We start from the raw sequence: 72,089 nt of genomic DNA, 5'->3' as shown, positions 1-72,089 counted from the left end.
AGATGAAGTGAGTGTGAGGGGGTTAGGATGACGGAGATGGAGTGAGTGAGAGAAGGTTAGGGTGACGTTGATGAAGTGAGTCTGAGGGGGTCTGGGTGTGGGTGATGGAGTGAGTGTGCACAGGCCAGGGTGACGGTGACTGAATGAGTGTGAGGGGGTCAGTGTGACGGTGATGGAGTGAGTGTGATGGGGTCAGGGTGTCGGTGAAGAAGTGAGTGTGGGAGGATCAGGGTGACGGAGATGGAATGAGTGTGAAGGAGTCAGTGTGACGTTGATGGAGTGAGTGTGAGGGGGTCAGGATGACGGAGATGGAAAGAATGTGAGGGTGTCTCGGTGACGGAGATGGAGTGAGTGTGAAGGGGTCAGGCTGATGGAGATGGAGTGCGTGTGTGGGGTCTGGGTGACGGTGATGGAGTGAGTGTGAGGGGGTCAGAGTGACGGTGATGGAGTGAGTGTGAGGGGGTCAGGGTGACGGTGATGGAGTGAGTGTGAGGGGGTCAGGGTGACAGTGTTGGAGTGAGTGTGAAGGAGTCAGTGTGACGGTGATGGAGTGAGTGTGAGGGGGTCAGGATGACGGAGATGGAGTGAGTGAGAGAAGGTCAGGGTGACGGTGATGAAGTGAGTCTGAGGGGATCAGGGTGACGATGATGGAGTGAGTGTGAGGGGGCTAGGGTGACGGAGATGAAGTGAGTGTGAGCGAGTCAGGGTGAGTGTGATGGAGTGAGTGTGAGGGGGTCAGGGTGATGGTGATGGTGTGAGGGTGAGTGTGTTAATACGAGTGGGATGGAGTAAATGTGAGGTCTTCAGGGTGACGGAGGTGGAATGAGTGTGAAGGGTTCACGTTGAGCGTGATGGAGTGAGTGTGATGGTGTTAGGGTGACGGTGATGGAGTGAGTGTCAGGGAGTGAGTGCGATGGTGATAGATTGAGTGTAAATGGATCTGGGTGGCAGTCATATTTTGAGTGTGAGCGGATAAGGGTGATGGTGATGGTGTGTGTGAGGGGGTCAGTGTGATGGTGATGGAGTGAGTGTGAGTTGGTCAGGGTGACAGAGATGGAGTGAGTGTGAGAGGGTCAGGGTGAGTGTGATGGAGTGAGTGTGAGGGGGTCAGAATGATGGTGATGGAGTGAGTGTGAAGGGGTCTGGGTAAGGGTGATGGTTTGAGTGTGATGGGGTCAGGGTGAGGGTGGTGGAGTGAGTGTGAGGGGGTCAGGCGGATGTAGATGGAGTGAGTGTGAGGGGAGCAGGGTGACGGTGACTGACTGAGTGTGAGGGGGTCAGGGTGACAGTCATGGAATGAGTGCGAGTGGTTCAGTGTGACGCTGATGGCGTAAGTGTGAGTGAATCAGCGTGACAGTGACGGAATAAGTGTGCGGGGAACAGGGTGACGGTGATGGAGTGAGTATGATGGGGTGAGGGTGTGGGTGCTGGAGTGATTGTGCACAGGCCAGGGTGACGGTGATTGAGTGAGTGTGAGGGGGACAGTGTGACGGTGATGGAGTGAGTGTCAGGGGGTGAGGGTGACGGTGATGGACTGATTGTGAGGGGTCCTGGGTGTCGTTGATGGTGTGAGTGTGAAGAGGCCATGTCACCGTAATGGAGTGAGTGGGAGAGGGTCAATGTTTCGGAGATGGAGGGAGGGTGAGGGGGTCAGGAGGAGTGTGATGGAGTGAGTGTGAGGGGGTCAGGGTGACGGAGATGGAGTGAGTGTGAGGGGGTCAGAGTGACGGTGATGGTGTGAGTGTGAGGGGGTCAGGGTGAGGTTAATGGAGTGAGTGTGAGGGGGTCAGAGTGACGGTGATGGAGTGAGTGTGAGGGGGTCAGGGTGACGGTGATGGAGTGAGTGTGAGGGGGTCAGGGTGACAGTGTTGGAGTGAGTGTGAAGGAGTCAGTGTGACGGTGATGGAGTGAGTGTGAAGGGGACAGGGTGACGATAATGGAGTGTTTGTGAGGGAACCAGTGTGACGGTGAAGGGTTCAGTGCGAGCAAGATGGATTGCATGTGAGCGGATCAGGGTATTGGTGATAGAGTGAGAGTGAGGGGATCAGTGTGACGGTGTCGGAGGGAGGGTGCCGGAACAAGTGTGATGGTGATGGAGTGAGTGTGAGGGGTTCACTGCGAAGATGATGGATTATGTGTCAGCGGATAAGGATGGCGTTGATGGAGTGAGTGTCGGGGTCAGTGTGACGGAGATGGAGTGAGTGTGAGGGAGTAAGGGTGATGGAGATGGAGTGAGTGTGAGGGAGTCAGGGTGATGGTGATGGAATGAGTGTGAGGGGATCGGGGTGGCAGTGACAAAGTGAGTGTGCGGGGGGTCAGGGGGTAACGTTGATGGAATGAACGTGAGGGGTTCAGGGTGATGATCATGGAGTGAGTTGCAGCGGGTCAGGATGACTGTGATAGAGTGAGTGTGAGGGTTTCAGGATGACGGTGATGGTGTGAATGTGAGGAGATCAGGGTGACGGAGATGGAGTGAGTGCGATGTGGTCAGTTCGACGGTGATGGAGTGAATGTGAGGGAGTCAGTATGACGGAGATGGAGTGAGTGTGAGTGGGACAGGGAGACGATCATTGTGTGAGTGTGAGTGTGTAAGGAGATGGAGTGAGTGTGAGGGGAACAGGTTGACGGAGATGAAGTGAGTGTGAGGGGGTCAGGATGACGGAGATGGAGTGAGTGAGAGAAGGTTAGGGTGACGTTGATGAAGTGAGTCTGAGGGGGTCTGGGTGTGGGTGATGGAGTGAGTGTGCACAGGCCAGGGTGACGGTGACTGAATGAGTGTGAGGGGGTCAGTGTGACGGTGATGGAGTAAATGTCAGGGGGTGAGGGTGACAGTGATGGAGTGATTGTGAGGGGTCCTGGTTGTCGGTGATGGTGTGAGTGTGAAGAAGTCATGTCACGGTGATGGGATGAGGGGAGGGGGTCAATGTTTCGGAGATGGAGGGAGGGTGAGGGGGTCAGGGCGAGTGTGATGGAGTGAGTGTGAGGGGCTCAGGGTGACGGAGATGGAGTGAGTGTGACCGGGGCAGGATGACGGAGATGGGGTGAGTGTGAGGGGATCAGGGTGATGGTGATGGAGTGAGTGTGAGGGGGTCAGGGTGACAGTGTTGGAGTGAGTGTGAAGGAGTCAGTGTGACGGTGATGGAATGAGTGTGAGGGGATCAGGGTGGCGGTGACAAAGTGAGTGTGAGGGGGTCAGGGGGTGACTTTGATGGAGTGAACGTGAGCAGTTCAGGCTGATGGTCATGTAGTGAGTGTGAGCGGGTCAGGGTGACAGTGATGGAGTGTGTGTGAGGGGGTCAGGGTGAGTGTGATGGAGTGAGTGTAAGGGGATTAGGATGACGGAGATGGAGTGAATGTGAGAGGGTGAGCATGACAGTAATCGAGTGAATGTGAAGCGCTCAGAATGCCGGAGATGGAGTGAGAGTGAAGGGGTCAGAATGATGGAGATGGAGTGAGTGTGAGGGAGTCAAAGTGATGGTGATGGAGTGAGTGTGAGGGGGTGAGATTGAGAGTGATGGGTGAGTGTTAGGTGTTCAGGGTCCCAGTGATTGGGAGTGTGTAAGGGGATCAGGTTGATGGAGATGGAGTGAGTGTGAGGGGCTGATTTAGTGTGTGATAGAGCGTGTGTGAGCAGGCCATGCTGACGGTGATGGAGTGAGGGTGAGCGGGTCAGGGTTACGGTGATGGAGTGGGTGTGAGGGGGTCAGGGTGAGTGCGATGGAGTGAGTGTAAGGGGGTCAGGGTAACGGCGATGGAGTGAGTGTAAGAGGGTGAGGGTGACGGTGATCGAGTGGGTGTGAAGCGCTCAGAATGCCGGAGATGGAGTGAGAGTGAAGGGGTCAGAATGATGGAGATGGAGTGAGTGTGAGGGAGTCAAAGTGATGGTGATGGAGTGAGTGTGAGGGGGTGAGAGTGAGTGTGATGCAGTGAGTGTTAGTTGTTCAGGGTCACGGTGATTGGGTGTGTGTGAGGGGATCAGTTTTACGGTGATGGAGTGAGTGTGAGGGTTTGAGGTTGTGTGTGATAGAGTGTGTGTGAGCAGGCCAGGCTGACGGTGGCGGAGTGAGTGTGAAGGAGTCAGTGTGATGGTGATGGAATGAGTGTGAGGGGATCAGGTTGGCGGTGACAAAGTGAGTGTGGGGGGTCAGGGGGTGACGTTGATGGAGTGAGTGTGAGGGGTTCAGGTTGATGGTCATGGAGTGAGTGTGAGGGGGTCAGGGTGACGGTGAATGAGTGAGTGTGAGGGGTCAGGGTGACCGTGATGTCGTGTGTGTGAGGGGGTCTGGGTGAGTGTGATGGAGTGAGTGTAAGGGGATTAGGGTGACGGAGATGGAGTGAGTGTGAGAGGGTGAGCGTGACGCTGATCGAGTGAGTGTGAAGGGGTCAGAATGCCGGAGATGGAGTGAGAGTGAAAGGGTCACAATGTTGGAGATGGAGTGAGTGTGAGGGGGTCAAAGTGATGGTGATGGAGTGAGTGTGAGGGGGTGAGATTGAGAGCGATGGAGTGAGTGTTAGGTGTTCAGGGTCCCAGTGATTGGGAGTGTGTAAGGGGATCAGGTTAACGGAGATGGAGTGAGTGTGAGGGGGTGAGGTTGTGTGTGATAGAGTGTGTGTGAGCAGGCCAGTCTGACGGTGATGGAGTGAGGGTGAGCAGGTCAGGGTTACGGTGATGGAGTGGGTGTGAGGGGGTCAGGGTGAGTGCGATGGAGTGAGAGTAAGGGGGTCAGGGTGACGGAGATGGAGTGAGTGTGAGAGGGTGAGGGTGACGTTGATCGAGTGAGTGTGAAGGGGTCAGAATGATGGAGATGGAGTGAGGCTGAGGGGGTCAGAATGACGGAGATGGAGTGAGTGTGAGGGGTTCAAAGTGATGGTGATGGAGTGAGTGTGAGGGGGTGAGAGTGAGTGTGATGCAGTGAGTATTAGGTGTTCAGGGTCACGGTGATTGTGTGTGTGTGAGGGGCTCAGGTTGACGGTGATGGAGCGAGTGTGAGGGGTTCAAAGTGATGGTGATGGAGTGAGTGTGAGGGGGTGAGAGTGAGTGTGATGCAGTGAGTATTAGGTGTTCAGGGTCACGGTGATTGTGTGTGTGTGAGGGGCTCAGGTTGACGGTGATGGAGCGAGTGTGAGGGGGTGAGGTTGTGTGTGATAGAGTGTGTGTGAGCAGGCCAGGCTGTCGGTGGCGGAGTGAGTGTGAGTGGGTCAGGGTGACGGTGATGGAGTGGTGTGAGGGGGTCAGGGTGACAGTGATGGTGTGACTTTGAGGGTTTCTGTGTGACGGTGATGGAGTGCGTGTGAAGGGGTCGGGGTCCCGTGATGGAGTGAGTGTGAGGGGGTCAGTGTGATGGAGATGAAGTGAGGGTAAGATACTCAGTGTGATGGTGATGAGGTGAGTGTGAGTATGTCAGCTTGACGGTGATGGAGTGAGTGTGAGTGATCCAGGGCGAGTGTGATGGAGTGAGTGTGAGGTGGTCAGGGTGATGGTGATGGAATGAATGTGTGGGTTCAGCGCGAGTGTGTTGGAGTGAGTGTGAGGGGGTCTGGGTGATGGTGATGGAGTGAGGGTGATGGGTTCAGTGCGACCCTGATGGATTGAGTGTGAGGAGATCAGGGTGAATGTGATGGTTTGAGTGTGTGCGGGTCAGGGTGAGGGCGATGGAGTGAGTGTGAGGGGGTCAGGGTGAGGGCGATGGATTGAGTGTGAGGGGTTCAGGGTGACAGTGATGGAGTGAGTTTGAGGGGGTGAGAGTGAGTGTGATGCAGTGATTGTTAGGTGTTCAGGGTCACGGTGATTGGGTATGTGTGAGGGGTTCAGGTTGACGGTGATGGAGCGAGTGTGAGGTGGTGAGGTTGTGTGTGATAGAGTGTGTGTGAGCAGGCCAGGCTGTCGGTGGCGGAGTGAGTGTGAGTGGGTCAGGGTGACGGTGATGGAGTGGTGTGAGGGGGTCAGGGTGACAGTGATGGTGTGACTGTGAGGGTTTCTGTGTGACGGTGATGGAGTGCGTGTGAAGGGGTCGGGGTCCCGTGATGGAGTGAGTGTGAGGGGGTCAGTTTGAGGGGGTCAGTGTGGAGATGAAGTGAGGGTAATATACTCAGTGTGATGGTGATGAGGTGAGTGTGAGTATGTCAGCTTGACGGTGATGGAGTGAGTGTGAGTGATCCAGGGCGAGTGTGATGGAGTGAGTGTGAGGTGGTCAGGGTGATGGTGATGGAATGAATGTGTGGCTTCAGCGCGAGTGTGTTGGAGTGAGTGTGAGAGGGTCTGGGTGACGGTGATGGAGTGAGGGTGATGGGTTCAGTGCGACCCTGATGGATTGAGTGTGAGGAGATCAGGGTGAATGTGATGGTTTGAGTGTGAGCGGGTCAGGGTGAGGGCGATGGAGTGAGTGTGAGGGGGTCAGGGTGAGGGCGATGGATTGAGTGTGAGGGGTTCAGGGTGACAGTGATGGAGTGAGTTTGAGGGGTCAGTGTGAATGTGTTGGTTGAGTCTGAGAGGGTCAGAATGAGGGCGATGGAGTGAGTGTGAGGGGTTCAGGATGACGGAGATAAGGTCTGAGTGCGAGGTGGTCAGTGTGACGGTGATAGAGTGAGTGTTAGGGGGACAGAGTGACAGTGATGGAGTGATTGTGAGAGGGTGAGTTTGAGTGTGGTAGAGTGCGTGTGAGCAAGACAGGTTGACGGTGATGTAGTGAGTGTGAGCGGGTCAGGGTGAGGGTGATGGAGTGAGTGTGAGGGGGTCAGAGTGACGGTGATGGCGTGAGTTTGAGGGGTTCAGGGTGACAGTGATGGAGTGAGTTTGAGGGGGTCAGGTTGAATGTGATGGTTTGAGTGTGAGCGGGTCAGGGTGAGGGCAATGGAGTGAGTGTGAGGGTTTCAGGATGACGGTGATGGAGTAAGGGTGAGGGGTTCTGTGCGATTGTGATGGATTGAGTGTGAGGAGATCAGGGTGACGGTGATGGAGTGAATGTGAGGGGGTCAGGGTGATGGAGATGGAGTGAGTGTGAGGGGGTCAGGGTGATGGTGATGGGGTGAGTGTGAGGTGCTCAGGTTTACGGTGATGAATTGAGTGGGAGAGGATGAGGTTGAGTGTGATAGAGTGAGTGTGAGCAGACCAGGTTGACGGTGATGTAGTGAGTGTGAGGGGCTCAGGGTGACGGTGACGGAGTGAGTGTGAGGGGGTCAGGGTGACTGTGATGGTGTGAGTGTGAGCGGGTCAGGGTGAGGATGATGGGACAACTGGAAGGCGAAGAGGTGGCTGGGACTGTTTCAAGTGCTCTTCACAACACAGACAGCAGTTAGGATCGCAGAAAGAGCCACATGGATACACACCAGCCATTACAAGCGTGTAGCTGGGCCTGAGGAGATATTGGACAGTACCAGAACCAATTAAGTGCAAGTAGTGATTAGAAGCCTCATACGATTATGGGGCTGCCGCAGCTCACACATGGGCTGTGTGCAGGGCACACCAGAGCAAGTGAAGATATCACCACAAAGCTGTGTTTCGGGTAGGTGGTATCTGAGGAAAGACCTGGTGTTTCCTAAACATTTTTTGATGTATAGATATTACGGCTCTGTATTTCTTCGTAGTTGTTGCTGTAATTGGGCTTGATGTTATAAAATGACAAAAAGGGGATAATGAAATGGGAAATTATCCATTTACTGTGAAATTTAAAGAGAATGCTTTTCTTTAATTCAATGCTGTACTGATCTTTGTAATCGATGCTTTGATGAAGGGTTGCCGTCAGCTTAACTCTGTGTGAATTCTGTATACATCCTACTTGACCTTGCGATAGTCGAACTCAGCGAAGGCTGAAGAACCATTATACCTGAAAGACCAGGGAATTGCCCTTGAGAGTGTGATAAGGAACACTATATGGCAAGCATCTGTACAATGTTTCAGTGCTCTTTGCATTAAGGCATCTGGTGTAGCGCAATGAGTCAATCCTGCAGGATTCAAAATAAAGATCCTTTCTTTGCTCCTGCTAATAGTTGAGTAGATTTAATTTCCACGACAATGACCCTTGATTATATTTTATTTGAGAAAATCGACAGGACCATCTTCATTGATCTGCTCTGATACTAGCTTAATAAACTGACCTTTCTTGTCGGTACCTGTGTTTTCCATTTGCGTCTCTATTCTAGTTGCTTCTTGTAAATCTAATGTTTCTGAGGAACAAATTATTTTTCCCAAATGGTAAACTCTAGAAGTATCCTCAATATCTTAATTATATTATATTGGCTATTCTTTAATACAGGGTTTGTCTCTTCTTTTTTGAAAAGAGATGGTAATTTAAACTCTTCAGTCCTCTGACCACACTTCCATATCTATGGAGCATTAAATAGTTAAGATCAATCACTTTGCTGTTGTGTCCATTCCTCAGAAACACTCAGACATCCCATCCAGACTGAGCAAATGTATTAATTTGCCATGTTATAAAACAAATTGGTTTGAATGGGGTTAAGTTAACCTGCTCGTTCAGTGATTATAGTTAATGTCAGTCTCCATGCATCAAATTATTTCACTAAAAGATTTACTTCTTATTAATAAGGGGGTCTTACAATATTATCACATAATATTAGTAGGAACTTCACTTGCAGCACTACCCAGGAACAACAGTTCAAGAATGAGGGAGAGCAGAGATCAAAGTCTGAGAACAATGCACGAGAGTGTTCCAACAATGGACCAGAATATGACAACAATAGACTGGAATGTACAAATACTGACCAGGGGTTTACATTTGGGTCTTCACAATTTTCCTCAAGATTGGGTGGACCTTAAGAGTGCTTTGGCTGATTCAAGCTGATTTCTATCCTATCCTCACTATTATTCCTGGTAATTATTTCTATCTGACTATGAATTCAATAAATTTTGTTGAACTAACTTCCTGTCCTCATAATTTAAATACTGAAAAAAAGGAAGCTGTTGCCATGACCTCTGGCCACAAACTCCATTCCTAACCAAGCAATTTCAATGCCAATATCTGAAGTGGAATCAAACTGCGTATAACTCCAACAAGTACTTCGGCTCTAAGCTGATATCTATTTCCATAATCCCTTCAGCACCAATCCTGTTCACTATCAACTCTGCAATATCTCAGGTCTCCCATTTTGTCTCAGTCTAGCTGCTGAATAAACCATCATCTGCACCTTTGTTATATCCAGATTCAACTGTTCCTATTCTCTTCCAGCCACAAATAATTTGACCAGAAATGGTTGTGTTCGCCGAGCTGGAAATTTTTGTTGCAGACGTTTCGTCCCCTGTCCAGGTGACATCCTCAGAGCTTGGGAGCCTCCTGTGAAGCGCTTCTGTGATGTTTTCTCTGGAATTTATAGTGGTTTGAATATGCCGCTTCCGGTTGTCAATTCGAGCTGTCCGTCACAGTGGTCGGTATATTGGGTCCAGGTCGATGTCCTTATTGATTGAATCTGTGAATGAGTGCCATGCCTCTAGGAATTCCCTGGCTGTTCTCTGTTTGCTTGTCCTATAATAGTAGTGTTGTACCAGTCGAATTCATGTTGCTTGTCATCTGCGTGTGTGGCTACTAAGGATAGCTGGTAGTGTCGTTTCGTGGCTAGTTGGTGTTCATGGATGCGGAACGTTAGTTGTCTTCCTGTTTGTCCTATGTAGTGTTTAGTGTAGTCCTTGCATGGGATTTTGTACACTACATTGGTTTTGCTCATGCTGGGTATCGGGTCCTTCGTCCTGCTGAGTTGTTGTCTGAGAGTGGCTGTTGTTTTGTGTGCTGTTATGAGTCCTGGTGGTCGCAGTAGTCTGGCTGTCACTGTTCGACTGGGACAACACTACAATTAGAGGATAAGCCGAACAGAGAACAGCGAGGGAATTCGTAGAGGCATGGCACTCATCCACAGATTGAATCAATAAGCACATCGACCTGGAACCAATATAGCGACCACTGTGACGGACAGCTGGAACTGACAACTGGAAGCGGCAGATTCAAATCACTATAAATGCCGGAGGAAACATCACAGAAGCGCTTCACAGGAGGCTCCCAAGCACTGTGGATGTCACCTAGGCAGGGGACCATGAAAAGATAAAAGGTTTTTCATTTGGAAAGGCATCAAGTGTGAGCACAGTCTTAGTGAGCCGAAGGGCCTGTTCCTGTGCTGTACTGTTCTTTATTCATTACTCTCTGTTTCCTCTATAGTTTAGATTAGATTAGATTACTTACAGTGTGGAAACAGGCCCTTCGGCCCAACAAGTCCACACCGACCCATTCCCCTACATTTACCCCTTCACCTGTTTGAGGTTTGGTAGTTCTTTAAAGACGAGCAACAACTGCTAATTTCCGAGCACCGTCCTACAAGTCATCTGCTTTATTCGCAATTACAATGTCTTCACCTTTGACAACAGGTTCTTCATCCAGACACACGGTTCAACCACGGGGACCAAATTTGCACCCCAATATGCCAACATCTTTAGGCACATGTCTGAACAAGATTTCTTCTCTACGCAGGACCTCCAACCAACACTATACACCAGGTACATCAACGATATTTTCTTCCTCCGGACCCATGGCGAGAAGTCACTGATAAAACTACACAGTGCTATCAACAAGTTTTATCCCACCATCAAACTCACAATGGACTACTCTCTACTGTATCATTCTTAGAATCATGTATCTCCATCAACGATGGGCACCTCACACTACCGCAAACCCACAGAAAATCTCACAATGTTACACTTCTCCAGCATCCACCCAAAACATATTAAAATAGCCAGGCCCTATGGACAAGCACTACGCATACACAGAATCTGTTCAGATGAGGAGGAGTTGTTTAAAAGAGTTGCATCACCTCCTTGGTACGCTCTAAGTGCTGAATGCAAGTTCCAATGCAACTCTTTAGAGGGGCTGAATGGTTTATTCCTGTGCCTCAATAATATCCTTGAGGAATTCAGTCAGAGACGTGTTATGTGACATCACACGGGAGGTAGGAGCACCAGTTGGCCTATCGGTCTCTACTACACCATTCAGACAGATCAGAGCTGATCTGAGTGTGGCTGAACTCCCTGTCCATCTCTGTTCCCAATAAACATGGGCTTCCTTGACCATCAAGGAGCTACTGAGCTCAACCTTGAATATCTTCACTGCTCCCTGCAGATGAGAATGCCACAGTTAGCACAGCCCTCAGCACAAAGGAGCATCCTCACCTCAATTTGAAATGGGAGCACCCTTACATTTAAAGTGATTGTCCTTGGTCCAAATCTCCTCCTACTTATGACATGATGCACAACAAATAAGAACAGACGTAGACCATTCAACCCCCTCAAACCTGACCCACATAAGCACTGGCTGTCTAGTTGATAAAATATCTATAAAATTCAGCCTTCACTGCTCTCTGGGCAACACATTATCAGATACATCCTTATCTCAGTCTGAAATGGGAGAGGCCACATTTTCAAACATTCTCCAGTTCCCCTAGTTCGACACACCCTCACGTGGGGAGCCATCCTCTCAGCATCCACCATGTCAATTCCCCTCAGGGTCAGTTATGTCTCAATAGGATCATATCTATTTCTGCTGAACTTCAAAGGTTATCCATGCAAACTGCGCAACATTTCCACATGGGATGAACGGGTCATCTCAGGAATCAACTGAGTGAGCTGTGCCCATACACCTTCTCATGTAATTAAATTCTTTCTGAGGTAAAGAGATTTAAAAAAAGCCCCATACAGTCCTCCAGCTGTGATCTCAGTAAAACTGGGAACAGCTGCAGCAACGCTTCGTTCATGGGTGACTCCTTGCAAGAAACACTAAAATGGAGACAAGAGCTGGAAGACACTTGATTTTTAAAGTCTTAAATAAGGCAACTTCGATTGGTTACAGAGATGAAGAGTTTTTCTCCTTTTCTCAGAATGCTGTGAGACATAGAATTACAGAATAGAATCCTTAGAGTGCACAAGATGCTATGTTGCCCCTCACGTCTGCATTGACCTCAGGCCCAACACCCCCACCCGATCCCTGCATTTCCCAGAGCTAATCCAAATAACTTGCACAATCCTGGCCACTCTGGGGGAAATGTACCATGGTCAATCATCTAACCTGCACATTTTTGGGCTGGACTACAGCATGGAAACCCATGCAGACACAGGGAGAATGTGCATTCTCCACACAAACTTTTGACCCAGACTGGAATCAAGCCCATGTTCCTGGCGCTGTGAGGCAGCAGTACTAACCATTAAGGTACTGTAACCTTACCTCCAAATTAATGTACAATTTGTTTCCTTGCCTTCCTCATAGATAATGTAGTGATGATCTTCATGCTGCTTGATAAAGAATGTGGATTGTCTCGATGTGATACCCATTACTTGGTGGTCATGGTAGTGACAGGTCGACTGGTCGTTATCCTCAATCTGATCTTGAGACACATTCTGATTGTTTATTGAAAACACCACAGTTTCCTATCGGGCGTCCTCATGTGTAATATCTATGCCGTACTACTTTATATTGAGTCTGACGGTCCTGCCTCGTTTGCCATCACTTTCACCTTCGATTGATTTGTGGCCATCTGTTGCCGGAAGCTGAATTTAAATATTGCAGTTAAAAAACTGCTCTGGGAACAGTGACTGTGCTGAGCTGTTTAAAGAACATCTTCTGGTATTTTATTCTCCCAGCTCGATATTGGCTGGATAACACCACCTGGCTTTGTGATATAACAATCGGTGTTTATTACTCTTGAGACTGGTTCATAATTGAGTTCCTCCACCACATTCTATCCCCGACTTTCCAATTTCCCTGATCCTGCTGCTCAATGTTTTCATCATCAGACACATGTTACTGACCAGGAGAGCCCACAGGAGACCAGTGGATAGTCTCACAGGGCCACCGAAATGCAAAGCTGAAGTAAATCCATCTTGTTACTGTCAGTGTTAACAATATGGAGACAAATGTTTGTGATAGGCTATTGGTCTACGTATCAACATGAGTTGTGCTGGAATTGGGATTCATAATGCAGCTTCTCAGTTGCTGCATGGTATTTTTGCCACGACCCTGACAAAGTTCAGGCAGCAACTGAAGAAGGTGCTGAAATATCCCTTCACTCTAATCAATGAGTGAATCAATCAAATTCATTTGGTGTGTACTTATTGGGCCGAACGGCCTGTTTCCGTACTGTAGGGATTCTATGAGGACATAAATGTGTCAGTGTTGGACTGGCCAAAGTTAAAAATCACACAACACCTGGTTATAGTCCAACTGGTTTATTTGGAAGTACACTAGCTTTCGAGAGCTTCTTTGGGTAGTTAGTGGGGCAAGATCATGGAACTCAGAATTTACTATAAATTCGGTGTCCTGTGATCCTGCCCCACTAGCTACCTGGTGGAGGAGCAGCATCCAGTCAGTCCAGGTTTTTCTCATTTTAATTCAAATTCACAGCAATGAAGCAGCCTATCACAATGGTAACAGACTGAGGACAGGTTACTGAGGTGTCAGTGGGGGATCACTTTGGGGCCAGTGACTAAAGTTTGATTGATTTTAAAGTATCAATGGATTTGTGTGTGGGAAATCATGTCACACGAACTTGACTGATTTTTTTTGAAGAAGTAACAAAGAGGATTGATGAGGGCAGAACAGTGAACGGAATCTGTATGGACTTCCATAAGGTGTTTGACAAGGTTCCCCATGGAATACTGGTTAGCAAGCTTAGATCATATGGAATACAGGGAGAATTAGCCATTTAAATTGGCTCCAAGGCAAGAGGTGGTGGTGTAATGTTGCTTTACAGACTGGAGGTCTATGCCCAGTGATATGCTCCAAGGATCGGTGTTGAGTCCACTGATTTTCATCACTTATATAAATGATTTGGATGCAAACGTAGGAGGTATAGTTAGTAAGTTTGCAAGTGGCTACAAAATTGGAGGTGCAGTGGACAGTGAAGAAGGTTACCTCAGAGTACAATGGGATCTTGATCAGATGGGCCAATGGGCTGAGAAGTGGCAGTTGGAGTTTAATTTAGATAAATGCGAGGTGCTGCATTCTGGAAAAGCAAATCAGAGCAGGACATATCCACATAATGGTAAGGGTGTGTTGCTGAACATAGAGACATTGGAGTGCAGGTTCATAGTTCTGTATAAGTAGAGTTGCAGGCAGATAGATAGTGAAGAAGGCATTTGGCATGCTTTCCTTTATTGGTCAGAGTATTGCGTATCGGAATTAGGAGGTCATGTTGTGGCTGTACAGGACATTGGTTAGGCCACGTGCAATTCTGGTCTCCTTCCAAACGAAGAAAATATTTACAAAGATATTGCCAGAGTGGAGGATTTGAGCTATAGTGAGAGGCTGTAACAGGCTGGGGCCATTTTCCCTGGAGCGTCGGAGGCTTAGATTAGATTACTTTACAGTGTGGAAACAGACCCTTCAGCCCAACAAGTCCACACCGACCTGCCGAAGTTCAGCCCACCCATAACCTTACATTTACCCCTTACCTAACACTACGGACAATTTAACATGGCCAATTCACCTGACCTGCACATCTTTGGACTGTAGGACGAAACCGGAGCACCCGGAGTAAACCCACGCAGACACGGGGATAATGTGCAAACTCCACACAGTCAGTCGCCTGAGGCGGGAATTGAACCCGGGTCTCTGGCGCTGTGAGGCAGCAGTGCTAACCACTGTGCCACCATGCTGCCCACAAGCTTCTCAAGTTTCATAAAATCACGAGGGGCATGGGTCGGACGAAGACTTTTCCCTGGGGTGAGAGGGTCCCAAATTGGAGGGCATAGGCTTAGAGTAAGAGGGAAAGATATAAAATGGACCTAAGGAGACAACTTTTTCACATAGAGGATGGTGTGTGTATGGAATGAGCTACCAGAGGAAGTAGTGGAGATTGGTGCAATTACAGCATTTAAAAGGCATCTGGACGGGTGTATGAATAGTAACGTTTAGAGGGATACAGGCCAGGTGCTGGCAAATGAGACTAGATTAGGTTAGGATATCTGGTTGGCATGAATGAGTTGGACCGAAGGGTTTGTTTCCATGTTGTACATCTCTATGACTAAGTGCAGTATAACAGAGCATTCAGGACTCCCTTAGTGACAACAAGGAAGTGTTTGCACTGTGGTGATATTTGCACTCCAAATCTACACATCTGTACATGACAAACACCTCAACGTACAGAAACCAAGAGGGCAATCTGTCAAGACTTGAATTCTCTAACCAGAGACTGTGAGAACGAGAACATTTCTGGGGGGCATGATAGATGGATGTAGCTTCACAAATCAAAACACATGTATCCTTCAGTTCCTTTGTTTATAAAAAAAACTTCCTGATTTAAACTGACTAACAGTTCCAGTATCCATTGTCGTTAGCGGAAGAGAGTTCCAAACCTCTCACATCCTTTGTGTGTAGATGTGCATCCTAACATTTCTCCTGAACGCTCTGGCTCTCACTCTCAGACTGTGCCACCTCGTTAGAGAATTGCCAGCCAATGGAAATCATTTATCTTTTTCTGATAATTGGAGGACTTCACTCAGATCAGCCCTTAACCTTCAAGATTCTTGCGAACACAGGCTTCATTTGTATATAAAAAAACAGAAATTGTTCAGCAGGTCTGGCAAGCATCTGTGAGAGAGAAAGTAGAGTAAATGTTTCAAGTCCGGAGACCCTTCTTCAGAACTAAGTTGCATGATCTCCCCCTTCATACCTCAGAACATATGAAACCAGAACAGATGACAGAATACTAAAGTCAGTAAATTCTGCAGCAGCAGTTTCATTGGGAGTCTCTGTCAATGGAAAATTGTACCATGAATGCTGCTCACTGGATTGTTATCACTGTTCTGGGGTCTGGATATGGCTGACCAGTCAATGAGATGGCGACGTTGTTGTTCAAATGGTAAAACCAGAGAGCAGATCAGCAGCAGATTAAAGTAAGTCCAAATGTCTTTATGCCACACCAGGAACGCCAATAAAAGCAAGAATGGTGTAGAACATCTTCTTCACCTGCTGAGGTGGTGGATGCATTTTGCCATATGAGGGTGATATGTCCCTTCAGGCAGCTGATAAGCTCCTTGTTTGAAACTCTTGGCTGATGCATTCCCAGAGATGCTGCCTTATACTGTCTGAAAGCTCCTTTGGGAGACTGACATAACAGCATTGCTCAGCTCTGTGTCAAAACTCTGACAATGAACAAACTATTTGCAATTACAACTTTAATCCCAATTATGAACGAGCGTTGCTGCTTAGTATATCATTATGAAATAACAAAAAACAGAACCTGGGATCTCTCAGCAATAATGCTGCGCACTCAAATACCATGAGCCCCATCATGAGATCACAAATAATTTCAACCAATGAGACATCGAGCCAGTTTATTCCATGTGTGAAAATATATCTCAGAGCTGGTCTTCTGTTCTCTAGAGTAGGAGCTGCCCTCTTTAAACAAGAGCATTTCACTCACTGATTGAAATGTGATTCTTCTTACACACTAAATGTGTGCATTACTGCCGAGGTCAGCATTTATTCCTCATCCCTAATTGCCCAGGTTCCAGAGGCACATGAAGGGCTTTCCTGGCGGAAGGGGTCTGGCTTCCAACAATGAAGGTATCACTGATGTCACTCTTATTGTCATTCTCCATCCTTCCCAAAGGGCAACTAGGAACGAGTAATAAACACTGGCCCAGCCAGTGATGCCCACATCCCATCAATGGATAACAATAAAGTGATTACCCTGGAGGGTCCATCTACCTTATAGCCCCTGGTCTGTATTCATCAGGATCATACCCATGTGTTGGGATATGTGCCTTTTCCCAACTGCAATCATAACCACCAGTATCCCGAAATATATCAAGGTGAGTGCAGTTAGGACCACAGCTTGATGTGAGAGGAGCCAAACTCATGGATGACAGGCTATGGGCATGTGACCATATGGCTTGTTCCTTCACATTTACTTAAGAGTGGACCCTGTCAATGTCCCCTCTATCTCCACATTATGTGGGAGGAAGATATGATAAGCCATCTAAATACATTTTTTATATAATTCCGTTAATTTAGACATCATCCTAACTTCGTCACTTGGGATACTTGGAATCTCTAGCACTGAGAGTGCCCTTGCAGTTGCCATTAAACCAGACCTTGGTGAGCTGCTGTAATTGGGGTGGATGGTGGCCCAGTGGTCAGCATTTCTGCCTCACAGCACCAGGGACATGGTTTCATTTCCAGCCTTGGGCGACTGTCTGTGTGGAGTTTGCACATTCTCCCCGTGTCTGCATGGGTTTCCACCCACAGGCCAAAGATGTGCAGGTTAGTTGAATTGGCCATGCTAAATTGCCCACAGTGATAGGTGCTTTGTCATGGGTATATATAGGGTAGGGGAATGAGTCTGAGTGGGTTCCTTTTCAGAGGGCCGGTGTGGACCTGTTGGGTTGAAGAGCCTGTTTCCATATTATAGGGAATGTAATTTAAACTGACAGTGAGAGATATTGGGGTGGGTCTTCTCCTGGAACAAATGTTTAGACTGTTTGTCACAAATTTGCTGTGGGGCTTTCCCTTGTCTGGCCTGTCTGAACTCCTCCCTCATCCTGTTCCTGCAGATACTGCACAGGGTGCACCAGCAATAATGACGGTGGGCAACAAAACTGCATTCTGTGCAGTACCTACAGCACAGAGACCCAGAGATGGAGAGCAGGAGGAAGTCTGTGATTTTGCTCCTCACCATCTCTTGGAGCTTCATCCTCCTGTTGTTCATAAAGTTTCTTACATTATGTTATTCAAGGAGTCCATCCTGAAGCTTACTCGCTTTTCCTGCATAACTTCACAAAACTTGGTTATATGCTGCAGACCCTAAGTTGATGCACAAACATGTTTATTTATGCAGCAACATTATCTCGGTTCAGAGTGAAGATCACTAACACAGCAAAGTAGCGAGTTACACAAATGCTTTGCATAATGAATAAATAAAACTCCTTAGTGAAGCCACAGGAGGGTCCTATTGTTCCAGACATGAAACAACTTTTCAAATTCATTCATGTGATGTTGGCGTCACTGCCCAGGCCAAGCATTTATTACCCATTCCTAGTTGTCCCTTGAGAAGTTGGTTGTGAACTGACTTCTTGAACCGCTATTGCCCATGTAGGTCAACCCATAACGTTGTTGGGGAAGGAATTCCAGGAATTTGACACAGGGATATATTTCAACTTCAAGATGGTGAGAGGCTTGGAAGGCAATTTGCATAAGGCGGTGTTCCCATGTATTTGTTGCCATTGTCCTAAATGGACGTGGCTCTGGTTTTGTAAGGTGCTGTCTGAGGATCTTTGGTGAATATCTGCACTGCATTTGTAGGTGGTACACACTGCTGCTACTGAGCATCTTCGGTGGAGGGAGTGGATATTTGTGGTTGGGGTGCCAATCAAGCAGGTTGCTTCGTCCTCGATGGTGTCAAGTTTCTTGAGTGTTTATTGGAGCTGCATTCATGCAGGCAAGTGGAGTATATTCCATCACATCCGACAGAGAGTTCGTATCCCAGTACAGAGGCAGGGTTGAGCTGGGAACCGGCAGATTCCCCATTTTAGCATAATCCAAAGGAATTTTCCAGGAAAGTGGAATTTCCTACTGGGTAAATCCTATCAGCTTGGAAGCCTCTAAGTGTCCATGAAAAATCAAATTCTTCAGCGGGTACTGATACAGTTAAACAGACTAGTTAATCTGTAAATATTCCATGTCAACTAACCCTATACTAATGTCCCAAATAGCTATCTATGAGCTGTTTTGAAGTGAGAAATCGTGGTGATTACATGATATTATTAGAACACACTCACCAAAGAAATGGCTAGCCTCTATTTTGCAGCATCAAGCTTCCAGTTTCTTTGGGCTGCTTATCCATTGCAGTCTCATCAGAAATTTCCTGCCATTGATTACGATGCAGACGTCGAACCTCTCTGTTAATTAAACCAAGGGAGTCTTGGTTCACTCTGCAATCTGTTAAAATAATAGGGGCAGAGAACTCTAAAATTCCAATAATTAAGAAAATTATAATTATTTTCTTAGCTCTAATAGTAAACACCAAACAACAACTGTTCACAAATCCAAGTCCCATTCTTTTACCTACTTAGTATATGACTCCAACTCAACAAAAGTACACTGTTACAATTATTAAACTCGACACTTATTAAGCATTGCATTAACTTAATCGCGAGACCATACAGGTTCCTCTGAATTCAATCCTCTGGCTGCTGATCTCGCTGGGCCGTCTTGTTTCTTTTTTTTTAATGTGAGAAGGTTTTACATGAAAAGGTACGTTGGTTGAAATTGTTTTCTAATTTATTTGAGAGGAAGATGCGAGATGGGCATTTAGCTCTCGGGTTTGATAGCAGTTGCTCGCTATTCGATGTTGCTCTCCCTCATATTTTCAAAATACCGGGTTTATATAACACCCACGACACAATAAACTCTTATAATAAGTTTCAAGGTGTCAAAACAATCAAACCAAATGCCATTGGTTTCTGGTATCCTGGGCACAACTTAAACTAATTGGGTAAATTGGAATTGTGGTCAAAACAGCAGCCAAACCTCAAGTAATTGGAACATGTATCTATTTTGGAACAGCTCCTCTCTCAGATGGCAGGTGTTGCTGTGCTTAAGTTCAAAAAACACTTTCTATCTTGCAGCCAACATACACTCTGTTGACTTTGGAACAATGGGGATTCGTTTGTTACAGTCCCATATACAGACTGTACATCCATCTGCACTGTAACCAAAAAAACAGATTCACCGACACTGCAGTCACGCCTCTCCCCGACGGATCCTGACTAAACAGTGGAATCTCCCCTTCCCTGATTGATTCCAACACAACACTGCAATCTTCCCCTCCCTGACTGATCCCTATCCAACACTGCACTCACCCCCTCCCTGACTGATCCCTACCCAACACTGCACTCACCCCCTCCCTGACTGATCCCTACCCAACACTGCAATCTCCCGCTCCCTGACTGGTCCCTACCCAACACTGCACTCACCCCCTCCCTGACTGATCCCTACCCAACACTGCACTCACCCCCTCCCTGACTGATCCCTACCCAACACTGCAATCTCCCGCTCCCTGACTGGTCCCTACCCAACACTGCAATCTCCCCCTCCCTGACTGATCCCTACCCAACACTGCACTCACCCCCTCCCTGACTGATCCCTACCCAACACTGCACTCACCCCCTCCCTGACTGATCCCTACCCAACACTGCAATCTCCCGCTCCCTGACTGGTCCCTACCCAACACTGCACTCACCCCCTCCCTGACTGACCCCTACCCAACACTGCACTCACCCCCTCCCTGACTGATCCCTACCCAACACTGCACTCACCCCCTCCCTGACTGATCCCCACCCAACACTGCAATCTCCCGCTCCCTGACTGGTCCCTACCCAACACTGCACTCACCCCCTCCCTGACTGATCCCTACCCAACACTGCACTCACCCCCTCCCTGACTGATCCCTACCCAACACTGCACTCACCCCCTCCCTGACTGATCCCTACCCAACACTGCAATCTCCCTCTCCCTGATTGATCCCAACCCAACACTGTAATCTCCCCCTCACTGACGGATCCCTACCCAACACTGTAAACTCCCCCTCCCTGACTGATCCCTACCCAACACTGCAAACTCCCACTCTCTGAATGATCCCTACCCAACACTGCAATCTCCCGCTCCCTGACTGATCCCTACCCAGCACTGCAAACTCCCACTCTCTGAATGATCCCTACCCAACACTGCAATCTCCCCCTCCCTGACTGATCCCTACCCAACACTGAAATCACCCCTCCCTGTCTGATTGCTACACAACACTGGAATCTCCCCCTCCCTGACTGTTCTTCCTTGAGGGAGCACTTTCTGAGGTATTGGGGAGCACTGTCTGAGGTACTGAAGGAGCACTTTCTGAGGTACTGAGGGAGCCCTTTCTGACGTACTGAGCAAGCAATTTCTGAGGTACTGAGGGAGCAATTTCGGAGGTATTGAGGGAGCACTTTGTGAGTTATTGAGTGAGCACATTCTGAAGTACTGAGGGAGAACTATCTGAGGTACTGAGGGAGCACTTTCTGAGGTACTGTGGGAGCACTTTCTGAGGTACTGAGGGTGCACCTTCTGAGATATTGAGAGAGCACTTTCTGATGTATTGAGAGAGCACTATCTGAGGTATTAACGGAGCACTTTCTGAGGTACTGAGGGAGCACTGTCTGAGGTATTGAGGGAGCACTGTCTGAGGTACTGAGGGAGCACTGTCTGAGGGATTGAGTGAGCAGTTTCTGAGGTGTTGAGGGAGCACTTTCTGAGGTGTTGAGGGAACACTTTGAGGTATTGAGGGAGCACTTTCTGAGGTGTTGAGGGAGCACTTTCTGAGGTGTTGAGGGAACACTTTGAGGTATTGAGGGAGCACTTTCTGAGGTATTGAGGGAGCACTATCTGTGGAATTGAGGGAGCATTATCTGAGGTACTGAGGGAGAACTATGTGTGCTATTGAGGGTGCACTTTCTGAAGTATTGAGGGAGCACTTTCTGAGGTACTGAGGGAGCCCTTTCTGACGTACTGAGGAAGCACTTTCTGAGGTACTGAGGGAGCAATTTCTGAGGTATTGAGGAGCACTTTGTGAGTTATTGAGTGAGCACATTCTGAAGTACTGAGGGAGAACTATCTGAGGTACTGAGGGAGCACTTTCTGAGGCATTGAGGGAGCACATTCTGAGGTATTGAGGGAGCACTTTCTGAGGTACTGAGGGAGCACTATCTGAGGTACTGAGGGAGTTATTGAGTGAGCACATTCTGAAGTACTGAGGGAGAACTATCTGAGGTACTGAGGGAGCACTTTCTGAGGTACTGTGGGAGCACTTTCTGAGGTACTGAGGGAGTACTTTCTGAGATATTGAGGGAGAACTATCTGAGGTATTGAGGGAGCACTTTCTGAGGTACTGGGAGCACTATCTGAGATATTGAGGGAGCACTTTCTGAGGTACTGAGGGCGCACTTTCTGAGGCACTGAGGGTGCACTTTCTGAGGTACTGAGGGAGTACTTTCTGAGATATTGAGGGAGAACTATCTGAGGTATTGAGGGAGCACTTTCTGAGGTACTGGGAGCACTATCTGAGATATTGAGGGAGCACTTTCTGAGGTACTGAGGGAGCACTTTCTGAGGTACTGAGGGAGCACATTCGGAGGTATTGAGGGAGCACTATCTGAGGTACTGAGGGAGCACTTTCTGAGGTAATTGAGGAAGCACTATCTTAGGTACTGAGGGGGAACTATCTGACGTATTGAGGCAGAACTATCTGGGGTATTCAGGGAGAACTATCTGAGGTACTGAGGGAGTACTATCTGGTGGTACAGAGTGCAGAGGATAGAAAGGAACAGATGCAATTTCCTGATCATTTCGTCAGGGTCCCCGAGGCACTCTGTTGTCGTAATTTGAAATGGAAGCCACTCCCCATTTCAAAATATTCAGATCATTTTAAACAATCAGTGAAAAATAACAGCAGCATGTGTCTGAAACATGGTTTGGGGGAAAACTTTCATCAATCTATTGTTACTTGTTGCTTGGAGATGTTTTAGAAAAGCAGGCACCCAAACAGACTAATGTTGTCGATGCAAGATGTGGTGCACAGGCAGATCCAACAAGTCATCTGTAGCTGCTGTCTGTCCCCCTGGAGCAGTCGTCATGCGAGATCAGGGTTCAGTCCTCGGAGAAATCATTTCTCCAGCAATACCTCAACCATGCCTTTACCGGTGTGTGTGTGTGTGTGTGTGTGTGTGTGTGTGTGTGTGTGTGTGTGTGTGTGTGTGTGTGTGTGTGTGTGTGTGTGTGTGTGTGTGTGTGTGTGTGTGTGTGTGTGTGTGTGTGTGTGTGTGTGTGTGTGTGTGAGAGAGAGAGAGAGAGAGAGAGAGAGAGAGAGAGAGAGAGAGACTGGCCGTGTTTGTGTGTGTGAAAGAGTAGATGCATGTGTATCTCTGTGTGTCAGTATATGTGTGCATGAGAGAGAAAGTGCATGTTCATGTGAGAGTGTGTGGCTGTGTGTGTGTTTGAGGGTGTGTGTGTCTCTGTGTGCATTTGTGTGAGAGGGGGTGTATGAGAGTGTGCATCTGTGTGAGAGAGAGCGTGTCTCTGTGTGTGTGTGTGTGTGAGAGCGTGTCTGTGTGTGAGAGAGAATGTGTCTGTGTCTCTATGTGTGTGCGTCTGTGTGTCTATGTGTGTATGTGTCTGTGTGTGTATGTGTCTATGTGTGTGTGTATGACAGTGTGTCTTATGTGAGAAATAGTGTGTATGTGTGTGTGAGAGAGTGTGTGTCTGTGTGCATGTGTGTGAGTGTGAGTGAGTCTGTGTGTGAGAGAGAGTGTGGATGTCAGTGTGTGTACGAGAGAGTGTGGGTGTCCGTGTGTGTGTGAGAGAGAGTGTGTCTATGCATATTTGAGGGAGCATTTGTCTTTGCATATTTGAGGGAGTATGTGTGTGTGAGAGAGAGTGTAACTGTATGTTTATGTGTGTGAGAGAGAAAGCGTCTGTGTGTGTGAGAGAGAGAGTGTCAGTGTGTGTTATGTGAGAGAGAGAGTGTGTCCATGTGTGTGAGAGAGAGACTGTGTATATGTGTGTTTGAGGGAGAGTGTGTCTGCGTGTGTATGTGTGTGTGAGAGAGAGTAACTGTGCGTTTATGTGAGTGTGTGAGAAAATGTGTCTGTGTGTGTTTGAAGGAGTGTCGGTCTGCGTGTGTATGTGTGTGAGAGAGAGAGTAACTGTGTGTCTATGTGTGTGTGAGAGAGTGTGTCTGTGTGTTTGAGGGATCGTGTGTCTGTGTGTCTGTCTGTGTATATGTGTGTGAGAGAGAATGTCTCTGTGTGTGAGAGACAGAGAGTGTGTGTGTGTGAGAGAGAGTGTCTGTGAGTGTGAGAGTGAGTGGGTGTGAGAGAATGCGAGTGTATGTGAGAGTGTGTGTGTAAATGAGAGAGAGTGTGTATATGTCTGTGTGAGAGAGAGTGTGTCTGTGTGAGAGAGAGTGTGTGTCTGTGTGTGCGTGAGAGAGAGTGTCTGTTTGTGTGAGAGAGAGAGTGTGTCTGTGTGAGAGAGAGTGTGTCTGCGTGTATGTGTGAGAGAGTGTGTCCGTGTGTGTATTTGAGGGAGCATATGTCTGTGCATGTATGTGTGTGAGAGATATAGTGTGCGCTTGTGTGTGAAAGTGTGTCTGTGTTTGTGTTTGAGGGAGCGCGTCTCTGTGTGTGTGAGAGAGCCTGTGTATGGCTGGGTCCTTTGTGTATGCGTGTGTGAGAGTGTGCCTGTGTGTGTTTGAGGGAGAGTGCGTGTGTGTATGTGTGTGTGTGCATGTAAACTAGCCAATCTTATTGGGTGCTCATAAATATCAAATCCAGCTGCTGTTTCAGGTGAAATGGTCCTCGTGTCTCCAAAGACACAAAGGCTGCAAGAGTGAATTAACTGGGGGAAAGAGAGTGCCGTTCATTCCAGTGGGGATTCATCCAGTAAACCTTCCCTACACACTAACATCCCTCTGGCAATGCAGTGACTAGTTTGCACACAATGCCCCAGGTACAAACCAACGTAATGTCACCGTAGTTTTACCAGAGCATGGGAGAGGTCCTCATGAGAGAGTGGTGTCTAGTGGTGTTTTAATCAGAGGGTCAGCATGGCCCCAGCTGAGGGGAGAGGTTGGGAAGGAGAGTCCTTCAGGGTAACCCCAGCTGGTGTGGGAATTGAACGCATGCTATTGGTTTTACTCTGCATTATAAACCAACTGTCCAGCCAACTGAGCTAACTGACCTCACTCCAGGGGCATGCCCTGTATAACCCAATCATAGCCAGCCTGCACCTCAATAGGAGCCAGGAGCAAGGCTATTCGGCCTCCACCCTAACCCAGAAGGGAGAGCACGGGAAGCTGATGAAGGAAACAAGCTCCTCCCACGTGGCCTTCTGAAATGCAGCTGGAGGACAGAGCACATCTGGCCTGCTGTTTGCTGACTGATTCTGCCTCTAATGCAGTGTCTGCATTTATCATCCTCCAGTTCTGTTGAATATTTGTCAAACACAACCACAGCTGTCACAGAAAAGATTAACGACAGATGAAAACTACATTTAAACCACCATATCAAACTCACTGTCGGCGTGTGTTGCATGGAATACACACATTGCATATTAAAGCTCTCTTAGCACTCATCCATTAAACACTGCAAGGGTTGCTCACAGATGAATTGCTTATGTGTGTATGTATGTCTGTGCCTGTAGATGATAATCTACTTGTATAACAAAGTTTCGATGCATCGTGTTTTTCCCTTTTTATTCTGATATCAAGCATTTCAAAATCAGAATGACAGTGGGTAGGAGTTCAAGCCCTTTTACACGGCTATATCAAATGTTTTCTGTGATTGTACAGCTCATGTAATGTGCTGGGTAAATCTCCCTCTATATTGTGCTGTCCAATGCAAACATGTCAAATACATTTTGGTTTAGACACAGTGTAGAGCTGCATCCATGATTCCCTAAAAAATACCTCCCAGAGCAGGTACAACACAGAGTCGACACAGAATAAATCACCCTCTACAATATTAAACATTCCATGATATGTGCAGTAAAAGTTAATAATAGACTAAATATGCATTGCACTGAACCATTAAATATTCCTTAGCCAAGAATAATACTGCTGAGTTACAATGAAAACACTATCACAGTAAAGTCTTGCAGCCTCATTCCGAGCAAGCATTTCCTGATCACTCAATACTCAGACAGATTTTTGAGAAAATCTGGCTGTACTGACTCAAATCTCTCGAAAGAAATGGATGAATTTGGCTGAGAGCATATGTTGGTGAGGTGTTGGCTTCATGTTATTAAGGAAGACATTGTCCGATTGTGGAGAGGCAAAACAAGGCATCAGATATAAAGGAAAATGGGGAGAAGACATGAGGGGAAGAGGGAAAAGAGAGACAGAAATATTAGCTGTGCCAATGTATCTCTTAATTATAGTTTTTTCGACTAAACATGACAATTGATACCTCTGTCATTCAACAATCATACAACTTATGTATTAAAAAGTCCTAACATCAATTAGTATTGGAATCCATTGAGTTATTTGCATTTTTTTCCACAATTCGTGTGCGTGCTTGTGGGGAAATATAAATTGGGGTTTTGTTGTTCTGTAATTTATTCTGGGAATTCTATTTCTGTGTTTATTTACATAAATGCTTAATTGGTTTCGAGGAAGTGATGGTGACAGCAAAGCCAGATGAAAGAAGTGATTTGTTGGTAAAATGCAAATCGAAACAAGTATATTTTAAGAACGTTGACCATTTTCAGAAGTGAATATAAATTTATGAAGACGAATTGCAACAGATTTTATTTATTTCTGGACAATAAACACAATTTAAAACTTTTATTTAGGTTAAAAATTCAGTGCTGAAAATTCTGCAATTAAACTTCAATAATGAACTGGATCTACTCTGAATGTCCCACTGATTTATATTGTAGCTGAAAATGTGTTGCTGGTAAAGCACAGCAGGTCAGTCAGCATCCAAGGAACAGGAAAATCGACGTTTCGGGCAGATTCTCCTGTTCCTTGGATGCCGACTGATCTGCTGTGCTTTACCAGCAACACATTTTCAGCTCTGATCTCCAGCATCTGCAGACCTCACTTTCTCCCCTGATTTATATTGTAGTCAGTTTAGACAGTGCAACATCACTGAAAGTGCGTTTTAGAATATTCACGTGAAATACCATCAGGAACTGCCGCAAAAATTACATTTAATTGATATAGTTGTTGTGAGGTTTTGTTACACGTCTTACTTAATGGTAAGGGTCAGCAATGAGTCCCTATCCCCAATTGCCCATTGAATAGCTTGCTCAAGCCACTTCAGAACACAGTCAAATACTTCCCAGTTGGTCTGGAATCTCATCTCGGTCAGACCATGTAAAGGTGAAAAAATGCCTTGTCATTCGTGAACCAGCTTTTCTTGTATTTTTCCATTGACTCGGGTGACATGGTCACCATTGGCTTTCTTTCTGATTCCAGGCTTTCTTTGAATTCAAATTTCACCCTGGGCAAACGATGGTATTCCAAACCCCGTCCATTCAACATCAAACTGGAGTTTGGGAATACTGGTGTCATGGTATCACCACTGAGATCCGAATGTTGGAAATGCACAGAAAGCGGTCACAACCAGAAATGCAATAAATCTGACACTTTACATCATGAACAAATATTGGAGTGCAATACTGGCATTAACTCTCTTGTTGTTCACAGCAACATCACAGGAGACTTTGCATCCAATCATCACTCTTAAATGTGTACTGGACTCTGTCTGAAGTGCCTGATTCATCGTCATTTGCATTTTTTGAATTCTTCACTGACTTATGAAAAAGTTAGTCACATGTCCCAAGAAGGTGGTCATCAGCTACCTTTTTGAAGGCCTGCCATCTTGCTCGGCTAATTATGGTTGATCTTTCTTAAGAAGCTTTATTACAACCAAATGGCTTCTCAGTCGAGGCTGCAGTGCTGGAAAAGTACAGCAGGCCAGGCAGTGTCCGAGGAGCAGGAGAATCGACGTTTCGGGCATAAGGCCTTCATTAAGATACCTGATGAAGGGGTTATGCCTAGAACGTTGATTTTCCTGCTCCTCGGATGCTGCCTGACCTGTTGTGCTTTTCCAGCACTACACTCTCAACTCTGATCTCCAGCACCTGCAGTCCTCATTTTCTCCTGATGGGTTTCTTAGTCAGGTTCGGCACAGTAAAGGGCCATCACCTTATTGTTGAACGGGTAGGGCAGGCCAGGTAGGAAGGTCAGACGTCCTCCTCTGAAGGACAAGAATAAACCATTTAACATGCTTCAAACCTTTGGTAGGTCTGCCCTTGTCGTTCATTATTCCAGCATTTTCATTTCATACTCTTTTATTAATTGAAGCTACCATGGTAGGGACTGATTCTGGAACTTTACTCCAAACCTTTCGATTGCTTATTACATATTCATAATGCCTCCTCCACCACTTTATCAAACTGTCATTTTATCTTCAATGATTTTTTTTTATTGACTCAAGGAACATGGTGGTTGCTTTTAGTTGTCCGTAGTTGTCCTTCAGCAGATGCAGCACCTTCAGTAAGCTGCATTTCTAAAGTAACATGTTCCAAAATGGACTGAGGAAGGGAATTCAGGATTTTGACCCAATTACAGTAAAGGGTCGGTGAATATTTCCATGTCAGGATGCCGAGTGTTTTAGAGAGGAGCTTACAGTGGTGCTGTTCCCATGTATCTGCTGCTCCTGTCCTTCGAGATGCAAGTGGTAGTGGGAAGGTACTGTCTAAGGAAGTGGTTAAGTTACTGCAGTGTAGTATTTTAGATAGTGCATATGGCAGGTACTAAGAATCAGATTTGGAGGCAATGGACGCTTGTGGATGTGCTACTGATCAAGTGGGATGCTTTGTCCTGGACAATGCCAAGCTTCTTGAGTGCAGTTGAAGCTACTCCTATCCAGTCAAGGGGTGAGCTGTGCTATTAGCCTCCTGACCTCTGTCTCTTAGACAGTCAATTGGCTTTGCGAGTCAGGAGGGTGAGTTACTCGCTGCAGTATTCCTAGCCTCCGGCCTGCTCATACAACCATTGTATTTATATGGAGTGTCCAGCTCAATTTCTAATGAACAATAAAACCCTGGGTGTCGATGGTGAGGGATTCAGTGATGTTAACACTATTGAATGTCGAGGGGTTTTGGTTAGGTTGTCTCTTATTGTCAATGGTCATTGTCTCGCAGTTTTGTGGTGTGAATGCTATGTGCCACTTGTCAGCTCAAGTCTGGAAATTGTCCAGATTTTGTTGCCTTTGAATGTGGACTGAGGAGTCACAAAAAAGTGCTAGATTAATGCAGATTTCACTTCTGACCTTCTGATGGAGGGAATGTCATTGCTGAAGCAACTGAACACGATTGTGCCAAGGACACTTTCTTCAGGAACTCCAATATAGATTTGCTTTGGCTGAGACGACTGCCCTCTAACAAGCAGAGCCATCTTTCAATGTGTGAGGTATGACTGCAGGCAGCAGGGAGGTTGTCACCTGATACCCATTGAATCCAGTTTTGCTAGGCTCCATAATATCACAGTCTGTCGAATGTGACCTTAATGTCAAGGGCTGTCACTCTCCCCTCATTTCTGGAATTCAGTTCTTTCTCCATGTTTAAATCATGTCTGGAATCAGACATGAGCTGAGTAGGCCTTGTGTAACCCACATTTACGCAGGTTATTGCTGAGCTAGTGCTGCTTGATAGCACCTTATGAAGGGGTTATGCCTGGAACGTTGATTGTCCTGCTCCTCGGATGCTGCCTGACCTGTTGTGCTTTTCCAGCACTACACTCTCAACTCTGATCTCCAGCACCTGCAGTCCTCATGATTGAGCATAGACTGATGGGGCAGTAATTCGCCAGGGTGGTTTGACCTATTTTCTGTGCACAGGACGTGCCTGGCCTATTTTCCACATTGTCCATGCCAGTGTTTTAGCTGTACTGGGATTGCTTGGCTAGCACAAGTCATCAGTATTATTGCCAGAATTTTGTCAGGCTCCATCGCATTTGCAGTAACCCCTGCCCCCCCCCCCCCCCCCCCCCCCCCCCCCCCCCGCCCAACAGTGTCTTGATTTCTCATGGAGAGAAGCAAATTCCCTGCTGACAGGTATCTGTGATGTTGGTGATCTATGGAAGATGCCGAGATGGATCAGGCAATTGGCACTTCTGGCTGAAGACTGCTGTGAATGCTTCAGCCTTAACTTTTGTGCTGATGTGTTGTGCTCTCCAAAGCAGAGCAAGGAAATATCTGTGGAGCTTATTCCTTCAATCAGTTGTTTAATTATCAACTTTAATTCATATCTTGATGTGGCAGCACTGTGGGCTCAGACCCCTGTTTCCTGAATGAATTGTCTAGTCACAACATCTCCAGACTATAACTCCAACTCCCACTCCATGATGTGGATATTCACAACAGAAGATTGCTTATCCATTGTATTGCGTAGATTCCAACAATGCATCGTATATTCGCTTAAATTGTTAGTCTTGAAAATGCTTTACTTCACAGACTTTAGGATATAATGTTCTGGTTTCAAATCTTCTCTCTGACAGGCAAGGCCATCGATGTCACACTGGCTTTCCTCCTCACTAATTGCAAAACCAAACATTTTTCTCCACATCTTTGAACTTACTGATCAAAATTGCTACATTCTTGACTAGATCGTTCATATACGCTGCAAACAGCAAAGGATCCAGCACCAAGTCAAAGAGTAAGCCACTGGACACAAGATGCCTTCACAATGACTACCTTCGACCATTACCTTCTGCCAACAAATAAACCTTCGATGCATTTGCCAAACTGCACCAGCTCCCATGAATCCTTACCATATTAAAGACGCAAGATCTAGTCAAAAACCTGATTGAAGTCAAAAAGCATTACATCCACTTTTTACACCCGATGTCACATCTCATTGCCTCTCCGGAAAACAGAATCAACCACTTCCGATATGATATCACTTCCACCAAAGCCATGCTGAATTTTATTGCTTAAACCTTACAATCCCAACTATTAATGAATGCTGTCTCTTAGATTTACTTATTAACTTCCCTCAAGCTTTCTACTTTTAAACATAGGTGTATGAGTGAAACTACACATTGTCATTTAGCTTCTTTCACCCGATGACAACTCTTCTTATCTCTCTGACAGATAATTTACTCTAGCTGAAATAATGTTGTGTCTCTTCTGTTTCATTGTGGGAAACGGGAATGGAATTGAATACAATGTTGAGACCAACAGCAATGTCTGTTTGTTCTTAACACTGTCAGTGTGTGTTCACCCTCAGAGGCAGGAAGACTGTTTGTGCTGATAATACAGAAAGTAGCGCTTGGTGTATCATTCTCAGCTGGCACACAACTTCCTGTTTCTATGTGCAAGCAGCAAGCCACACATCTCACTTCTGATCAGAAAATAAACCCAAGGGATGCAATCTGGCGGAAACATCTGCCAATGTGGCCTATATCAGGACACAGAGTGTGAAGCGATCACATTGAAGTGACATTTGCAGATCGACCTTTCGATCGCTGTTTCGCGGTCTGATTCCAGGACATCATTGGACGAGTCTCTCGACCATCTAACAAGCTCATTCGATTCACTAACGTCTGGGACATAACGACATGCACCTTGTCATGTCTTTGATCTTGTACTCTCTTTTCAGATTTAATCTTTCCAGTTTTTGGTTCTGTCTTCTGTATCCATCACCTTCCCAGCCGAATACATTCTGTTTCATATGTTTCCGAAATTTTGATCAACTAACCAAATAATACAGTTTTGTACAGACAGGTATGTTGGTGTGTCAGATTAACAGAATCAATATATGGAGAGATCACCTTGGCTGTATCTAACTCTGACCGACATTGAATTCAAATAAACCACAGCACTGTATGGTTTCAAACTTTCCAAATCCTCTCTTTTTGAAAGAGCTTGTTCTAACGGTTAATTATTTTCCTGATTATTTCAGAAACTATGACTAAAAATTCCTATTTTTAACAAAGTTTCAAATATTATTAAAAGTTGCAGCACTGGCATTTCCTACAGTGAGCTTTGTGGTGTTTAAATGTTCTGGTCAAAATTTGCTTCAAGCAGAAGACTTAAACATTGGTTTCTCCGAGTTCCCAGCCATTGCACTTGCAGTTCCATAATAACTGCAAGCTATTGATAAGCCCCAGAGAGAACAGAATGTCCAGGCCCTGTACACATCCAAACGCCATGATTTAGGCCTCTAAGCCCCCCGTTTGTTCCTATCACGCCAACCCAAGCAGTACATGCTCAACCTCAACTACATTTCCTTTCAATCCTCCCACTTCCTCCAAACCAAAGGGATAGCCATGGACACCTTTATGGACCCCAGCTATGCCTGCCTCTTCGTCAGATATGTGGAACAGTCAATCTTCCACAGCTACACTGGCACCATTGCCCTCCTTTACCACCGCTACATTGATGACTGTATCAACGCCACCTCATGCTACCACTAGGAGGTTAAACAGTTCATCAACTTTACTAAAGCCTTCCACCCTGACCTAAACTTCACAGGGACCATCTCGGACACCTCCCTCCCTTTCCTATACCTCTTCACCTCTATCTCCAGTGACCGACTAAACATTTACTACAAGCCCATTGACTCCCACAGCTACCTGGGCTACACTCCTCCCACCCGACCTCTTGTAAAAATGCCATCCCTTATTGTCATTTCCTCTGCCTACACCGCACCTGCTCCCAGGAGGTCCAGTTCCACCATAAAATATCCCAGATAACCTCCTTTTTCAAAGACTGCAATTTCCCCTCCCATGTGGTCGACGATGCCCTTGAACCCCATCCCTCCAATCGCAACAGGGAGCCCTCCTGGTCCTCATCTTCCACCGCACCAACCTTGCATACATCATATCATCCTCTGCTGCTTACACCACCTGTAAACAGACCCCATCACGCGGGGTATATTTCCCTCCCTACCCCTATCTGCATTCCGGAGACACCATTCCCTCCGCAACTCCCTCGTCAGGTCCATGCCCCTCCACCAGCCCACACCTCCCCCCTCACCTCCGACATGGCCCCAAATGATCCTACCACATCCCAGAGAAATTTATCTATACTTCCACAAATGTCATCCACTGTGTCTGTTCCACCTGCTGTGGTCTCCTCTACATCAGGGAGACAGGACACTAACTTGCGGATCATTTCAGAGAGCATCTCTGGGACACCCGTGCCAACCAACCCCACGGCCCCGTGGCTGACCACTTTAACTCCCTCTCCCACTCCACCAAGAACAGGCCGGTCATATTCTGTTCATTTCCAATGAATAAATACAAAATAACCGAGCCTGAACTTGGGATGATATTAACAGGATTTATTTTGATCTAAGCACGAACAGATTATTTTGACATAACAGGTGGAGAGATTCACTTCCTGAAAAAGCAGCTCAAGTGATATAAGCTGGCACCAAACCGAGTTTGGTCAATACTGAGGCAAAAATACAGCATACAGTCTTGAGTGAAATAAATAAAGCAACTATCTTAACACCGGAACAAGATAGAGTGTATTAAATATGAACAAAGGCACAAGCATTTTAGGATATAATAGAAACGTAATTTATAGTATATTGAAATGCAAACAGAGATGTGAATTTGTGTCTCGACATTCATCCTAGTTAAATTAATCATTTCAGAAATGCCTTTGTTAAATTTCATGAATCATTCGTTCGTCCATTCCACGAACCTTGCGAGGTCCTTGTTAAATTTTGAACCGTAGCCTTCCAGGTTCACAGTGGCTGCGAGTTTCATGTTACAGCAAATTGTGAAGTTGTGCACTGTATGCCAATGTCTTAGTTAAAAATCTAAAGCAATCACAGCTCCAAACATTTACAAAATATCACTATGGATCTTCCTTGAATCCAAAAAACATTGTCCCTTTGATCAATGATTTCTAAAATTTACTCACATATCTGTTGTGAAGGACGTTTTCAAATAACTTGATGTGCAAATGGTTCACATCAGTCGGAACACAGTAACATTTCATGTGTTATCCCATACAAAAAGAAATCAAGCAATATTCACGAGTTGCTCTCAGCAAGTCTATGATGGACTGTTTTATCAAACAAAATCATTTCCAATGTTGTTAGGACTCGTCTATCTTCTGTGCAATGGTCTGAATTTTGTGTCTGACTGCAGATAAAACTGGCTGATCTGTGTAAAAGTACAGTTTGTGCCTTTCACATTGTTAATGCATATTGCTGACTTTAGTTGAATAAAGTGATGTTGTCCCAGGCATTGTCTGGCACCATTAATTAGACCATTTATTTCCACATCACTAGCCAGACTATCAGGTGGGGTGTATTGATCTCATTGAAACGAATGCTTGGAATATTTCCGGTATGAATCATGTGAATTAGAGTCTCTGAACGAGACATAGAACATAGAACAATACAGCACAGAACAGGCCCTTCGGCCCACGATGTTGTGCCAAACATTTGTCCTAGCCTTAGCACCTATCCATGTACCTGTCCAATTGCTACTTAAAGGTCACCAATCTTTCTGACTCAGCCACTCCCACAGGCAGAGCATTCCATGCCCCCACCACTCTCTGGGTAAAGAATCTACCCCTGACATCCCCCCATACCTTCCACCCTTCACCTTAAATTTATGTCCCCTTGTAACACTATGTTGTACCCGGGGAAAAAGTCTCTGAATGTCTACTCTATCTATTCCCCTGATCATCTTATAATCCTCTGTCAAGTCACCCCTCTTCCTTCGCCTTTCCAATAAGAAAAGGCCTAGCACGCTCAACCTATCCTCGTACAACCTATTCTCCATTCCAGGCAACAGCCTGGAGACAAAGTAGGAAAGATGAATTTCGAGTAGTAGGAAGTTTTCACGACAGAGAGAGATCACTTCGCCCATCGCACCTGTCTCACGTGAAGACAGAGCCTTCCAGCCAACACCCCATCTATAGCATGTTGTCCATAACCGTGCAGGTGATAGCACTGTAAACATTCGGGAACATTGTGTAGGGTCTAATTCATTATCAACATAGATATGATCTCCAATGCTGTAAATCCTGGCTTATGGGGAAAAAGTAGGGGCAGAACTGTATCAATATTCAAACAGTTGGTACAGCGCTGAGGAGCTAATACGCCCATTTCTAAACGTTGTTTCTCAGGACATTCAGACGATTCTTGACTTAATATCACTGTCAACTGACATGAAAAAATGCAATCATGTTCCCCAGAAATGCTGACAGCAACATACCTTTATTCAGCCAAGATCAGCAACATGAATTAAGAAAGTTTAAAAAAAAATCTTTCTTTTAACTGATTATTGACAACACGGATTTCATGAAGTGCAAAGTACAGAGGGGAAGGGTGGAGGGGTGAGGGTGGGCGATGTTCACTGTTCCCTGATGTCTGGTTGCGTTTGTGAGCAACAGGTGAACCTGCGAACCAGATTCAGGATGGTACTGCAGGTGTTTCAGCAGATACTGTGTACACGGCATTCTCCCAAAAATCAGCAATGACACGAACATTTATTTTTGATGGTGTTTGAAGCCAACTAAAATAGAATAATATGGTGGGAGAAGTTCCTTTCATTTCTTTGAACTAGTATCAAGGGATGCTTTCTGTGGACCTGGGGTGGCAGGAGGATCTTTCACAGCAGAATGTGAGGGAACAGAGTTACCGTTGGAAATCCAGATAGACTGGAATTTCTTTCACTGGAGGGTGAGAGTTCGGGGGGTGACCTCATACAAGTTTATAAAGCCATGAGTGGAAAGGTGAATGGCTCTAATTGACATGATTCATACTGGGAATGTACGAAGCTTTCGTTTCAAAAATACCACATATCAATAAATTCCACCTGACCCTATGGCTAGTGATGTGGAAATTAGTGGTGCCAGACGATGCCTGGGACAACATCGCTTTATTCAACGAAAGTCAGCAATATACGTTAACAATGTGAAAGTCACAAACTGTGCTTTTACCCAGATCAGCCAGTTTCATCTGCAGTCAGACACAACTTAAAAATTCGGACCATTGCATAGAAGATAGACGAGCGCTCACAACATTGGAAATGATTTTGTTTGATAAAAGAATCCATCGTAGACTTCCTCAGAGCAATTCGTGTCAACAATCTTGTTTTTTTTGTGTGTGGGGTAGCGCACGAAATGTTACTTTAATCGGATTGATGTGAACCATTTGCACTTAAGAAGTTATTTGAAAACATCTATCACAGTAGATACACGAGTAAATTTTACAAATCATTGATCAAAGGGGACAATCTTTTTTGGATTCGAGGAAGATCCATAGTGATATTTTGTAAATGTTTGGAGCTGGGATTGTTTTCAATTTTTTACCCAGACATTGGTGTATTTTCCCTTTGGTGGGGGATTTCAACAATAGGGAACATGTTTTTCCAATGAGAGGAGAAAAAATTTAAAAAGGATATCAGAGACAACCTTTTACACAGAGAATCGTTTGTGTGTGGGATGGTCTGGCGGTGGATACTTACAACGTTTAGAAGACATTTGGATAAGTAAGTGAATATCAAATGTTTGGATGGATATGGGCCAAGTACACACAGGTGGGATTAGTTTAGTTTGGAATTAGGACTGGCATGGACTGGTTGGACCGAAGGGTCTGTAACCATGCTGTATCACTACATGACTCTATGACTATTTATCAATTTTTCTCAATATTAAACAGTGCTGTAGTGATCCTCGAATGAACTGTTGATGTTAAGGTTGTGTCTGAGACTCTGCGAATATTTCCTTCAATGAGAGGAGTGACTAGTTCTCCAAGTTACACAACTGAAAATAAACTTTTCTCCAGCATTGTTGCTGAGTAGATTTGTTTCTGCGGAGGTGGTGGTTATGGCTTGCAGTTGGCTTTCCACCAACTGGTCAACAGTGAGACATAATATCTCTGATCCACTGCAGAAACTCCACCTGCTTCCAGGAAATGAAACTGGGAACTCAAGGACCTTTTCTGCAGTCAGCTTAATTGATGCCAACTATTCTATCTGGCCGATTAAAGGGAAAATGAATCAACTAAAGTAAAATCCTACGAAACATGCTATATTTTCCCATTTACTCACATTGGATACATTTCACTTGGCATTTCTCCCTTTAAAAGGAAAGTCACTGAATACAGCATTCACTGTATGATGATCAGAAAACAGGACATTGAATGCAGTGACGTTCTGGTTAGTTCAGTCTGTTTACTGAGTATCTTTAAAGCTCCTGAATATGAAGTTAATGGATCCAAAATCCCACATTGCAGTAACATTTGTTATCATCTCAAAGTAAATTAACAAAATCGAATTGGTTCAAACTCACATCACTTGTTACACCATTCTCTGATTCATGTATCTCATTAAAACTGAGTGGGCCCTTAAAACATGGTTAATACTGGTGTAGTGTAACCGTGAATTTTTGCTGATTTTTATGAGTTAACTGCCCTGTCAGAGCTATCAGTGAGCAGAGAAATGTACTGTTTATAACCTACATTCGTGGTAATTATTACTGTAATACTCTCTAACTTAACCAAACATTCCTGATGTACCCAGACTGTTACCTGCAATGGTTTAGACGTTGAGGGTTTAAAAAAAAGTTATGGATTGTCTTGTTCTCGTTCATTAGATGCTCCTTCAAAAGTTTACCTCGGTGTTATGTATCACTGCGGACTCACATTTTGTTTCTCAAGCACACAGCTTTCCTTTATGTGCATTTTAGTGTCGGAGCAATTTGAAAAAAAAGATGCAGGGAGAGACATTCTGCAATGTAAGGGTCCAAACTGTTTAGTGACATACACTCACATTCTGAACATAATCACTTTAGACATGCTCCATATTAGGTTGCCGAAACTGAATTTAGTAAGGCAGATTAGAAATGGTATGTTATTTGGTAATGTGAGAGAGACTTTGAGTGACAGCAAAAATAAAGTCATTCACTTTGTTGGCTAATAATATTATTGAAGTTCTTTTTAGCTTTGTCTGCTTGTGGTGGAATGTAGGATTAAAGGGAGTTAACTTCTAATTGAATATTCTAAATATAATCACTTTGGACACGCTTTGAATTCAGTTGCCTAAATTGAATTTTGAAATGATTAGTATGAATTACATGTTATTTTGAGTGCGACAGAGACTTGCAGTATCCAGGGAAGAAAAGCTCAACTGTTTTATTAGCTAGTAATATGTTTGAACTTTAATTTTAGTTTTATCTGCTTGTGAATGAATGTAGAAATAAAGGGAAATAACTTCCAGTTGAATTTGGTTTTTTTAAACAAAATACATGCAACTATCATGTGAAACAGACCTGAAGCTACTCAAATTTACTTCCAAAGAAGCTATTCAGCAAAAGAAATATCCCAAGATGTGTATGTGTCCATGTTTAAGCAGAACCTCATGTAAAGACATGACCCCATGTGTTCGGGCTGTGCAAGCTGATACCAGGATCCAGTCTGAGCCTCCAGCAGGAAACCAACATGCGGAAGCTGTAAGCCTGCCCCTTCCGATGGCCATATAAATCCTGGGCACTGGACTGTAATTCAACACTCCTGGGTCGGCTCTGTTTAGAAAGATCTTAGCAGAACCGCTTCCCACAAGTTATCAGAATGATTGTGTTGACACTTTTTCTCAGTTTGTACTGACTTTCTTATCATGTGAGTGTTTTTTGTTCAAGTCTCTCTTTGTGACTGTCTCAATGGTAGTCTACAGCAGGAATGTAGATTCTGAGTTTGTTTTACTTGATTCTGTTGAATTGAGTTGATTGGATTTTGGCTTTGTTTTAGTTGATTCGTTTTGAACTTTGTTGATTGTGTTCTGATTTTGTTTTTACTTGGTTTTCTTGAATTGTGTTGATTGGCTTTTGAAATTGTTTTATTTGATTCTGTGGAATTGAATTGTTTGGATTCTGACTATGTTTCATTCTAATCTGTTGTTCTGAGTTGATTGGATTCTGGTTTTATTTTCCTTGATTCTGTTGAATTGAGTTGATTGGATTCTTATTCAGTTTGTGAAATTGATCAGCGTTTTCATGCTTTCTGTAATCGGTGTTTTCTTTCTGGTGAGGAGATTGACTCTGTGGATTACTTTTCATTACCAATATTTGTGAAGTTCTTTGGTCTTTCATGAATCATTTCTGCATTTGTTAAAATTATATGACACATTTTTCTCTGCTTGATTGAAAATATTACATCCATTTGTTAACGGTCTGAAAAACAACTTCAGGCAGAAACCCGGAAGTGTGAGAAATGAAAAAAACGAGTTTTTAATGCATTGACTTTTTTAAAAAAAACTCAGTTCTAATTGTAAACTAACTGAATTTTGTTTTGAGTAGCCTCATTCAAAATAAAATTTGGGACTAAGATCTGAAACTGCAGAATTGATCAGATTATGTAATTGAAACTAACTTAAAATTATAATGTGGTAATATTTGTCCATTCAGTAATTTTGTTTTGACCATGAAGTGATTAATCAATATGTGCCTTCAACCGGTGTACTCTGCGCTGCACAAGATTGTCACGATCAGGAAGGGTGTACAGGTTGGAAATAAATTGAACTGTTGCCAGAAACGTTACAGATTAGATTAGATTAGATTACGTTACAGTGTGGAAACAGGCCCTTCGGCCCAACAAGTCCACACCGACCCGCCGAAGCGAAACCCACCCATATCCCTACATTTACACCTTACCCAACACTACGGGCAATTTAGTATGGCCAATTCACCTGGCCCTGCACATCTTTGGATTTAAGTGTTAAGTCCACTCACAAACGAGGCTGCTGTTATGACTTGTTATTTCTATTCAAATTAATCATTAGTTTGCTTGATTCTGAGCAGCTTTGTTCGACTTCAATCTGGGTTTGTTTTGTGAGGTTTTCATCATGTTCTTGGTTCTGTTGAAAATGTTTGCAGAGCTAGTTCTGCTGCAAACACACCGTGTTGTGATCTGGTGATCGTTGATCTGTTGAGGAGGGACTGTGCTTGGGTAACATTAAATGTGTTATATTTGGGAAACCGTTTTTGGTTTCTACATTGTTTTTGCAATGTTAACACGGTTGGTGACAGTGAACCGCTCCAGGTTCCTCATTCAATGCAATCAGCATGCGAGGTGAAATTTCATAAAGCCTATTATTAAGTGAAAGACAAATCGCAAAGGTTTTAGAAATGAAGGGAAAACAGATACCTTTGGGCGCCATTTTTACTTAAAAGTAATAATTTAGGATTAATCTAATCCATGCTTTACAATCCAAATTCAGAACTCCACTATCTAGTTCAATCACAAGGTCTGTATTTAAACAGTTTACAAGTCATAGAGAAATATAAATAGAATTTCAAAACTCTAATGTTCTAATAGTTCTTGCTCTTGAGCAAAAATGCCATGACTGTGTTATAATTGATCAAGAAACACCTTTCAATTCCGCTGAACACTACATACATATTTTTCTGTCTGGAAAAGATCATTGGCAAAAACCATTTGGAAATTCTGCTCAATTCTATGAAGAACAGATCAGTTTCACTGCTTTGATCAGTTTCACACGTAACTTGAGTTAATTAATTGTTATGTCCCTGATTAAACTGGATTTACAGGATAAAAATAAAACATTAACTGAATTATTTAATCTGCACAGTGCTTTAGGTGTTCCCAATCTGTGCATTTTAAATAAATAGTTACATTTTACAACACAATATCAACTGAGGAGTCATTCTTTCGGAAACAACTGCTATCGTGAATTATGTGACCAAGGCCAAATTTCGAATTAATTAAAATAATCCACTCATGAACTCGCAGGGCAGCATGGTGTCTCAGTGGTTGGCACTGCTGCCTCACAGTGCCAGGGTCCCAAATTCCATCCCACCCTCGGGTGACTGCCTGTGTGGAGTTAGCACATTCTCCCTGTATCTGCGTGGGTTTCCTTCGGGCGCTCTGGTTTCCTACCACAGTCCAAAAGATGTGCAGGTCAGGTGATTGGCTGTGCTAAATTGCACACAGTGTTCAGGGATGTTGAGGTTAGGGTGCATTAGTCAGGGGTAAATATAAATTAGGGGGAATGGGTCTGGCTGGGCTACTTACTTTCCAGAGGGTCAGTGTGGAATTGTTGGGACAAATGGCCTGTTTCTATATTGTAGGAACCCCACTCTTAAAACCATGGGAGTGCTTGCTGCAAACGCAGAGAATTCATATTACATCGATGTGTTCAGACGAATGCAGAGTTCACAAATTTGCAGAAGACATGAACTAGAGGATAACAGAGCACATTGTTTATTCAGAAACTTAAAATAGAGTAATATTTATTTTAATAAATATACTTGACCGATTTATTGCAATGTAGCGATCGGAAGGAATTGCTCACATTAGTTAAGTGTGACAATCATTTAGATTAGATTTCCTGCAGTATGTATCGGGCCATTTGGCCCAACAAGTCGACACCGACCCTCTGAAGAGTAACCCACCCAGACCCATTCCTCTAACCTATATTTACCCCTGACTAATGCACCTAACACTATGGACGATATAGCATGACCAGTTCACCTGACATGCACATCTTTGGATTGTGGGAGGAAACCCACACAGACACAGGGGAGATTGTGTAAACTCCACACAGGCAGTCACCCGAGGCTGGAACCGAGCCTGGGTACCTGGATCTGTGAGGCAGCAGTGCCCACATTTACTTAGACATCCGCTAAATCGGGCAACTCCAGACAGAAGCATGTTTTCAATTCATACCTTTTTAAACATTTTCGTTTATTAAAAGCAGTTAACAAGAATATGACCTTGCCCTAATTCCTTCAACAGAAATGCTTTCCACACTGGAATGCAGTATTGACTTTATGCAGTGCATGCAAAATCTCCACAGTTCAAGGAACGTTTTAAGAATATGTAAAAATACTTTAGAGAATAATCCATTTCCTCCAGATCTGTGCTATAATTGGCGATATTTCCTACCTCAATAATTTTGTTAAATACAATGACTTATTAAGTTTATTAACTCAGTGGTTATTTATGTTCATTGTGAACACATTCTTGTTCACATTAATCCTCTGGTTAGTTCCTCTGATGAATGTTCAATTACAGTGAATATATTTGACGTGAGGAGTTGAGCAATGTATCCTCTAGGATTAAGTCTGTTGTGCAGTTTGTTTCTGTGCTATCTCCGACTAACTTGTCAACGGTCCTGACCATTTGTAGATTGTCCAGTTCGGATACCTGAATCTCAGACAGTTCAATTTTATCTTGAGCTTCAAAACCAGTTTTATCTGCCAGAAATACAATATTCGATTAGGTGCCTCAGAATTGAGAGCCCTGACTAAGTTGTTCCAATCAGAACGAACGTTTCAGGAACAAAATGCAGATAGCAAGAGTTTTGAAATTGGTTGTTGGCAACAAGAGATATTTGATTGAGCGAGGCAGAGGGAAATATGCTGCATATTTTCTTTGTGCCTCAGTTATGCAGGACATGTTCCGTGGCACAATGTAGAATCAGAATTTTTTTGCATCTTATTATTTGAAAACCTAATATCAGCTTTTAATGTCACTGGCAACGGTCATGTTACACTTCAAAACATTTTAATCTTTTCCAAACTAAGTAGACCATCTGGTGCAGCAAAATTCACAGGGGAAAGAGGAAGGGAGTTCGAGGTTGGAATCCAGTGACAGTGAATTGATGGCAATGCTATTCCTAGATTTATTCCTCTGTAGTTCCCATAGAGTTTAAACAATTTGGAGCTGCTGTCAAAGCATTCTTCGATAAATGTTGAAATGTTACTTTCATTGTACAAACATTCTGGAACAATCCCTGGTTGTTGGAAGGTGATAATAACTAACATGGTTTATGTATTGTCAAAACAGGTGGGCTGTGTTCTCCGTGATAGTGTCGAACTCATTGTGTTCAGGTCTGTTGTGATGTTGTAGTAGAGTCCCTGATTCTGTGCCAGGTGGCCTGTGTTCACTTACAACCTGTTAGAGAGGTATGTAACACAATCTCTTATCAGGTTACTTCAGTGCAAGAAAGCAGATTGACATGTCTGGGTGTTTGTTGGAATTCCACTCACAGAGGCCAATGAAATCTATTCAATCGCTGTCCTGACTTGTGTCTCTTAGATATTAAACAGAAATTTGGTGGTTAGCAGCTTTTTCCAGATCAATATTTGTTCACAAGCTTTTGGGCATCGCTAGATGGGGTTAATGGAGTAAGTGCTCAAATAAATCCCAGCTTTTGACTTGCTGTTCTAACAATATCATTTATAACTAATCCAGAATAGATCATTTTCGCAGCATATTTGATGAGATTATGCTTCGGCTGTTTTACTTTATATTAAACCAGTGCTGTAGCTGAATTTGATTGTTCAGTACGGTGGGAGTTCCGCTGAATCTAACACTTGCTGCAGATGGTAAAAGCTTTTCAGTTGGTCTTCAATTGCTATCTCAGACCATCCAGTACCTCTGCGAAGAATTCTTTTTCCAACAGGAGTCAAGCCAATGTAATCACTGTTTATCTCAACAGGTGTGAGCGCTTGTGCCAAAAACATGAAAACAATTTGGTGAAGAACGGGGGGTGGGGGGTGGGGTGGGGTCTCTGGATGCGAAAGGTTAACCTTGCCTTCTCTCCACAGGAGCTGCTCGACCTGCTGAGTTTCTTCAGAAATTTCTGTCTTTATTTTGGTTTTCTAGCATTTAAAGTTTGTTGTTTCATTGAAAGAAGTTGTGTTCGATGAAACACGTTCTTCAGAGAAAAGATGCATTTGAACAAATTGCGAATGTTCAGAGATATTAAATATCAGAGAATCATTGAATTTGAGCGCCCTGATCTCGAGCTCTAGTTTCACAAGAAACTATTATGAAGTAACAACACACTCCAGAGCGCAGTGGCTGCTGTAATTGGGTGGAAGTTATTTTGATCAATCAAATAGAGAATGTCAATGATCCCGTTCCAAATAATCAACAGAAGGTTTTTTTTTCGAATGCATGTGTGAAACAATTAATTTGTTGAAATATTTTAATAAAAAGTGTTCACCGCCAGTGCTAGCTTAATGAATGACACAATGATAGGAAGGTCGGAGCAAGAGGAGTGCACTCAGCCCCTCGTGCTGTTCCACCACTTACTTAGATCATGAAGCATCTGTGAGCTAAATCCACAGGTCTCCCTTTGGCTAAAACTCTTCAACACCTTTTATTAACAAGCAAAAACTATCCCAGATTTACTGATTCCACTGCCCGTAACAAAGGGAGACACCATTTCTGAAAGATAGTCCTGTGAGTACTGTGACACAATGAGGCTGGAATTAATTGCTCATGAAAGTAAACTTTAAATCTCTGACAATTTCCAATTGAAACATCCCAATCATCATATTTCATTAATTTAACACTGTACCTCCCTGGAATAAAGAAATATAATGTGTGATTGCCTTGCTAAAAATGAGGGAAGCTTCATTCCTATTATATAATTAAGAAATAGCTCTGTTCATTCAGTGAAAACACAGTCAAATCACACAAAAGGAAACCACGTCATCTTGTGTAGACACACAAGTGCCTCAAAGAATTTTCAATTCTTCCAGTGGTTGTTTGAATCTCTAGACAGGTGTGGAAGTGTCAGACTTTTTATATCGCCTTGAGAAACCAGTTATCATCAGTCTATTTGAATTGCTGAAGTTTGTGTCAGCGCTGTCAGGAAGTGAGTCCCATGGCTGTGATTGAGGAAGAGGAAACGAGCAGGGAAATAGTTGAGAGTCAAGTTAAAGTCTAATTTGGAGGAGAGCTTTCAGGTGAAGCATTTACATGCATGTGCGCCCTTATCCTCAAGGATCACAACTTTGGAACATGCTGCTGAAGGGACATGTCAGCATGCAAACTGGAAGCTGAAGAAGGCCCCGCGGCCCCTCTAGAATGCTATTCCATTCATGGGATCATCATTAATCTTGCTGCTCACCAGTCTCCCCAACACACCGATAACATTGAACCTGATTGTTTACTGATCAGCAAAAGAATTGTGAAACTTTGGAATTCTCCACCACAGAAATTGATTGAGGACAAAACATTAAATGATTTCAATAAGGAGATAGATTCCTTCAATCCTTAAAAAAAATGCTCCGGATATGTGGGAGAAAGGCAAACAGTATACAATATTGGTTGAAAGCCATGAAAACATTGAATGGGACATGGTTTGTAAGTTTGCACGTAACACCAACATTGGTGGTATAATTGGCAGTGAAAGTTATCTAAACGTACAATGAGATCTTGATCAGCTGGGCCAATGGGCTGAGCAGTGGCAGATTGAGTGTAATTTAAATGAATACGACGTGTTGCTTTTTGAGAAGACAAATCAGGTCACAACTTACAGAGTTAATGGTAGGGCACTGGATAGTGATGTTGAACACAGGGCCCTGAGGGTCCAGACTCATAGAGTCTTACAGAGTTAATGGTAGGGCACTGGGTAGTGATGTTGAACACAGGGCTCTGAGGGTGCTTGGTAGGTGAGGGGTAGTTTGAGCTGAAATGCAGGAGGTCTGTTTTTGCCAGGCTAGTTTATGGAGAGGTGGGCAGTGTGCCAGGCTGGTTAGTGTAGAGGTGGGCAGAGTGCCAGGCTGGTTAGTGTAGAGGTGGGCAGAGTGCCAGGATGTTTCGGGGGTGGAAGGTCACTGTAATGAAGTGACAGGTGGACGTGTTGTCAAAATGCAAAGCTCGGAGACTGGCAAAATGGTAGGTTGGAAAGGACAGATGCGAAAGGAGCTGGGATGCAATGTGCACAGGTTGACTTGGGTAAGGTGAGAGGTCAGTGATCAAGGGCTGAGGTCATGTCTTGGGTAGTGTGCTTTTGGCAGAGGTTGTGAAAATGATGGTGCCAGGTCCAGTCAGGGCCAGATTCACCATGGGCCAGGTGCAGGGCGGCAGGAGTGTAAATGAGTGAAAGGAATTGAGATCATATGTCCATCTGGAATATAGAATATAGAACATTACGGTGCAGTACAGGCCCTTCAGCCCTCGATGTTGTGCTGACCTGTGGAACCAATCTGAAGCCTATCTATCTCACACGATTCCATTTTCATCCATATGTTTATCCAATAGCCTTTTAAATGCCCTTAAAGTTGGCGAGTGTACTATTGTTGCAGGCAGTGCGTTCCATGGCCCTACTACTCTCTGAGTAAAGAAACAACCTCTGACATCTGTCATCTATGTCCTCTCCTGCTAGACATCACTATTCAAGGAAAAAGACTTTCACTGTCCACCCTCTGTTTATCTTTTATGTCTCAATTAAGTAACCGCTCAACCTTCTTCTCTCAAATAAAAACAGCCTCAAGACCCTCATCCTTTCCTAATTAAACCTTCCCGCCATACCAAGCAACATCCTGGTAAACCTCCTCTCAACTCTTCCAAAGCTTCCACATTCTTTCTATAATGTGGTGACCAGAACAGTACACAATACTTCCAAGTGCGGCCCCACCAGAGTTTTGTACAGCCGCAGCCTAACCTCGTGGTTCTGAAACTCAGTTCCTCTATCGATGAAAGCCAACACAAAGTAAACCTTCTTAACAACTCTGTCAAACTGGCTGGCAACCTTTAGGGATCTATGTACATGGACACCGAGATCTCTCTGCTCAGCTACACTACCAATATGGATTGCCTTGGATGTATTTCGTGTGATAGGGGTTGTGTGTTCCGGGCATGAATGGGTGTATAGCAGGGTAGGGTTTGTCAATGTGAGTGGGAATTTAGGTCCAGACAAAGTAAGTGCAGTGGTTAGTCTGAAAGATGAGGTTTGGTGGTGAACTGTGTGTCAGTTTGATAGTTATTAAAGTTAAAGATTACTTGTTCATTTCTCAAATCATATTTACGTAAATACTCAGCTGTAACACTCCAAAGTCTCTGAACCTTAATGGTCCTCCATTTTTCAGAGGCCTCCAGAATTCAGATAATTGTAAATGAGATGTTTCAACTTCCAGACAATTGGCATGAGTTCAGCCGTGACAGCCATCCTCCCCGTCCCAGTGCTCAGCTCCTGCCTGTGCTGCTGCTGCAGTGACCTTCCTCCCAGAGAGAACATTCTACCTTGCATTGATAAGTGAGGAAGGCTCACTGGGCCTGATTTCCAAGTATGGGGATGGCAAACACGGGGGGACACAACTTTAAAGTGAGGGGAGATAGGTATAAGACAGATGTCAGAGGTAGTTTCTTTACTCATGGAGTAGTAAGGGTATGGAATGCTTTGCCTGCAACGGTAGTAGATTCGCCAAGTTTAAGTACATTTAAGTCGTCATTGGACAAACATATGGATGTACATGGGATAGTGTAGGTGGTATGGGCTTCAGATTAATATGACAGGGCAGCGCAACATCGAGGGCCGAAGGGCCTGTACTGCGCTGTAATGTTCTATGTTCTATGATTCACTCTGATTTCTCTCCGGGGGTACTGCCAGCTGTTGGGTATTTCCAGCAGCACGGCACCTCGTGGGGCAGCACGCTGGTTCCGTGGTTAGTGCTGCTGCCTCACAGTGCTAGGGACTCGGGTTCCATTCCAGCCTCGGGTGACTGTCTGTGTGGAGTTGGCACTTTCTCCCCATGTCTGTGAGCGTTTCCTCCCACAGTCCAAAGATGTGCAAGCTGGGGGAATTGCAAATGTTGTGTTCAGTGATTGGGAGTTTAGGTGCATTAGTCAGGGTTAACTGTAGCATAATAGGGTAGGGGAATGGGTCTGGATGCGTTACTTTTCAGAGGGTGGGTGTGGACTTGTTGGGCCAAATGTCCTGTTTGCACACACTGTAGAATTTCGATGAATCTGCATTTCCTTGGTTTGTAGTTTGTGAAATGTCTCTGCTCTTCACAGCAATCCAGTGAAAGTGTCAGTTGGTGAGATCTTCAAACAGTTACTGGGGTGGAATCAGGATGTTCTTCTTCCTAAATTATATGGCAATGGTCAAGGTCGAGGGCATGTTTCTAAAGAGGGAACCAATGATCATGATCAGCAACTGGTAGGAAACAAAAATAAACTCCAGTTATGCTGTCGACTTCAGCGGGAGCATACTGGCAAACGTGTACAGCTGAGGATACATTTGAGTAACTGATAAGGTCAAATTAACAGAAACTGACATGCTCAATTGGTCATTCTGTTGTAGAGACAACGTCTCCCCCCACGCTTTATGGCCTGGTCTCCTCCTGTCAGGAGCACAACACCGGTTCTGTGATCTTTGGTTGTTTGGCGATGGACTATTCCCCTGACGTCACCAAGGTAACCTGGAAGAAAGGTGGGGAGCTAATCACGACTGGATTGAAGACTTACCCATCAGTGAGAAACAAGAAGGGAACCTACACCCTGAGCAGCCAGTTAACCCTGCCCGGGTCAGTGGTAGGTTGCCCCAGCAATATCTCCTGTGAAGTTCAACACAGCGGGACACACAAGAGCAAAGTAATGACATGTCCAGGTATGTGTTGTGGGAACTGTGATAAACAGATCATCTGTGATTAACATGAATAAGGCATTATTTATAACCGTTTTCACAGAATCACCTTATACAGCACAGGAAAAAGGCCCTTTGATCCATCCAATTCACGCGTATCAATAACAGCCAACTAACTATTCCAGTCTTATGTGCCAGCACATGATCCATTGCCTTGTGTGACTTGCCCTTGCAAGGATACTTCATACTTATTATGAGGCGCTCAGTCTCTACATGACTTATAGGTGCTGAGCTCCAGGCTAACACCACCCTCTGTTTGATTTTGTTTTCCCCTCAGATCCACTTGGAAGCTCCTGGCCTTAACTTCACCCTGTGCCCCTGAGGCATTGATCTCTCCATCAAGGGGAAAGGTTTCATCCAGTTTACCCTGTCTTTGCCTAAAATAATTCTAGACATCATGATAATCATCTCCCTAATTCTCCTCTGCTCCAAGGAAAACCCCTATCCATCTAAACTAGTTTCATAACTAAAACCCTCCAACCCAGCAAAGACCCTGGCAAATCTCATCAATACTGCCTTCAGTGTAATCACATTCCTTCGATAACATGCACACAACGCTTCAGTATGGCCTAACCAGTGTTCTATTAAGTTCCAGTATCATCTCACCACTCTTCATTGTCAATGTCTAGGCTAATAAAAGCAAATATCCTCCCACTTTCTTAGCCTCTTTATCCAGACGACACAGTACTATAGGGGATTGGTGGGTACATGCACCAAAGATCCTCAGGCCTTTCCAGGGTTCCACCATTCAAAACGTCATACCTCACAGATTCTTCTGCCGAATTACATCACCTTACATTTATTCAGAATAATTTCCATTTGCAACTTTTCTCTTCACATACAACCAACCCTTTTATATCCTCCTGCAATCTAAAGCCATTGTGCTCATGACTTACCAACATGACAGTTTTCATTTCATCTGTGAATTCACTGGTTAATCCTCATAAATTTGAGTCTCAATCATTGGTATGTAAGAGAAATAGCACGGAAATCAACACCAATCCCTACAGAACACCAGGAGACATAGATTTCCAGTCACACAGACACCCGATGACTATTAACCCCAGCTCCCATCACTCAGCCAGTTCTAGATCCAATCTGTCAAATTAACTCGGATCCCATTGGCTCTGATTATTGCTATCATCTGGACATCGAGTTATCTCTATGAAAACTACTATCAAATTGTTACACATGACTTCCTCTCAATAAAACCGTGCTGAAAATTGTTGATTTATCTTCCAAATGAAGACTAAATTCACTTCTCAATAGTTTCCCTACCACTGAGACTAGCTTGACAGATCTGTGTTTTCATTATTTATCCCTTCCTTCGTCCTGCACAAAAGTGCAACGTTGGCTGATCTACACTCACTCGGCACAACTGCTGTGGCCAGACAGGAATCCTAAATTATTGTCAGCAACCCAACTATTTCATCCTTTGCATCGCTCAACCGCTTGGTATACTTTTCATCTGCCCTGGAAATATAACCACTTTTCATTCAGCAAGACAACACAGAACATCACGTCATGTGTCCTAATTTCTGAAAGTACATCACAACACCCCTCCATGATTTCGGTCCCCACACTGTCCCTCTTACTAGTGAACATTGACACAACACATTCGTTTTGACCACAAACTAATCCTCCGGCTCCACTCCAATAATAACACTTAATGGGCATTACTGTTTCCCGAATAATTCTTTTATTATGAATGAGTCTGTAACTTTTAAAAATATTTTCCTTTATTTTGACTGCTATTATTTTCTCATGGTCCCTTTTGCTCTTCTAATTCCTTTGTCTTTCAAACTCCCCCTTGCACGTTCTGTACTCCATATTAGTTTCTATTGTTTTGAGATTTCAGTATAGACCGGAAGCCTCCCTTGTTTCTCTTTATCTCCCCCTCCATCCCCTTTGGTGTCCAGAGCCCACTGCATTCTTGGTCCCACGCAGTGGCTTCCTGGGAAATGCCCTCCCTGTGATTTTCCTATCTCTTTCTTAAATGTGTCACACTGCTCTAACTCAGATTTACCAATAAGTGTCAGCTTCCAGTCCACTCTGGTCAAGTCATTACCTGATCTTACTAAAACTGTCCTTCCCCTTTTCAGAACTTTGGGCCAATTTCTATTCCTTTGCAGTACAATCTGAAATCCAACTGATTTACGATCACTGTCTGCAAAGTGCTCCACCATTGATGTTTTACCCACTGGGTCGACTTCACTCCCTGAATTTAAGTTCGGGTTCACCCCTCTCTTGCAAGGTCTGGATTAAAATTCTCTGTATTAAACACATACTTTGTTCAAATATTCTCCTGGAGGCATTTTCAGAATTGTGCTCCCTCTAAATTTTTGACAAAATGAATATCCAAGCCTATGCTGAGGAAGTGAAAAACCTCGTTTCTCATTCCCCTATTTAATTTACATGTCTCTGAAATTTGCCCATGTATTTGCACTTGGTATTTTGGATCAATAGTAAGGTCTATCGTGCTCTCCCAATAGTTATGTTTGCTGTGTTTTGGTTTTGAAGTACTGTCCATTTGCCTTTGTTCAAGGAGGTATCCATGATTTCATTTCTCTTTACAGCCTAAAATACTCTTGTCAGAATTGCAACAGAAACAACATTCTGTACCGCACACCCCAGCCTCCATCATTTTCTATCTTTCCCTGTCTTGCCTGAAGGCACTAAATTCTGGAATATTGAATAGCCACTCCTGCCCGGCTCTCAATATGTCTCCGTGATAGCAACGACATCATTTCTTCATTTATGCCAGTAATTCGTCTGCCTTGTTCATCAGACTCTGTCATTAAAACGAATACCATCCAACGTTGCTATCTCCCTTCTGATGTTACCGGCCTATAGTTTCTGTGCCTCCTTGACTCCCTTGCTGTGTCCTCTAAGTTTAGCCTTTCACATTGTCCTGCTGATCTTTCTCTGTGGATCCCAGCTTCTCCAGCACTCTGCACAATTATGATTCTTGTATCCATTAACCACAAGAAACCTTGATATATGAGAACTGATTGTATTTGTTATGAAATTCGTTGGATAATGTATGCGATGTGTTTCCTAAAGGTCCAGATATTCTCCAACCAACTCTTCTCCTAACTGTGAGCTCCAGTGAAGAAATCGCAAGCAGCAAGTTTGCAACCGTCGTCTGTTCAATCATCGAGTTCCATCCGAAGTCAATCTCCGTGAGTTGGTTGAAAAATGGCCGACCCTTGGATTCTGACTTCTTCACATCTCCCGTGTGTGAGGCGAACGGGAACTTCTCGTTGACGAGTCGGCTGATGGTCCCTTATGGTGAATGGTACAACAGTGCGGTCTATACCTGCCAGGTCACTCATGGAGAGAACACTCAAAGTAAAAACATCACCGCACTCCAGGTAAGAGACACACACTGAGAGAGCTACAAATCACTCTGAACTCTGATGTGAATCAAACACACTAATTTATCAGGCGTAGTAAACAGCACGGTACAGCTTCTCGTTTCCCAACATGCCACGTATCTCATTTCAGTTTGAGTGTTACATTAGCATTGCTCATAATTCAACCTTAAGGCAAGTCAGAAAAGCATGTTTCCTCTCTGTTGAAGATAGATATATAGACAGTGAGCTTTGTTAAATAGTTTGTTGCCTGACCATGCTGGGAGAGGCATTCAGAGTGCTGAATGCTTGCCTGGTAGCTGCTTCAAGGATAAGTTTGGGGTGGAGGGGGATATTGGAGAGATATCTGATTGAAACATAGAAAATACTGAGAGACTGAGGTCGAGTGAATGTGGAATAGATGCTTTGACTGGTAGGCAAGACTAGGACCCAAGGGCACAGTCTCAGGGTCAAAGGGGCACCGTTTAGAACTGATATGGGGAGAGTTTCTTCAGCCAGAGGGTGATGAGTCTGTGGAACATGTTGCTGCAGAGGGCTGTGGAGACCAGGCCATTGTGTGTATTCAAGCCAGAGATAGATCGGCTCTTGTTTAGTACGGGGAGAAGGCAGGAGAATGGCTTTAGCCTGAAATGTCGATTTTCCTGCTCGTCGGATGCTGCCTGACCTGCTGTGCTTTTACAGCATCATTCTGGTCTAAACTCTGGATTGGCCGAACAGCCTTATTCTGATGCTCTATCAAATTGATGTGGTTAACATATGCAGTGATCCTTACTTGAAAATAAATCAAAATGCGTTCAATGCTTCATTCCCTGCTCAGGAATGACCTGTTGGTTGGACATTGTACGACATCGATTGTTATCTGGTACTGAGCTCTTTAACTTCATTTATGGGATCAGACCACAGACCAAGTGGCTATCACATTTGATGAACTGGGATAAATGTGATCTCACTGAGCTTCTTTAAGATGCTCTCTGTAATTAGTGGATGAGGCAGGAGAATAAATTCTGGTGTGAATGCTACAATAGGGATGAATGAACTAGGAGCTCGAGACAGGCTGATTTAGCCTGTTTGGGGTGGCGATGTTTACACAGTGAGTAGTGGATGTCTATAAAATTAGTGACATTTCCATCGCGTTTGTAGATTAATTTAAGACGCTTTTGTTTGTTTTTTTTCTCTCCTGCTCTATGAAGAAATTAAAAAATGCAGCTTGGTAAATAAAGTGAAAGTACAGACCAGTTATGAACTAACTGAATGGAGGGAAAGACTTAAGGAGATGGGTGTCCTTCTCGATATCCAATGCTGTACTCAATGTCTTGTTTTCAGATCTATTCCAAGCACAGCCCACGAGGAACAATTACATAAATTAGAGAATGACATCACACCAATAACGCAAAGTATTTTTAATCATGTTAAATATAATGAACAGAATTTCCATGGCTGTTCACTGCTCCTGTAACACTTTAGAACTCTGCAAAGAGAATAATTACTATTTATTATAATCTGTCCAAAATTTGGGATGTGATTTGGCAGTCAGTGTGACCAGCAGCACTTGCACCTAAAGGTTATGAACATGGAAATGAACTCATTATATTCAGATTACTCTTCTCACAAGTATCAATGGATGGTCTTAAGTGAGAGACAAACTCCGAAAGAAAGATAATTCCATGGGTTACATGATGGTATCTTCGATGATTTTACTTTTTTCACAGGTTTCACTTGTTACAAAGCCATTGTTCTTTAGGAATAATTACACAGGGTATGTTATAGGTAATCACAAATACTTTCACAGATCAAAATACATCAACAATAGTAAGCATCGTTTCAGAATAGTTGGAGTTGCCATTTTGAAGGTGGTGTCTTCACCCTATGAAGGAGTAATCTGAAGATTGGCTGTTTGTATCAGAAAGGGGCATTTTTCATTGACTTTGATTTTTGTTTCATAGAAGATACCGAGTGCCACCCTAACACCGTTAAAATCCTCCCACCGCCAGTAGAACAGGTCTTACTGGAGGCGACGGTGACGTTAACCTGCGTTGTGTCCAATCTTCCTTCTGGAGTCAATGTGACCTGGAAACAAAAAAAGAAGCCTCTGAAATCAGAGATTGCTGAGTAGCCTGGACAGAATCCCGACAGCGTGATCAGCAAATTAGACATTTCTACTGAAGCCTGGCTGAGTGGCGTTACTTTTGAATGTGTGGTGTACCATCAGAATCTACCGACCCCGCTGAGAGACTCCATCCACAAGGAGAAAGGTGAGCGGTGAGATTAAAGCACAAAGGATCCCATGTGTAATCCAGATCCAGTTACATCAATGGCAGGCTTTGATTGGAAATGAACCAACACCGTTGGGAGCATTAATGATGCATCTGAAGGCAGGATAGCTAAGTAGCTGATTCAGAAAAAGATGGACCAAAGGATATTGTATTCTGATTAAGTCAGATAAGGTGGGAAGAAGCCTGGGTTGTGACGTCACCATCAGCAATGACAAATGGACAGAATGTCCTCGTTGTGGGCTGGAAATATGGAGGCAACCTTCACATTAAAATTTCCTTTTTTTACTGAACAGAATGTGTACCATTCTGCTCCTTTAGAAAACAAAAGTGAATAAATCCCAAATTAAACATGGCGTATTTTAATATTTAGTAAAATTGTGATATTGGTTCAGGATTTTTTTGGTTGATTTATATTTGTATCAAGTATTCTGCAGTGATTAATCCGCTGGAGCCATCAGTGTCGGTCCTCCTGCCACCAACAGAAGAAATCTCCGCTCAGAGGTTTCTCTCCCTCACCTGTTTAGTGAGAGGTTTCTCCCCCCGAGAGATCTTCGTCAAGTGGACAAACAATGACAAGCCGGTGAATCCCAGTAACTACAAGAACACCGAGGTGATGGCGGAGAGTGACAACACTTCCTTCTTCATCTACAGCCTGTTATCCATTATAGCGGAGGAGTGGGCCAGCGGTGCTTCTTACTCCTGTGTGGTGGGACATGAAGCGATTCCATTGAAGATCATCAACAGAACAGTCGATAAATCCAGCGGTAAACCGAGTTGTGTAAACATTTCACTTGCACTGATGGACAATGTTAATTCATGTCAATAAAAATCTCAAAGTTGCATTTAATAATTCAACAGAAGTAATGAAGTGTTTTTTTTCCTCCAGTTGTGAGATAAATACTGAATTAGTTGTTTCTCACTCTGACTTACATTGCACCTGTGTAGTTAAAGTGGATTATTAACAGGTCGAGGATGAGTGTCTTGTGCAGTTAATGTTCTCTGCTCAGATACACCCTGGGTCAGAGACAGAGTAAAGCTCACTCATTGCAGGATTCCACCAAGTACCTTATTCATCCTAAATCCCTCTGTGACAAAATCTGACAATGTCCATTTTATGTCAAGAGTAGGGCACGAGTTTTGAACTTGGTGTTTTTGATTCCCCCCAATTTGACATTCTTACAAAATTCATGTCAGTTTTAAACTGCCAAATTGCACCAATTGGAAATGTAAATTTAAGACACTTTAAAATTAACTTTGATTGGAACATACCAATCGTAAAGAGTGCCGAACAGTTTGAATGTAACCTTTGTTTCTGGGGAATTGCCAGGGATCTTGCGCCAGCGCATGAGTTGACAGAATGTATCTTCACTTTCACACCAAAGAGAATCAACAGATAAGTTGTTGTGGAGCAGAGGGGAGGGGAACGATGAATGGGTCTGTCTTCTTGCTCCCTGTGCAGAGTTTTCATGGTGCATGTCCTCTGTAATGTAACCCAGTTGCTAACAGGGACAGTCAGCTTCTTGCTTACTGTCCAAAGATTTAACATTTCGATGCAAAACAATACCTTTGAAGCATGTTAGACACGCTTGGCTCTGTTAACAAATGATTAACATTGATTCCCATAATCCAAAACTGGTGTTTGCATCGTCCCAGTTTGAATTCCATAGTTTTGTCTCAGTTTTCTGGAGCACATGGGATCAATTCTGGTATTCGAATACCTGATATCATTTTGTTTCACATACAGAACACAAGTAGACATTTTCTAATAAACATATTCAGAAATGTTATCTCTGGGGCAGTGGGGATTTGAACTCACGCCTTTTCTCTCAGAGACAGAAGTTCTATCACTGCAACAGAGGAGTTGCTCATAAAACGCTTATCTCTGCACAACGATGGGAAATGTTTCCTGCAACACCAAGGTCAAATCTAATTATGGGCAATGCATTAAAATTAGAACAATATATTAGAATAATAAAAATTGCAGTCTGGTCTAAGAACAGATGCAGAGAGATGATCGCAAATACACACGTAATGACACATATATGGGCTCTCACCTAAAGACACATATTTATGTGCACACTCCAATGTGCAGATAGATAAGATGTCACACACGCATACTCGCACAGAGCCACACATGCAAGTGGTACTTGAACACCCACCTAAGCTCATACAAAAAACTCACATACACCGAAAGAAAATCATTTGCACAAATGAACAGGAGTACTCACATATAACCATGAGAAACATCGACACACGGTAACACACAAATGGGCATGAATACATATACATTCATACAGCACAATGCGTACAGACATACACACATGAACACACAGGTACAAATTCCGAAAAATGTCCTCCCACATGTCAACTCACACAGGCACGTAAGTGCACAGAGATAAACATTAATATCATTATTTTCCCATTTTCAGAATCACAAACATACGATGACAGAGGCAGCTTAATTAGTTATTTTTAAACCACATTGATCAGCATGTATACAATATCACATCCACACACAAATTCAGAGTCTCACATGCAGACACACACGTGCATAGATGAACAAATAGAGGGGCGTTTATTAAATAAGGGTAATGGGCACAAGGATCAGCAAGCATCCACAAACAATAGCACAAACAAGCTGATCAGGAGATGGTTTGGGAAAGATTGCCACACAAGCAAACATCATCCTCTAAATATAAACATCCATCAAAACATAACATTGCATGCTAACATTTATTAAGCATAAACATGAAAATAGCCCAGTGTAGGTAGGATCTGAAACAGACACATAAGCACACGTTTTAGACAGCACTAATGAAAAGTGAACACTCACAAAGACATTACAAGATAAGCATAGGCAGCAACGAAGTGGCATATTAGCATGATGATGCTTACACAATGTGAAAAGAACAAAATTAAGGTGCACAAACACATGAGCACACCAGCAGTAAAGGAACAGGAATATGTTTATTGATGCAGACTCCAACATGGGCTAGAGTGAAGTAAGAGACTCTTATAACCACATACACAAACATTAAAGGGAAACCAAATACACCAAGCAGTAGATCAAATAAATTAAGGGACACACGTACAAAAATTTATTCCTAAATATACAGATCTTAAAAACTAAAATATGAAGCAATGTCCTGACTGTGATGTCACTTATATGCATGATTTGCCAAGCAATTGGTCACCAATATAAAAGATGAGAATCACATTTGAACTTTTATTCAGTGATGACCACAATTTTCAACGAAAGTGCTGTCACAGCCTATATTTAAAATATAATGATTATAATTAAAATCATCATTCATAATAAGCATTCCTCAAATAATAATATCCTTAAATAATAGATGAAAAGAAAAATAATTTAAAACGTTCTGACATGGATAATGAAGAAAGAACATGTGCAGTTAGTATTTGTAATTTCTTGCTGAGTCAATAATGCACTAATAGATACAGATAAGAGTCACACTTGAGAAATCCCTGACTGTTTTATGAAGATGCAATGGTCTCCAATTACATGACTTGGATGCAGATAGATCGATCTTGATCAATAAACAATCTCAATGCGTTCTCTCGGCTTTATATTCATAGATTCAATAGATCGCACTTGGATTGAAGACGATGAGGATGATAACAGCAACATCTGGACAACTGCTTCCACGTTCATCACCTTGTTCTTCCTGAGTATTTTCTACAGCGCTGCCGGCACTCTGGTGAAGGTGAGAATAATCACATCTTTCTCACGCCAAGCAGCCCAATATGTTTTGTGAAATCTCTAAGTGTGCCATTGAATAAACATTAAATCTGAATGTCCCTGATCATAAATATCTGCGTCATTGCTTTCTCTCTCTTTTCCAGGTTAAGTGAATGAGTTGTGGACCCCTTTGATTTTCCTGATCTGCTTATCAAGGTCTCTGAATTCCCAATCTCCAATCTGTGCTGTTGCTGACTCTAACAGTGAGATGACTTCAGTTTATCAGCGTGTAACTGAGACAATTGTTGATGGATTTTCCTTTTTACTTTGATACCTTTGAGATGGTTGTGGTTGGAAGAATTTGTAGCTTCCCAGTTGTTTGAAGCCCATTTGCTTTGTTTTTATTTGTTCCTTACTCAGAATGGTTGCCTACCCTTTCTGATGAGCCTTTGTATTCCCTTTCTTGTGACTGTTACTGATGTACTGAAAATTCCCAGCTCACAGCGCATGTGTTCTCGTCTCAATGTGGCATCCAGCCATTATATTCACTTCTGTTAGCTTTTGCATCAATCTTTTGGATAAAGATGTTTTCTGAAATGGTTAATAAATCTCGAATGAATATGCACTAACCTTGAGTTTGCTTAATTCTTTCTTCAAGGCCAGTCAGTAATAATACATTTTCCCACATTCTACTCCTTTCCCAGCCAAATACTTTCACTTGTTCTGTTTGGTTGTGTTTCATCCAGTCATTTAGTTTAATGCTGCGCTACCATGCAGCCCACTAATGTAAATACATCTTTCACACGATATGCCTGATGGAACACTCCAGAGGCAGAATGATTAGAGAACATTTCCGCTTATGCACCAAGGGTCACGGCCTCGGGTCACCTCATGATAATTTTATAGGCTCCACCAGAAGCCGAAAAAAGGCAGACAACGGAGTTTGAAAGTTTACTCTGCACTGTCGAACCTAAAAGTACTCCCAATGTCAGGGCAGCCTGGGTTAGTAATGCAGAAATCGCCACCTAAAGCGCCCGACGAAACATTCATCAGCCAAAAATGACAACGTTCAGTCAGGTATTCAGACACAACACGTGCACAATCCAAGGGCAGATTCTCAGAACTGGAGTTTTTCTCACACATAAATCTCATGGAGCACAATTCCTGGGATCTGCTTGACACACCACACCTGTCAAATCCCAGGGAATGAGACTGAGATCTGTCTGATACAGGGATATTACTGAACAGCAACCCTCAAAAATAATAAAGCAGAGATCGCTGTGATCAGGCAAGGCACAGCTCATGAGTACTTGAAATATTCAGCCATTGAGATCTATATGACGCAAGACGGAATTGAGAACCAATCATAGCAACTGTTCACAGAGTCTGGAAACTATCAGCACAGGAGAACATTCTCAATTTCTCAGAGTTGGTGAGGTGTATCATCCCGGGAATAGTGTTGTGAATCAGTCACGCACCCAATCTCATAACTTTGCTTTTTTTTTTTCAAAAAAGTGGCACCTGAAACTAGATGCAACATTCCAGGTGAGACAAGAGACTGTTTTATTTCAGTTTAACATAATTGCTGTGTGTATTTTTTCTACAGCGTAGGGTGATGAAGTAGGGTTTATTTGCTCTTCTGTCCATGTGTACATTCCCTGATTTGTGCACATACACACGGGGGATCCTCTGCTCTTGCACCCCTTTGGGTTTACCCCCTTACTATTGTATGTTCCCCTGAGTTCATCACAAAACAAAGAAGCAGGTCACCCCTCCCTGAGACTGAGATCTATCTGACACACCGATATTAATGAATAACAATCCTCAACAAGTATAAATCACAGGTTGCTTTCGATCAGGGAAGGCCGAGATGAGAAGTTCTGGAAACCCTGCTGCTTTCCATGTCCTTTCCCACAAGCCGTCTGTCAAGATCTGAAGCTCTTAGCTGTTCTTCCAATATCCTAACATTTCATTTTAAATTGCTATTAATATTTTTCTGTAATTTTGCATTATAGACCAAAGCAGAGTGAACCAACAAGTACTCCAAACACTGAACTCTGAGAACGTACACGATAAGGCAATCTACATTCTGAAACGGCAAACACCCGTTAACAAATGGTTAACAAGTACAAAACAGCGGCTGAGATTAACTTGAACTCATCAAAATAAAAGGAAAGTACTCTGGAGTAGAGCGGTGCAGGCAAGACCTGGGCAGACAGAATGGAATTCGTTTTTTAAAATTCTTGTTTCTGTCCAGAATTTTCCTTCCACACAATGTAACCTTTTATTTCCCATCACCCAAGTCACCCATAGTATTTTTATTTTCAGCTACTAACCATCATCAGTAAATTGAATAATTTATGTTCAAAGCCCCTCCCACCATCAAAGGTACGGCAGAAGTAGGAAGAGCTAGAAGGAGATTGGAGTCAATTTTTCTTGTGGTGCAACATTACTACTGTTCTAACACAAGGGATTTCTGAGGGATGGTCTAGTGAAGCTATGTGGATGGAACTCAGAAATAAGAAAAGCATGATTACTTTGATGCGATTGCAATAGACCCCCAGTAGTCAGAGTGAAATTGAGTAACAAATATGTCGAAAGATCTTATTTATACGTGAGAATAATAGGATTGTAATAATAGCAAATTTTAACCTTCCAAACATAAAGTGAGACAGCCATGGTCTTAAGAGCTTGGATGGTGAGGAATTTGGTAAGTGCTAAAGTCAATTTTCTTCATTAATATGCAGATGTAACTATCACAGAAGGAGCAAACCTGACCTACTCTTGTGATATAAGGCAGGGCAAGGGACTGAATGGTTAGTAGGGGAGCTTTTTGGGGCCGGGGTCATAATGCCATTAGTTGTAAAATATTTATGGAAAGGATTGGCATTATATATAAGTTAATGTTCTTAATTGGACGAGGGCAAATTTTGATAGTATGAGACAAAACCTTTCAAGGGTTGATTGGAGTAGACTGTTTGCAGCTCAAGGGACGGCCGGGAAGAGTGAAGCTTTCATGAAGTGAGATAACGGGAGTTCGGAGGCGGGATGTTCCTGTTGGTGTGAAGGTAAGGCTGGTAAGAGGAGGGAACACTGGAGGAATAAAGATATTGAGGCTTTGGTTCGGATTAAGAATGAATCGTATATTAGATAGAGAGAAATGGGATCAAGTGAATCCCGAAGAGTACAAGAGGTGCAGGGACATTCTAAATAGGGAAATGAGGAGGGCAAGAAAAGAAAATGAGATAGCCTTGGGAGATAATGTTAAAGATAATCCAAAGAGATTCGACTAGTACATTAAGAGCAAAGGGGTAGATCATAGAGTCATAGAGATGTACAACTTGGAAACAGATCTTTCAGTCTCACTTGCCCATGCTGACCAGATATCCTAAACTAATCTATTCCCATTTGCCAGTACTTGGCCCATATCCCTCGAAATCCTTCCTATTCGTATACACACTCAGATGCCTTTTAAATGTTGAAATTGCACCAGCCTCCACTGCTTCCTCTGGCAGTTCATTCCATACACACCATCCTCTGCATGAAAAAGTTACTGCTAAGGTACTTTCAACTTTATCCCCTCTCACTCTAAACCTGTATCACGATTATGGGTTTAGATGAGACTCCACCCACCTCAGGGAAAAGACCTTGTCTATTCACCGTATCCATGCCTCTGATGATTTTATAAACCTTTATAAAGTCACGCCTCAGCCTCCAACGCTCCAGGGAATTCAGCCCAAGCTTATTCAGCCTCTCCCTATTTAACTCTACATGGCTGTGAATATGTATAAGCCTAGAGGGATGGCTTTATAAATCATGTTGCATTTTATATAAATGCTTTTTTTATTATCATTTAGTTTAAAATGGAGGATGGGTGCCTTTGCAATTTCATACCAGTAACCCAGAAAGACCTGGGGAAATAAACTGCAACAAAAAAATGGACAAAAAGTTATTGCACTACGGATAATCTCACCATATCATTCGTGTAAAAAATAATCCCTGTTTTGACCTTGAAGTTAATAGAGTTTATTAATTAGTCCTGTGTTTGTAATAATTTTCATCTAACTGTCATTTTACATTTAGTTGTTATAGTTACCGCGTGGATTACTGCACCTCTCTAAAAAGTCAAAGTCAATGGGCGGCACGGTGGCACAGTGGTTAGCACTGCTGCCTCACAGCGCCTGAGACCCGGGTTCAATTCCCGCCTCGGGCGACTGACTGTGTGGAGTTTGCACGTTCTCCCCGTGTCTGCGTGGGTTTCCTCCGGGTGCTCCGGTTTCTTCCCACAGTCCAAAAGATGTGCAGGGTCAGGTGAATTGGCCATGCTAAATTGCCCGTAGTGTTAGGTAAGGGGTAAATGTAGGGGTATGGGTGGGTTTCGCTTCGGCGGGTCGGTGTGGACTTGTTGGGCCGAAGGGCCTGTTTCCACACTGTAATGTAATCTAAAATAAAGTAAAACTGCAAATTAATATTGTATCTAATTACTACAAAAAAATTAGCAATTCAATGACACCAAATTGGAAAGGAATGTTGAAATGTAGCCAATTCTGAGGAGTACAAGAAGTTGCAAGAGATCATTAATTAATTTACGGTATGTTCAAATAATTAGCAAATGAAGATTCACACAGATAAACGTAAGGTGTTACATCTTGGTAGGAATAATGTGCAGGTCACTTATTCAAAGATGCACGTCTAAGTGAGGGAGAGAAACAAAGGGATTTCAGACAATTACATCAGTCACTAACAATTTCATCACAGGTTCCAAAGGCCATAAAAATGCAAACAAAGCTCTAAGCTTTATCTCTAAAGGGATAGATTTGAAAGTAGGGTCCCTATAAAAAATTGGTTGACTATAATTAAGAGTATTGCTTGCAGTTCGAGTTGACATATTATAGAATGGATGAGAGAGTGTGAAGAGAAGATTTATAAGAATGCTACACAAGTTTCTGGCTGTGTATATCAAGGAAAAATTGTTGTGCTGTTCACTTTTCTCTTGTAAAGAAGGCTGACAGTTCTAAAATTATGAAAGGTTTTGAAGGGAGAAGGTACAGAGAAAACATTACACTACGGGGTAGAACATAACTAGAGGCTGTCAATATAAGATGATACCTCAAGAAATTCAAACGGGAATTCAGAAGAAACCTCTTCACTGAAAGAATGATGAGAACGGGGAATATGTGACCAGACGGAATAGTTGAAATCATTAGTTGAGATGTATTTCAAGGAAACTAGGTGAGCACTTGGAAGGGATGGGAATAGAGAATTACAATGGGCGATTTAGATTAGGAAAGATGTGAAACACCTTGAGTGGAACATAAGCGCTGGCATGAACTGATTGTACCAAATGGTCTGTATTTCCTCTGTAATCCTATGTAGAAAATCACCATTGTATGAAACAAAAAGTGTATTAAAAACATCTAGAAGAATTATAATGTTTCTCACAAAAAAAGTCTCAAGTATTCAACAGTGAATGTAAATGATTTTATCACATGGCCACACTTCACTATTTGCTTGATAGCACTGAAACAGCAGTAATCACAGTACTCTTACTAGGAGTAGGAGTAACCCAGTGTCAATGCACCAATTGGGGGATCTTAATTACTTATTAATGGTCTCAATAGGACCTGCCAACCTGGTCCTGGGAATGTTGTGAACACTCTAGCCCTCACGGCTTCTTTCACGCACTTACTCTGATTTCCAGTTCCCGTAATGATCGCCACCATGGACAGGAGACTGTTCCAGTATGCAGATGGGATACACTGTTATGAGCCATAAGGTACTTCATTAGGAGGGACATCCTGCAGGTGTGTACCGAAACAACCACTTCCATCCATCAGAAACAAATTTCTATGAATGGGAACGGGTGGTCCGCTATTTGGAATGGAGCAGTGCATTTGAAAAGTTAATGTGGAGCAGCAATGTTATATGATGGATGTGTGCACAGTTTGAAGCTGTTTGCTGATTCAGTTTTGCTAAAGCTTTGGCAGATACATTCCAATTAGAATCAATTAAATCTGCCAAAGTGGATATTAAATACTCACATTTATGAGATGCTTTAACATAGAACAGAGAAAAGTACAGCACAGAACAGGCGCATTGGCACACGATGTTTTGCCGAGGTTTAATCCTAATGTAAAATATAATAACAACCTACACACCCCTCAACTCACTGCTAAACATGTGCATGTCCAGCGGTCGCTTAAAAGTCCCTAATGACTCTGCTTTCACCACCACCACTGGCGATGCATTCCATGCATTCACAACTCTCTACATAAAGAACTTACCTCTGACGTCTCCTCTATACCTTTCTCCTAATATCTTAAAACTATGACCCCCCTCGTACCAGTCAATCCTGCCCTGGGGAAAAGTGTCTAGCTATTGACTTTATCTATTCCTCTCATTATCTTGTATACCTCAATCAGGTCTCCTCTCTTTCTCCTTCTCTCCAGAGAGAAACGTCTGAGCTTATTCAACCTTTCTTCATAAGGCAAGCCCTCAGTCCAGGCAGCATCCTGGTAAACCTTCTTTGAATGCTCTCCAAAGCCTCTTTCGTATAGTGGGGCGACCAGAACTGGACACAATATTCCAAGTGTGGTCTCACCAGGGACTTGTAGAGCTGTCGCAAAACCTCACGGCTCTCAAACTCGATCCCCCTGTTAATGAAAGCCAAAACAACAAATGATTTCTTAACAACCCTATCCATTTGGGTGGTAACTTTGAGGGATCTATGTACTGCACACCCAGATCCCTCTGTTCCTCCACACTGCCAAGAATCCTGTCTTCAACCCTATATTTATTCGAGTCCGACCTTCCAAACTAGAAAAGGATGCACCAAATGCCAAACAGGGGAAGTTTATTGGCATGTATCAGAAGAGTTAGGACCAATACCAAAAACATGAAACCGGCTTTTAAGCAAGCTTTCAAAGAGAGAATGAGTACCAGAGGGCATCTGAGGAAGTTTATCAGTAAATTACAGCTAATTAAGGGGGCTTGGCCATACTCATGGACAAAAAGATATAAAGCAATCAGAGAACCAAAGAACAGAGTATGTATATAAGGGGTGCAAGAGACAGCGTGGATCAAGGCTTTGAAGAATTTAGAGATAGACATAAGTTTAAACTCAATACATGAGATGATAATGAGCCAGTTTAGATCTCAGTCCTTTCTCTATAAGCACAAGTTTAAATTTACCAGTCTTGTCCAGGCCAGCAGTAAATGGGATTTTTTGTTTGCACTGTGCACATCTCCTGATTTCACAAGATATCTTAGTTTTGTAAATGCAATAGAATGCATTTTGCACCGTTTCAGCAATTCATTAAATAGAAATTGACAAAAGTAAACAACTTTCCAAAGCTGTCTTTCAACAGCCAGACTGATACAATATTCAAAGAGGATCTTCATGAACAAAGTGGGCTTGTCAGGGGGTTAAATCATTTCAAATTCGAAAACTAGATTCCATTTTAATCATATCAGCTGGATGTTGGATACTCCGTTAACAAAAGGTTCCCAAATTCAAACGATTGTTTGCAAATACAGAAATATTTTGACATAAAGGGAAACAACATTTTATACTGAACAAGAAAAGAGTTCTGATGCTTTGGAAAGTGCACAATGATTGATCGAGATGTTCCCAATGGATAAATGGACTGGTCAGATGGTGATGGACAGTTGACAACTGAACTTTGTTATGTTTTCAATTGGCAGGTTGCCTCAGTGGTCAAGGTATTGTCATGCCAAATGAGGCAGAGAATGGCCATCACCAATTTAGTCGAATCACAACAAGCATTGGCAGTTAACTGTCAACCATCACCTGGTCCACTCTCCATGCCTTTACCAATCAGCACTCATTACCCAGACAGATTAAATGCTTTCTCCCTTTCCATTGGAATTCTTGAGAGTGTCCTGCTTTTACAATATTAAAGACTTAAATAAAAAAACTTTATTTTCATCAATACTAAAATCTCCATGTTGTACCAGCTGGCAGAGGTGAAACTTAACTATAATGTATCAGGCCTACAATGAACTGGTAAAGTTCGGCACTGGTCTCAGAGGAAAACCAGCAACAATGTCCTTGTGGAGACATTACTTTGCCTTTGATCCTATACAACAACAATTTCAAAGCCATTGAGGAACAGAAATAAATAGAAACAAACCACATGCACATACACACAGCACACTCTTATTTAAAGTAATCGAGAGAAATTCTGCACTAACAGAAAACCTAATTGTCATTCTGAATACTGAATGTGGCACCAAAAGCACCTTTGTGATAATGACAGTTTGAAAATCTAGCCCATATTGGTTTGCAGCAGTTGAAGAATTAGCCATTCTATTATGAACCCTGGTTAGTTCCAACACCAGTATGTGACCATAGATTGAGATTGTTTTTAAAGGCAGATGTCAATATGAAGTTGCACAGTGGCAGGAACACGGCTCTCCTATGGACAGCACTAAAGAGATCTCACACCCATTGGCCCTTTAATAAAGAAATGGGGCAAACCTCAGAGATAGGGAAATGCAAATAAAGTAATCACTATCAACCTTTCATCCAATTTGATAGTAACTGATACCTGATCACCAAATTCAGCTGCCACTTGAAAGGATGAAAGAAGCCCCATAAGGAGAACTCCAAATTTCACTTGATTCTGTGTCACATTATCGCAAGAGAGCTTTGCAGTTGTCTTCTAGCAGATATCATTTTTTTTCCACAAACCACAGAGATCAGAACTGAATAGTGCAGAACCACATCAAAACTCATCTCCAGAAGCTGTGTCAATGGGTGTTTGGGTTTGCAGTGCCTCTGTGTTCTGAGCTTCGGCCCCAACCTCTCGCTGATCCCGAGTTTTCTTGATAAGTTGCAGTTCCAGTCAGTTTCTATTTCATCATTGTCCCAGATTATAGAGGTTTCAGTATCAGTGAGTCCGCCAGTATAGCGCATTGGGTAAATCAGCAGTGGCTCCACTGAAAAGGCTTTTAAATCTCGTGGTTCATAGAACAGCACATAGTTATCCATGTTAAAAGATGTAATAAAAATTAACAACATTATATTTGATCTGCTATATTTCCCATTACTGATTGCAATGAATCTACCTCAAAAGATACAGAAACTCACCACTGTGAGTAAAAACCTCTCAAACTTTGGGCAAAGCCCAGGCTATTGCCTTAAGAGAATAAACTCCATACAATAATGCAACAAAGAAAAGCAGATTGAAGTCAAATGATGCACAGGTTTGATAGAGAGCAAAATCCTCTCTAACCTAGCAGAGTAGAAAAGCTGCGCATTTATATAACATCTTAATACCACCTCAGAGTATCCTAAACATCTCTTTCCAGATCTCTGAAACAAGTGCAGAACCCCTGGGGCCACTGTCAACTACATACTATCAATCCCAGGGAATCATAGACGGAAATATCAGCATGTGCCCATGTAACAGTTTAAAATGTGTTTAATACCTCCGCTCGAGTAACTAACAAAATTTTTTCGAGGTATGAACAGTAAATGAGAATAAGTCACTTGGCGCTTCGAGCCTATTCCACCATTCAATAAGATCCTGACTGACCCGATATTAACAAGCTTATAAAACATTCCGCTGACAATATCCCACTTTAGCTTCTCTCATTCTATCATTTTGGTATATTCCACTCCACATCTATTCTAATCTGAAGAATAATTTTCCTGCTGTTAGTCACTGTTCCACACTGTATTCCTTTCCTCATCTCGAATTTAAAGAGCTTGCAATGCTTTTCCTCAGCCTGTTCTTTAGACAAGATAAAATAGATTGTAACAGACTCCACTGTTTGCTTGTACTTGACGCAATGAGAAACTATTGAAATATTTCAATACACTCCTTTGGTGAATAATATCATTTGTTTTAATCCTTTAAAACTGGTTCAGTCCGTTTTATATTTGCATTGAATGGTATTTCAGTTTGATCCAGATGTTAGTATAAAGTGAAATGTTGCAGCACTGAGCTTTGTCTCATTCTCCTTTGGTGGAAGTTGGACAGGAGCGCTTTCTTACAACAGAGGGTCAAGAGAGTGAAAAATGAACGGCCAAATTGAGTAATAATACATGCAGGTATTACTGCAGGTCTGACAAAGCCAATTTTCAATCAGAGATGTACTATACAACAACCGAAGTATTTTTGATCATGTAGTCACATGTTAGAAATGTGATATCTAATTTGTGTACCGTGAGAAAAGCAGAAAGGAGATGATGACCAGATCATCTGCTCATCGGGATTGAGCGATAAGTATTGGCCGGGACACCAGATATAATCTCACTTTAATTCAAAGTAATAAGGGTCCCTTTAGAGGGCAGTGTGGCTTTGGTTTAATGCCTCATACACGTCTGATGTGCAGGATTATTTCAGGATTGCACTGCCGTGGCAGTATCAATTAGTGTATTCTAACCCCGAGGGTAGATCTTGAACCCTCCGACTCAACGATCAGCATTATACTTATTGGACCTGAGCAACACACAATGCTCTGACAAGTGGCTTATTATTTCCATCCCCAGGGATCAATGAAGCAATTAAGGGCAATTGCACCAATTCTGTATGAGATGCAAAACAGACCTCTGATGATAGAATGATAGTCTCCCTACCCTTGGTCAGTAGGCTTATTTTCCTAAATTAGATTTAGTAGACTTGGATTCCTGTCCCACCTACTCCATAGGTGTGTCATACATCGCTGAACATTTTAATTTAAAAAAAAGGAAAACCTCTCAACCAATGGGCTATTGTCATTTGGAAAGTGCAATATGTGTAATTAGGAATCAGCACTTTGGGTCACCTTTGCTGATTCCCTGTGTGTTCTACGGGAGTCAGTAATTTCTCTCAGTGTCCACCGTTAAAGCTACAAAAAGTTCTGTAATATCTCTCCTCAGTAGGTCATTCTTCCCTTTTGAATATGGGCAGTGAGCACTCAGTCCTATCTCTTTTTTAGCAACAAATGGCCAACTTGCTTCCAGCCTGCTATCAGCAAGAGGTTAACTTGCACTGTCAAAGTGTGGCAATACAGAGAACAACCCTCCCCATACATGACCCAGGCGAAGATCACAAGATGCAGCACAAGCCAGTATTTATGCCCAGAATTAGATAACCATGAAGGATGATCTCCACAGATGGAGAGTCCCGAACCAGGGCTCACGGACTAAGGAGACTGTCTCGGGCATTTTGGACTAAAATGAAGAAACTTTTCTTCACCCTGACAGTGGTGACACTTTAGAATTCAGTGTCATAGAAATTGATTAAGTCCAAAACATAATAGTTCTTTTTCGGACTAAAGGGATCAAAGAATGATAGAACAGAATACTGAGTTGGATAATCAGCCATCATCATTTTGAACAGCAGCGCATGCTTAAGGGGCTGAATAGCTTACTGCTCTACCTATTTTTAGATTAGATTAGATTAGATTAGATTACAGTGTGGAAACAGGCCCTTCGGCCCAACAAGTCCACACCGACCCGCCGAAGCGAAACACACCCATTTACCCCTTACCTAACACTACAGGCAATTTAGTATGGCCAATTCACCTGACCTGCACATCTTTGGACTGTGGGAGGAAACCGGAGCACCCGGAGGAAACCCACGCAGACACGGGGAGAACATGCAAACTCCACAGAGGCGGGAATTGAACCCGGGTCTCTGGCACTGTGAGGCAGCAGTGCTAACCACTGTGCCACCGTGCCGCCTATTTCTGTGACCATTCTGTGGCTTGAAGAGATGGATTTTGTTCAAAAGCTCATCAAGATGATTGTGAATTAGACATTCTTCAAATTAAATTGAACAATGTGGAAATTATGGAAAACTGGGATAAACTGTTGAGTTACCTTCCAGATGAAAATCGAAATGACCTGAAAGAGTTGGTATAATCCCATGGGGAGATATGTGGGAATAACCTGGGAATTACTAATCTCAATACACATAATATTGATTGAGGAAATGTTGTTCCAATCAAGCAACATCCTATAGCCTAACCTTTGAAGGTTGGCACAGGTTCAGAAAGAGACTGAACACATGCTGAAGCATAACATGGTCGTACATTGGATCAAACTTACTTTTTGACTGTCACTTTCTTTTCTCGTGAACTCAAATTGTCAACTTCCTCAGAATTTGGACCGAGTTTGGACTCCATGTTTGTTTCACAGCTTCAATTGAACGCAAGGACAAATTAAGACATTTCAAGCAAACACTTACAACTACAATTAAAGAGGCAGTTTCCTCCTGCTCCTATTTTCTATGTTTCTAAACCGGCTTAAATATCCAATAAAACTGAACATTCAGAATTATATGCCTTCATCAGATGATTTAGGTAAACATGTTACACATTAGATTTTCTAGTCAGCGTATAAAGTTAGTCCATATGATTTCCCAGTATTGTTGCTTGAGGCTGAGATTACAGTTCATTAGAAGCTTTCCCACCACTAAAATGAATCTGTTTGCTGCATTGAATAAAAATATTTTAAATGTTGTGATTCGCCAGTCTCTGATTCCATGTCTGTATTTGAACAGGATTCGGGTGTTGTGGATATTACCGCTGCAGCTTCAATGTTACTTTTCTCTGTATCCTCAGGTATCTCCAATTCAGCTGTTATCAGTTACCAACACTCAATGACAATCTGCCTTTCTAATTGAAGCATAAATTGCTGGAGAATCTCAAGAGGTTACAGGACTCAAAAACATTAACTCTGCTTTCCCGCCACAGATGTTGCCAGACATCTGCTGAGATTCTCCAGCGGTTTCATTTTTGTTTCAGATTTACAGCATCTGCAATTTTGTTTTGTTTTAGCCTTTTTAAAATTCTGTCAAACTTCATCTCATCCAAGTCCCAATTACATTTTGTTTCACCATGAACTGGACATCAAATTCCTCTTCATAATACCTCAGCCAGGCCTCTGCCCCGCTGAAGTTTAAACAGGGGATTTATGATCATTGGCCCCACACATTCTTTTGCTACCCTTTCACTGTTTGTGACTAATGATGACTTTTGGATTCCCTTTTAATGTTAGCTGCCAGTCTCCCTTACTCTTTATTTCCCCTCTGAACAGTCTATATTTAGCATGGTTCTCACTGGGGTGAACAATAATCCATATCCTTTGCAACATCATGAAGGGAATTAGAGTATTGTTTTTGCCACCATTTCCTGCTTGTGGAAATGTTAAGCTGTACTGTACAGCTGAAGCTGAACATTGCCCAGATTTGTGCTCAAATGCCCTCTTGGCCCATTGAATTCAGCCCTCCTCCAACTCAGAATTATTCTGGATTGTTCCTTGTTCATTTTATACACAAGCTAAACTATTTTTATACAATGACCGATGCTTTCTTAAATGGTCCCAGGCTAATATTTAATGCATTTTATACATATTGTGTGTATGCACACAAATTATGAAGTTGGCAGTGCAGATTGAAGATATCATTAGGATTCTGAACATTATAAATAGGACCGTCACATGCAAAATAAGGAAATTATGACAAATGGTTATAAACAGTCCTGCTTTTCCCTCATGTCTAGTATTTATGCAGCACGCTTCAGGAAGGGATTTGATAAGGTGCACAAAAGGAACACAAGAATGGGACCAGAGATGAGCAACTGGACAACTATGTGGATAGTTTGAAGAAGCTCGGGCTGCTCTTTATGGAGGACAGAAGATGAAGAAGACATTTTACACGTGTTCAAAATCATGAGGGATTTGGATAGAGTAGAGTAAACGGGTAGGAGAATGCATCTGGATTTGTTACTCTCTGGAGGGTTGGTGTGGACTTATTGGGCCAAGTGGCCTGTTTCCATACTGTACCGATTCTATTTTTAAAAAGGCTTGAGAAGAAAAGGACACTGACTTAAGATGATCAGCAAAATAAAACAATGGTTACGAGGAATTTTTAAAAAAAAAATAGCATAGTTCGGAAACTGTGATATTCTGCCTAATAGTGTAGTGGTGGAGGCAGCTTCAACTGAGGTCTTCAAAAGGAATCTACAATTTTCACCAGGAGAGGTTTTGCAGTATCACATAGTAAAATGACTTGGGAGTGAACATAGGCAGGTTTCTCTTTGAGAGCTGATCAAATCATTGCCTCCGAGTTGTTACCATTGATCATTGTATAACATTGCACAAACTACCAGCTCACCAGTATTTCCTAATGGTTTGTCATATTCTGATATAATGACTAACTTAGTCATGCCTGCAACTAAACTTACTTTGCAACTACTTCACTTGATCCAGAAGAACCTGCATTCCCATTTTCCTCACTGTTTGCACTGACAATGTTTCCAGAACTGCAATTCATCAAAGAACACAAATTCAGTCATTTAACATCAGTAAACTTATCCAGAATTAAGTCCAAAGCAATTCAACAAAAAAAAAATCGCAGACTTGAGATTCAATATTCCAAGCCTGGTCGACTAGTTTTCTTAAGTTAGTCAATAACTACAATTTTAATAAATCGCATTATTAGCCATAGTGATAATAAAAGAACAGAGGTATCCATGCAAAGTGAGAATCAGGTGTAACAGACCTTTCACTGATCGTTGTTCTCATCAGAAATAGAGATTATAGACAGGAAAGGTCCTTTCAGTGTAAGTGTAATGAGATTCTGTAGTCCATTCCGTGGAGTGTAAGTGCTAGGTAGCCCAACGTCGTAGCTCAGTGATGGTGAAGGAAGTGGCAATTAGGTCCGTTAGTTCTTTTGCCAGTCAATCAAACTGCTGTCTCTTTTATCATATTGAGCTTCTTGACTATTTTTGCAATTAAACCAATCACCAGGTGAGCAGTGAAGATTC

The 72,089-nt window shown here is 43.3% G+C and overlaps 1 long non-coding RNA gene and 1 gene segment (V, D, J or C); both read left to right on the top strand.

Annotated features, from left to right (window-relative positions):
* Positions 1-38,155: 38,155 nt before the first annotated feature.
* LOC148146665 (uncharacterized) lies at positions 38,156-51,330 on the top strand. Its single transcript, XR_015760655.1, has 3 exons — positions 38,156-38,174; positions 47,620-47,925; positions 51,025-51,330. It is a non-coding gene; the product is annotated as an uncharacterized LOC148146665 (long non-coding RNA).
* A 2,104-nt stretch (positions 51,331-53,434) lies between these two features.
* On the top strand, positions 53,435-57,496 carry LOC122545304 (Ig heavy chain C region, membrane-bound form-like). The segment is given in 4 exon segments: positions 53,435-53,587; positions 54,043-54,372; positions 57,206-57,333; positions 57,473-57,496. Coding segments are annotated over 3 exon segments (288 nt in total).
* The last annotated feature ends 14,593 nt before the right edge of the window (positions 57,497-72,089 follow it).

This window comes from Chiloscyllium plagiosum, unplaced genomic scaffold (genome assembly GCF_037043375.1).
Source record: "Chiloscyllium plagiosum isolate Xiang-an unplaced genomic scaffold, Cpla_swu_hap1 HiC_scaffold_20, whole genome shotgun sequence".
Lineage (NCBI taxonomy): Eukaryota > Metazoa > Chordata > Chondrichthyes > Orectolobiformes > Hemiscylliidae > Chiloscyllium > Chiloscyllium plagiosum.
This window is presented reverse-complemented; position numbering and strand designations above follow the sequence as displayed.